The sequence below is a fragment of the Neomonachus schauinslandi genome, chromosome 15 (assembly GCF_002201575.2).
Source record: "Neomonachus schauinslandi chromosome 15, ASM220157v2, whole genome shotgun sequence".
Taxonomy (NCBI): domain Eukaryota; kingdom Metazoa; phylum Chordata; class Mammalia; order Carnivora; family Phocidae; genus Neomonachus; species Neomonachus schauinslandi.
Genome location: NC_058417.1, coordinates 36,170,150 through 36,231,097, shown reverse-complemented (window position 1 = coordinate 36,231,097; position 60,948 = coordinate 36,170,150). Strand labels below are relative to the sequence as shown.

General features: G+C 55.7%; 5 protein-coding genes across 5 annotated transcripts; all 5 read right to left on the bottom strand.

Moving 5' to 3' along the window:
• Window positions 1-12,022: 12,022 nt before the first annotated feature.
• HOXB5 (homeobox B5) lies at window positions 12,023-13,517 on the bottom strand. Its single transcript, XM_021704072.1, has 2 exons — window positions 12,956-13,517; window positions 12,023-12,270 (listed from the first exon to the last, which is right to left on the bottom strand). The coding sequence occupies exons 1-2, from the start codon at window positions 13,515-13,517 to the stop codon at window positions 12,023-12,025; spliced, it is 810 nt and encodes a 269-aa protein (XP_021559747.1).
• A 2,695-nt stretch (window positions 13,518-16,212) lies between these two features.
• HOXB6 (homeobox B6) lies at window positions 16,213-18,030 on the bottom strand. The gene is made up of 2 exons (XM_021704074.1): window positions 17,542-18,030; window positions 16,213-16,472 (listed from the first exon to the last, which is right to left on the bottom strand). Exons 1-2 carry the CDS (start codon window positions 17,954-17,956, stop codon window positions 16,213-16,215), a joined length of 675 nt encoding a protein of 224 aa, XP_021559749.1. The 5' UTR covers window positions 17,957-18,030.
• Window positions 18,031-27,082: 9,052 nt separating this feature from the next.
• Window positions 27,083-30,590, bottom strand: HOXB7 (homeobox B7). The gene is made up of 2 exons (XM_021704075.2): window positions 30,069-30,590; window positions 27,083-27,903 (listed from the first exon to the last, which is right to left on the bottom strand). The coding sequence occupies exons 1-2, from the start codon at window positions 30,466-30,468 to the stop codon at window positions 27,650-27,652; spliced, it is 654 nt and encodes a 217-aa protein (XP_021559750.1). The 5' UTR covers window positions 30,469-30,590; the 3' UTR covers window positions 27,083-27,649.
• Window positions 30,591-32,711: 2,121 nt separating this feature from the next.
• HOXB8 (homeobox B8) lies at window positions 32,712-34,362 on the bottom strand. Its single transcript, XM_021704073.1, has 2 exons — window positions 33,939-34,362; window positions 32,712-33,019 (listed from the first exon to the last, which is right to left on the bottom strand). The coding sequence occupies exons 1-2, from the start codon at window positions 34,360-34,362 to the stop codon at window positions 32,712-32,714; spliced, it is 732 nt and encodes a 243-aa protein (XP_021559748.1).
• Window positions 34,363-42,642: 8,280 nt separating this feature from the next.
• HOXB9 (homeobox B9) lies at window positions 42,643-46,057 on the bottom strand. The gene is made up of 2 exons (XM_021704121.1): window positions 45,541-46,057; window positions 42,643-42,878 (listed from the first exon to the last, which is right to left on the bottom strand). The coding sequence occupies exons 1-2, from the start codon at window positions 46,055-46,057 to the stop codon at window positions 42,643-42,645; spliced, it is 753 nt and encodes a 250-aa protein (XP_021559796.1).
• Window positions 46,058-60,948: the final 14,891 nt, after the last annotated feature.

Genomic DNA, 60,948 nt, shown 5'->3' with positions numbered 1-60,948 from the left:
GGGTGCCCGCGCGCCCCTCCCCTCCCCCCAGGACTTTTTTTTTTTTTTTAAGAAAAACAAAACCCCAATCGGCTCCTCCGTGCCCCTGGTAGCCTTTAGTTTGCCATCAAACGAATATCTAGATATTTTCCAAGGCGCCTCTTGGTGAAGGGAGGAGGGAGAGGTGGCTGGGTGTGAAGGAGGTGTCATAAAAGTCCTTTTGGAAAAATTCAATGGTAAAAAGAGAGAGAAACAGCTGTAAAGAAAAATGCTGGGAGACCAAACAGATGGGGCCCCAGATATTTAATGACGGGCAATTCCGTTTACAACCTGAGAAAAAGATCAAAGGCGTTTCATTTCCGAATGAAGGGCAATGAGGAGCCATAAAAGATGCAGCCAGATGATATTCCAGCCCCTCCCAGCCTCCCGCACCTCCTAGGGCCAGAAAAGGGGGATAATCCCTGAAGTGTGTGGAGGAACCCCGTTTCCCCCACCTCCCCAGCCCCAGGCAGGCTCTCTCTGTCTAAATTTGCTCATTCTGCCACCTGCTAGGGTCTCTGGCAGTGGGACCAAAATGGGGATCTGGTAAACCTGGGGGAATCTGGGGTTTACAAATGAACTTCCCAAGGGTCCCAGTAACCACTGAATTTACTAAACTGGGAGCCTGGGATTGGGCTGGAGGGAACTGAGTCCTGGACTGAATGCTGAGACCATCACAGGGTGAGGGGAATTGGCACAGAGAAAGCCTCTACCTTGCCCAGACTCCCTACCCATCTCCCTGAGAAATACTCGCATCCTTAGTGATGGAGTCAGAACGATATCCATTTCATTAACAAATACAGCAACAACACAAAAAACAACCTTCTAACCAGCACATTGCAGAAGTCTCTCCCCCTCCCCAGTCCTGGGACTCTTGCAGGTGGGTAGGAGGAGTGCTCCCTCCCACTTGCCAGAAACTAGGTCCAGAGACCTTTTGATTTTTCTATCCCAAATCTAGATTGCCAATTTTGGCCTCGGGCCTGATTTCTAACACCAACACTCTCCCAGCCAGGCTGACTTGCATATATTTGAAAAATCACACACACACACACACACACACACACACACACTCTTATATTTTAATTACCTTTGCCAAGAGAGGGTCCAGTAGACCCCCATCTGGGCACCTAAGGAGACTAGAGTCTGGCCCTGGGCCCACAGACAAAATGCCTGGGTAGAACCGCCCCCCCCCAGCCCCCCAGCGTCAAGCAGGGATCTTTCCAAGTCTTGTCAAAGGCCACTTCGTCAGGGGTTCCACGACCCATTCCAACTGGCCAGGCCCCTCCCCCACCCCATACCTCCTGTCCTTCTCAACTCGCTCTCTGAAACCCGTCCAACTCAGCCGGCTTTTCGGAATTTGGGGAGGGCTGCTAGGCTGGCCACCGGGCCTCTCTGCTGCTCTACACTTCACAAAGGATGCAGCCCAGGTGCTCGGAGCACCCCAAGAGAGAGGTATGGGAGGCAGAGCCACTGCGGGGCTGGGTATGGCTGCTCCTGGGGACAGAGCGCGGAGATTTTCTCTGCGGCGCGCTGGGAGCCGCCACCTGCCCATCCCACCGAGGCGCCGCAGCCCCCCACCCCAGCCGAGTGCAGCCGCGATGGGTGGGGGACAAGGTTTATCAGAGACTCCCCAGACGGATTTCACCAACACCGGAGGCTGCCTCTCCCCTCCGACCCCAAAAGAATTCGAACACGAGTACTCGTAATAAAAATAAGAAAAGGCAAGGGCTCTGCGCGCGCGTCCCGAGCCACCTCCCCTGCGCTCCCGGGTCGTTCGCTCGCCGGCTCGCCGGCCGCCTTCCCCTGGCAGCCACAGGTTGCTAAAGTGACCTCTCGCTGCTCAGCCCCCTCCGCTGTCCCGGGCGCGCCCAGCCCGCACGGAATCATCTACCTTTTGTCGCCAGGGAGAGAGCACAGAGCAAGGGAGGGAAAGCGCAGGGCCGAGGAGGCGAGCCCCCAGCCGGCCGGCGCACCGGAGGCCGCACGGAGGCGTGGAAGGCCCAGAGGGGCGAGCGGGCAAGAGTACTCACCGGGCGGCTCGCCGCGCCCTCCGGCCGCAGACCCGCCCGCGGGCCCGCTCGGCCCCAGATGAGCTCGCTCTCGTCCACTATTGTGTGTCCGGAAAACCGAACCGCCGCTAAGGGCCCCCTTGCAGGCCGGAACAAGACTTTTTTTTGATGTGTTTTTGTTTTTGAAGCGCAAGTTTTCGTATTAATCTCATACTTTGGCAGTCTTTGTTAAACAGCTAGGCGCGTCACGAGGCTCTCGAACATTTTAATAATTTTTAGACGCCGTGACCTACGGTTCACCCCTCTCCGGGCCTCCCCCACGAGCAGGCAGTTACTATAATACACTCGCACAGTTCGCTCGGTCATATTGAATTTTGCGCAGGTCATTACTTGGGAGAAAAATGACGGAGCAGGAATTTGATTCAGCTCATCCTCTTCAGCTCGACTTTTCGCCAGAACCTTCTCTTCCCTTCACCCAACCCCCACCCCCAAAAAAGTCCCAGGCTGGTAGTACTCAGCCTACCCCACCTCTGCCTTGATATTCCATCATTCCTATTTTCTCATCTGTTTTGGTTCCTTGGGCAAGGTAGGAGAGGGTAGGATTCCATAGGGGTTCCCTTTGGGGCCTGGGAGGGAGGATGGCACCTGGAGAAGTGGAAATGTGGCCTTGGGACTGGGGTCCCAGAGAGCAGGCCTGAGCCAGAGCCCCCTTCCCTCCTGCCTGCCCTATTAAATGGCTGCATTGGCAGGGCCTGTATCCCTGCCCCCTTGCATACTCCCTCTGCCTTATTCCCTCCCCCAGTGCCAGAGATATCCCATTTCTGCTCAAACTTTGGAGGTTCCAGGGCCCCAGGAATGACTCCTCCACTTCCTGGGGCTGAGATTTGGTCCCTAGGCCAGCATATCTGGGGAAGACAGAGAGAATCCTGAGAGAGGAGCTGGACCATACTGGTCAAAGCAGGAGGACTTGGTTTTCAGAGGCTTTAATTTCCCTTTAAACACAAAACCATCCACCCTCCCCCCAATTTTTGTTTAAAACCACTTCTCATCTATACAGTAACACTTTTGCCTACCCCTATCACCACCACAAGGACGTACAGGAGCAAAGCAAGGAGACATTAAAAATACTCAGAGATTTTCTCTGGTTTGTCTCTCAAGGATTAGAATTCTTGGACTGTCAACAAGACATTTTCCCCTTTCTCTAGCCTCCAAGGGACCAGCAGAGGTTAGTCAGGTGACTCCCCTACCACCCAGTTTAAGTCTAGGGGGAGTGTCTGCAGGGAGAGATCCCTCTAGTACAAGGAGGTGAGAGAGACTATCCCAAGGCACCCAGTTTGGCCGAGGATGGCAGAGGACCCTCTTTCCTGAGGCCCCTCCAGCCCAGGGCCTTTGGCTGCTCCAGGCTATTCCACAGAACCATAAATTCGCTAGCATTCTGTCCTGGAAAAGGAGGAAAAAGAGACAGAGGAGGAACAGAAGGAAACAGTCTCCAGTTCAGCCTTTGACCTCTACCTCTTCTGGACCTCAGGAATTCCTTCCTGGCTTGACTCCCCAGAGCAACTTGTCTCAAGGCTGAAGAGAAATGGGGACCCACACCCAGTTGGTTTAGTCAAAAACTGGGGCAGATTGATTTGCAATTTGACATTAAGTTGTTGTCTCTTCTGGCCATAATTCAAAAGGCGTCTTTATGAAAACTCTCAGGTTATCTCTATTCTGGCAGGACAAACACCCACAGCGCACCTCCTATATCCAATGCTTGGAAGAGAATGTGATCACATTTCATAACACGACAAACAGTCATTTAAAGACCAAAAATAGGCATATACCCTGGTGTTATAATTACAGGGTCTCTGTAAACATTTTACTTATGAGCTAAGCCTAATGCATAGACTCAAGGTTCATTTCAGGTCGCTTGTTTTAACTCCAGTTAAAAAGATCTCTGTGAGGCCATTCAGTATTTTTCCTTCTCATTTCCCCTCCCTCCTCCAAATAGGAAGAGAGGGATTCTGGATGAACATACAAGTGGAGGTTTGGGAGAGAGTGCGAGAATTAGCTAGCCAACCTCCTTTCAATATCCAACTTCTTAAACCCAAGCAATTTGGAAAGAGGAATGGGAGTTTAGAAGCCCTCTAGTCCTGGCCCACTGTCATGGACTCCAGCTGCCTGGACCCAGCCTGGGGGTTAGGAATCCCTGAAGAATAGGCCTGCCTGAGGGATAGGGGAAGTTGGGGGAGTCAGGCTCTTTGGACCCTTTGGGGGAAGGAGGGTGGGTCTGATGTTGGTGAGAATCAGGCCTTCACCTTGGAAGCCTTCTTTGGCCCCATCAAACGTCCTGCAAGGACGCGTGGGTAATTGGATTTTTTTAATGTGTGCGGCTGGGTAGGTTTTAATTAAATTTTATATGGTGACTCAAAGGTTATCTTTGGGAGAGAAAATTGCGCAGAGGATTCGCCATGCCCCCAGCGCTCTTGTGCAGCTCCCCACCCCACCAGCCCCGCGGCTTTTGGAGAAGGGTTTCTCCCCCACCCCAGTTTCTCCTGCCCCAGATAGCTGCCTCTCCTCCTCCCCAGTTCTGCTCCCCCACTCCCCAAACACACAGGTCTTCCTTACCTCCCGCACCCTTTGCTCCCTCTCTTCTCTCTGCTCACACAGCCTCCTCCCCTTGCCCAGACCGCCCCCACCGCTAGACGCCACCGCCCGCTCCCGCACGCTGTAAACTTTTGACCCTCCAACTTTGCGACCCCTCTGGCAATAACACTGGCCTCACGGCCCAGGGTCTCATTCTGCTGCGCCGGCTGCCGAAACCCAAGCGCAAAACGCCTTCCGTGCCCCTCCCCCCTCGCCACCCTCCCCAAACCCCCACTAAGGGCCTTAGATCTGGGGAAGAGGAGTCTTTTGATTATTAAATAACGCCTTGGGAAAAGACGCCACCCCACTTCCCGCATCGACCCCACTTCCCGCATTTCCACGGGTCTCTCCTGTGGAGTGCCTGGAAAAGCTTTTGATGACCCACCCGCTCCATTCTTGTCCCGGAACGGGGCCGCGGTTGCTGGGCGTGGGGACATACGGGGTGCAGAAGGACGCGTCGGCTGACCTGGAGAAGGGAGTTTCTGGGGTGAAGAGTGGAGAGAGCTTGGAGCAAGGGTTCCTTGAGAGCGGAGGGGGCCACAGTCCCCAAAGGGCTGGAAAGAGAGAGCTCAGTGTCCAGGCCATGCGAGACCCAGCGGGCCCGGGGCCACCTTGCACGGCCGCTCGCTGGCGCCTCCGAGGCCCCAGCCTGGCTGTGAACTTGGTCTAAGGCGGACTCTACTGGCAGCTCGGGGACGTTACAGCCTCTGCCTCTCGGCCGGCGCGGCGGCCGCACGAGCGACCCGCGCTCTTTCGGTTTCCCTTGCGCCCAAATATCCCCTCCCAGGACCCCACTTCTCACAGGGAAGGGTTCGTTCCCCCTTCCCTAAGGGCCTTTTAGGGGTCGGAAAGCAGAAGAGAGCGAATTAGAGAGAGACACACAGAGAGAATGGAACAAGCCTGCAGAAACTCCAAAATATAGGGCTTATCCTGCATCTCGCCTTCAAGTCCCAAGGGGAGACGTTCCCACATGCGGGCACTTTCCCTCCACTTTTCCCCCAGATGCTGCCTTCCAAGCTGAATCCTCCCCTTCCCACCTGGCCTGGGTCATCTCTTGACTAAGCAAGCTGCACTGGGGCCTGCCAGGTCCCTTTCCTCCCTAGATGCATTCATCCCCACCCGACGGGGCTCTGAGGTCAGGGATCGCAACAATCAAAGGGAGCCTCGGTGCTCAGAGGCTGCAACCGGGGCGAAGCTATGTGGGCTCAGCCCGAATCCACACGGAGAGCAAGGCCAGAGAGCGGACCGGCAGCCTGGGAGCCGTTTCCAGGGAAGAGAGGCTAGAGGATGCTGCAGAGAGTGCATTTTCCTCTGGGAGAGGAAATTTGGGAAGAGAAGAGACAGGACAGAAGACGTCTTAAACAGAGAAAAGGAGAAGAAGAAAAAAAGTGGGGGAGAGATTAAAACTTGGAAAGGGGGTGATATTCCGGTCCGAGAGGTCCCGAATTGCCCGAAGTCCAATCTCTCCAGTCTCCTAAATCTCCTAAACTTCCCCCGGGGAGCCCGCCAATCTGAGTCTCAGTAAATTCACCAAAAGGAAGAACGAAAAATCGAAAAATCGGCCTAAACCTGTCGGCATGCCGGGGCCCCGGTCCGGGCCCGAGCGGCGGGGGTGACGGCATCGCGGCCCGAGGCGCGTAATGTATGCGGCAGCGGCTCGGAGCCCCGAGCGCTCCGGCCCCGTCTGCTGACCTCTGCGTGATCCCGGACTCTATGAATTATTGATGAGATATGAGCGTTGATTTCCCCTTTCAGGATGCAAACTCCATTATATGGTTAAAATGGCGATTTAATCGTTGAGAATAGCTTTGGTGTGGGTTTTTCCCCCCCAACTCATTTGCACCTCCTTCCTTTTCATTTAACTGTCTTAATTAAATCCTTTAACAGATTTTAATCACTTTTTGGAGGGAGGGGTGAGAGGAAGGGGGAGGCTATCGCTACCACCACCACCACCAAGCACTAAAAACAAAACAAGCCCCCAGGCCATAAAAAGCTTCTACCTTGGGGAAGTTGGAAGGAAGGTGGGGAGGAGTCCTGAAGCCCTCTAGAAAGGACGTCCTGGGAACTTCCACCAAAAGATCCATCCATCTGAGGGCAACCTACGTCTGACAAGGAAGAGTCAGGCCTGAGAGGTGTTTAATTCCACCCCTGAGAAGATTTGTGTGTGGACTCTGACTGTGGGGAGTGAGACACACTTGCCCCTGCTGAGAAGTGCAGGGACCTCAAGCCTGGGTAAGGCCACATGATTCTGGTGGGGAAGGACTCTCCAATCTGGGCCCCAGGGGCACTTAGGGAGAAATGTCCATTTTCCTTAAGGGGCCCCCATTTCTTCCCTCCTCCTCCCCAAGCGGCTCAGTTTCCAGGCCGGTGTCTGGGTTAATTAATATGGATGTGTAACAGCACGGCAGCAATCGATAAATCCTGCTGTGGGCAGATCCCAGCCTCGAAATCTGATTACTTCTAGAAACTCCAAAAATGGAGAGAGTGACCCTAAAAGATGGGAGGGTTTCTTCCCAGCTCTGTCCTCCTTGGTTGATCCAACTGGTCCCCAGGCTGAGAAGCCCATGCAGGGGAGCTTCTTCCTCTCTACCCTGGAAGGGACTGAGTTTGGAAGATCATTCTAAGTGGTCTGTCTTCTCTCTTGTTCCAAATCCTTGGCTTCTGCCCCAGCATCCAGACTCCAGGGATGAAGGAACCAGGCCAGGAGAGGAGCTCCCACTTGGATCTTGCCCCCACCCCCTGCCTCCCCCCCTCCCCCCATTGAACACGTTCTCACAGCCAGGGAAGGGTTAAGTGTCCCCGCTGCAGTTATGGAGAGGAAGCCGATGAAATATGGGCGCTCGGAACTCCAGGGCCGGCTGGCTTTCCTGTTTACACTTCTTTATACTTCCTCCCACCCCGCACGCAGAGAAACAAAACAAAACAAAACAAAATAACCAAATCAAACAAAAAAAAATCCAAAATCAAATTGTCCACTGAGAGGTGGTCAGGCAGGCTTTGGAGGGAAAAAGGCAACTGGGGCCTTAATGCCCGGCTGCCTCCTCAGGCCTGCCCAGGTGGAGGGTGCTGGGTGGCTGGGTGGCTGGGCGGCAGCATTTGGCTGCAGGGTGCTAGCCTGGAGCTCAGAAGGTTGAGGCCTGGACCCAGAAGAGGAGGGGGAAGCGGGTGGGCGAGGAGGGAGAAAAGAGTCCTCCAGATTGAGGAGCGGCTTTCCCAGAGAATGTCTTGGGGAAGGCAGGAGGGGAGGGCACGGGTCTGTGGCGGAGTAAGAGTTCCTTTGCACCAGAAACCCCTTCTTACCTCTCCCCCCGCAACACACACATCCTTATTGGGTTTCAAGGGAGATCATTGCCCAGAGAACCTGAAGCAGGGAAGAGGAAAACCAGCTAGGGAGTCTTTTCCCGGAACCGCTTAGAGCAGGAGACCCTTCAAGGGTTTTGACCTCCAGGGCGGAAGTGGGCACCCTCCCCCGCCCGGGGCTGCTCTTCGCCATTCCGGAAAATCTGTCTAGATATGCCCAGCAGATGTCCCTGGGTCGCTATCAGAGTTTGCAGAGCTGACATAGAAGGGGACAAAAAAAGTCTTCAGGGGCAGGCCTGGTGGTCTGGGGTTTCTGCGAGAGGGCTCGGCATTGGAGGGAGGCCAGGCCCATGGGAATGGGGGTTCCCAGGAGGCCCCAGGTCAGATTCTGCCCCTGCTGCACCCTTCCTCTGCACCTTACTCAACTCATTTGCCTTGTCCAGAGTGGAAGCCTGTGGAGGCTGTGCCTCCAGAATGTATTGGTATCTTAAATGATGCTGGGGACCCTCTGGGAGCTGACCAGAGTCTCCTTTCCAAGGAATACAAATGCCTCATCATTCTTGGGGGGATTTGTCTTCAAATCAGGGTGAGGACCCCAAGCTCTCTGTCCTCTTTGCTCTCAAACCCGTGAAGGTTCTCCTGTAAGTCAGGCCTGGGCAGGGACTGGAGAGCTCAGGGAATAGAGAATGGCTACAGGGAAGAGGGGAGAGAGGCAGAGAGTGCAGATGTCCTTCAAAGGGAAATGGGGGGAATCTCATGGCCCTCCCCTTGTCCCAAAGATCAGAAGCCCCTTAAGGTGCCATATGTCCAATTCTAGGGACTATTCACAGGAGTTGGTAAGCCAAATCAAGAGAAGGGAGGGCTAGCAAAAACAGGAGTGACAGGGTGGTAGATCCCATGGGTCTTAAAATCGGGGGTCAGTTTGGTGGAGAAGAGGCCTCTAGTTTGGAAGAGGGTGATTTACCCTTAGAAAATAACAGGCCCCCTGGGGGTCAGATGATGAAATCCCTCTGGGTTTGCGGTGCCACAAAACAAAGGGGCTTTTAAGGGTCTGGTAGGGAGAGAAGAAGAGGGAGGGAGAGGAGAGGAAAGAGAGAACCTTTCTGATTTTTCTCTCCTGCTCCTGAGTCCCTTTTTTCCCTCCGGACAGTTGGGGTCTGTGTTCTTGAGCAAGTTTTATTTATGGAGGGCCTGCCAGGGATCTGCTGAAACACCTAACTCCTCCAGGCAAGGGAAGAAGGCCCCCCCTTCCCCCCACTCCTGGCCAGGAATTAGGTTTGGAATTTGAGGGGATTGTGCCCCTCTGACCCTCCTCAGAGCCAAGCGGAAGGGGCTGGCTTGGAATTAACAGGCGGAAGCTGGGTGCAAAAGCCCCGCACGCCCCATCCTGGGTAACCCCGATGAGGCCGTGGAGAAATGGGAGGCACCCCCTTTCACAGGGTTCAAAAATCTGAAAGCCAGAGAGAGCCCCAGTGCAAGGCGGCCCACAGCACCCGCATTAGCCTTCCTGGTGCTTTTTCTCAGCTCAGATGTATCCAGATAAAAGTGCCCAGCGGCGCGCCCACACACACCCCTGACAAATGAATGTCATAAAGTTTCTTTCCTGGGGGTGGGGAGATGTCTGTCTGAAGATATCCAGCAGTGAAGTGGCCCCCCACAAGGGGCCCTTCTTTCAGGAGTACACACCCTTCCCTCTCGCCCCCTAAATTTCCAAGGACACTGAAGGAACCCACACAAGCCCCTTTCCCCCCACAAAGAGTCAGACACTCCTGTGCATAAAAACCAGGCACCCCTACCGCTGGCCTTACAGAAATGAGAGCCCCCACGTCAGTTGCCCAGCCTGTCAGAACTTGGTGCAAAAAGCAGACGAAATGTCCCCCACTTGCTATGCTACAGCCCTGCCGGAGGCAAGATTTCCTGCCCGGGGTTCCAAGCCCCAAAACTGCAGGGGGAGAAAGCGAAAGCTGGAAGCCACTTACCGCGGGAGTGCTGCCACTGCCTTCTGGGCTGGGAGAGCGCTCACCTACCTCTGCCCCCTTCCCCACCACGGCGAGCAGTTAAAGTGTCACTTAACATTCTGGAGAATGTGAAATATACCGCGCGGTGTCAACTCCCCAAAACCATAAAACTAACTTTATGGACCTCACGTGACTTTCTCGAGCCAGTGAGGGGTATCTGTCTGACTTCTCGGCGATTTTTACGATCTAACTTCGAGATAAAACCCCTATCCATTTGACATCTAAATGTCATAGCGACTTTTGGGATAGTTTGCTATGGACAAAGGGGGACAAAGTCAAGGGGTGAGGGGGAAGGAGGGCCCAGTAGAGCCTCTACGACCCTTGGCTGCCTCCTCACCAGCTCCCCCTCCCCCCAAGTCCTGTAAGAAGTTGGGCCAAGCTGGAAGGGATTGACCGGGTAAGTGTCCAGACTTGACTCTTGCACTCAGGGTGAAGGCGGACTTGGATGGAGGAGGACTGGGCCCTAACCCTGGGCCACTCGGGCTGGCAGGGGAAACAGGGGTGTTCCAAGAGGGACCCCAACTCCTAACCAAGAGGGAAGGTCAGTTGGGCCCCTGGAGAGAGGGAACCCTCGCTAAGTACAGAGAAGACTGAGGTTGAGAGGAAACCTTTGAAATTGAGCTGATTTTTTTTTTTTTTTTTGGTCTTAGTGGGTGGTGGAGCTGAATTGGGATTTGGGCCAGGGGCCAGGGGGGCTGGGCAGGCCAGTACCACTCCCAAAAGGCCAGGAGCTTCCTGCTCAGGACTTAGGCCCACATTACTTTCCCTGAAGAGGTTTCCAGAGGCTTTTCTTGCTGGCTGCTGGAAGGCCAGGGTGGAATCCAGCTCACCCTTTCCCTTGCCCCAAGCCCCACATGGCATTTCTGGGCCTCTCAGTCCCCCAGACTTGAAGGCCAATCCCCTGGCCCAAGTACCGGCTGACCAAGCGAGGGGTGTAGGTGGCTGAGAGGGGCTGCTGGTGAGCATCCTGCTTTCCCTTCCCTACACCCCAGATCTGTCAAGAGTGGTCTAGGGTGTGCCCAGTGATGGGAGAGACAGGCCCCCAGAGAAAAGACAAGTGGAAGGGCAGTGGAGTGGGGGAAACATTTATTTGACTTCAAGGAAAGCTACAAACAAATACCAAAAGCGAATCACTGAGACAGGCCCGGCAAAGGCAAAGACAGATTCCACACGTAGCACAGCATCCACTCGCTCACTACAAATGGTCTTGGAAGCGAAATGGGGGGGGGGGGGGGGATGGGTCTGACCCAGGCTGTCCCCATATTTACAAGCTTTGGGCCCTCTACTCCAGACCCATGGATTCACAGAGAAATACACAAGACATTTTACACTGAGGATTATTTTTGTTTCCGTCCACTCCCAGGCCAGGCCTTGTGGGGCCTACCCAGGTGGCAGGAACTGAACTCTCACGGTTTACCTTCCCTCTTCTCAAGATCACCCCTTTGGTCCTCCACGCCCCCTTCCCACCCTCGGACCAAGCCACTGGGAGACTTGGGCCTGGGGAGTGGGAAGGGAGGAGGAGGAGGAGGGTGGAAAGAGACAGTTATGGACTCCATCTCCGAGGCCAGCTCAGCTGGGCCCCACACTGCGGCACTACCCCACCTCAACAGCTGCCCCTTAGAGAAGTTTCAAGCTGAAACTCAAAATACAGCGACCATCCTTTATAAATAAGTTAGAAGAACACAGATGGGGAGGGGAAAGTTCACGTTAAACATGCGAGTTTCTTTCTTTCCTGGGGGAAGGAGTGCAACCACAGACACGAACATTCAGAAACACTGGCGGATTTGGGGTGAGTGGAGGGGCGTGGGGAGCAGGGAGGGAAAATAATAATTATTATTATTAACAATAATAACAAGATTAACCAGTCCAGGAGAGAGGGAGCCACAGGAAGACCTAAGACCAAACGAAAAATCGTAACACAAGGCCGGGGCGAGGCAGGCTCATGGGAACCGGTCCCCAGCGGGCAGTGGCAGCGCAGGGAGGCTTGGAGGGCCCAGGGCTGGGGGGCGGCAAGGGCTCTTGGGCCACCCAGGGCTCCTCCAGGCGGGCTCAGGGCTGGAAGGCGCTGCCGGCTGTAGCCAGGCTCATACTTTTCAGTTTGTTGTCTTTCTTCCACTTCATGCGCCGGTTCTGGAACCAGATCTTGATCTGGCGCTCGGACAGGCAGAGCGCGTGGGCGATCTCGATGCGCCGCCGCCGCGTCAGGTAGCGGTTGAAGTGGAACTCCTTCTCCAGCTCTAGGGTCTGGTAGCGGGTGTACGCGGTCCGGGCCCGTTTCCCGTCCGGCCCGGTCATATCTGGAGCAGACAGAGTAGAGCCGCGAGGCAACCAACGTTAGTCCGGTTAAGGGAGGGGGCCCTGGATGGGAGAGGGGCGTGGAGCAGGACCCAGGCGTCCCCGGCACCCAGCTCCCCGCAGCTCCAAGCCTCCCCACTCCAGACGCCCGCATCCGAGCTCGCTCCTACACCCCCTTCTCCTGCAGCCCCCACTTCTGCCGGCTGCGAATGCGCCCGGCTTTGTCTCTTGCTCCCTCCCTGTGCCTCACCCTTCGCTGGGCTCAGGCGGCCGCTCGCCCCGGGAGGGAGGAGAGCGGCTGCACTTTTGCCCTGGAAAGCTCCTATTACTGCTCTCCCCTTCTTTGCTAGCAGCAGCGTCAAAATTTCGGGGGTAAGCAGGACCTTTCCCCACGTTACATAAACCCCATCCTTTATCCCATAGCTAGTACAGCTGGGCGAATAAAACCTTAGCCGAAGCTGGAGACAAATGATTAAAAATACTCCTCCCCAGCTAAAGACCTAGACCTTCTTTGACTCTATCCCTCCGAGCTGGGAGGACCCTCTTAGAGACTTCTCCACCTCTGGAAAAAAAATAAATCTATATTTGAGGAGAAGCCAAGCTCTCCTCGCCTCCCTCCCCCCCCCTCCCCAAACGCAGAGAAGGAAAGCCGAGGAGACAAAAAAAGGGAGCGAAAGCGAGAATTACCATGGCTGATGTGAAGCTTCCTCATCCAGGGGAATATCTGCGGAGTCTGCCCCTCGGGCGCGGCTGTGGAGGTGGCCATGGGCTCTGGCTGTGCCCGAGCTAGGCTCGGGCTGCTTAGCTGCCTCGCCGCTTCCTCAGGCTCCGAGGACGCGCTGGCCTCGTCTATTTCGGTGAAATTGGCGCTGGAGCTGGCCGGGGTCGCCTGGTCGGAGGGGGACGAAGCAGAGGGCTTGGCGCCGTGGCTGTCGCCGTTGGTGCAGGGCAGGGACTCGGGCGAGGACAGGGAGCAGCTCGACGCCGCTTGCCTGAAGCGGGGCTCCTGGGCGGGCGCGGGGAAGGCGCGCGAGCTCTCGCCCACCGCCCCAAAGTGGCTGGAGGAGGCCGAGGAGCGGTTGACGCTGAGGTCCATCCCATTGTAATTGTAGCCGTAAGAGCCGGTGTGCATGGCAGCGGGATCCCTGTAAGAGCCGCTCAGAGAGCTGCCACTGCCATAATTTAGCAACTGATAGTCCGGGCCATTTGGATAACGCCCCGAGAAGGAGTTTACAAAGTACGAGCTCATTTGGGTGATTTTGGAGGGCTTGATTTGTGGATCGTGGTCGTTATAACCCTGTGCTTCACGATTTATGATGTATTAATGAATTATAGCGATGCACTGTACTTCGTTTTGCTATGTATGCGGCCAAATATGGGGGGGGGTTGGAAGGGGGATGGGGGGGCGTTAGGGAATCACGTGCTTTTGTTGACCAGTCGTAAATTCTCGCTGATGACCTCAAGAGGTAATTCATGCTCTATGGTTACAAATAATGACGATCCGAGAATCGTTAGGGCCGATTCAATGCGAGCCTCCGAGAGAGGGGGAAAAACGGAGAAGGGGGAGAAACAGGGAGAAGGTTGGCGGCGGCCTCTGAGCAGAGCGCGCCACCTCCCGGCGATCGGCGGGAGCGCGGGCCGCAGACTGCCATGGCGGAGGCGGCTGCCTCCCTCCTGGCTCCCTGCAACCGCCGGGCGAGAAGGAAACCCGGCCTGGGCTCACCCGCAGAGTTGAGTCTTTTAGAGGAGGGACCCACTTGAGCCTTCACCCACTTTCTTGGGAGTGGGGTTAGACTATCTGTGCCCTTCTCCCTGTCATTATTATTATTATTATTAGTGTTATTATCATCATTACTATTATTTTCACTCTGGATGAGATGATCAAAAATTGAGTTGCTTTTCCCTCACTTGGGCTTTGCAAGTCTCCGTGTTGGGGGCGGAAATGGGGGGGAGGGCTGGAAGATGTGTGTGAAAAACAATTACTGCAACGCGTTTCCCCGTGAGCTCGGCCTGGCCTGCTTCCTGCCGGGGCTGCCAGGGCCCACGCGTAGCGTCCAGGCGCAGCTGGTATGGCTGGGCCCAGGGTTCCACGGAGAAGCTTTCACTTCTGTGCCTCTTAGAAGTTTGGGATCCTCTTCCTGACTTTCTCCTCCTCCTTAGCCCAGGCCCGGAGAATGGCAAAGCAGGACAGGGACCCCAGAGGGGGTGCAGGGCTGGGGCGAAGCGGCCTAGTTGCAGGGGAGAGACGGTGGCAACGACAGAACCGGTGGCTGGGGTTTGGGGTTCTGAGAGCTGGGGATCAAGGCAAGACCGTTTCCCCTCATCACCAGATGCCCGCTATTGCATTGGGAGGCCCCACTCGAGGCCCCTCGCTGACGTCTGGGTAGTTTCAGAATTTGCCCGGCGGCCCACATCTTCCCTGGAAAGGGGTTCCGAGGACCAGCGGCGCCTTGCTGAGCACGCTGGGCGGCCAGAGACGGCCGCAGCTGGGCTCCTTCTGCCGGGCGGCTATTTTCTTTAAAAATAAAAAAGGGAGAGAGACGGCGGAGGAAGAAAGGAAAACAGTGTCCGCAGCTTGCCGCCTGGGGGGAGGGTGGGGGGTGGGGAGAGAATGGGTCGTTTTTTGGTTGAGGGGATGGGACCAAGACGCCTCATCACCTGGACTCCTGCCCTCAGGTCTCCAAGGAGCAGCGGAAAGTCGTGCCCTTCGCCCCGTGCCTGCCGGCCGCTTCGAATTCCCCTACTTGTCGCTGAGCTCCTGCTCGAGGCAGGAAAGGGCGTCTGGAGCCTTCAGCTCCGGGCGGAGAGACACCCGGTGGCCCCGATTTAGTCTCCGGAGCCACAGGCCCCGAGCCGAGGGCCAAGGCCGGCGGAGATCAGGCCATGTGGGCAGGCCACAGGCTGTGGTGCGGGCCTCGCGAGCGTGAGGACAGAAAGGCGCTGCTGAGGCGCGACACCCGCCTGGCTGTCTCTGCAGGGGCTCCAGGCTCGGGGCCTCGGCGGTGTCCCTCGTGCCACGGACAAACGAGGAAAAGCTTAGAGAATAAGAGGGAAACGGCCCTTCTCTGTCCCCCAAGTCTGCACCAGGAGAGGCTGTTGGGAGCTCAGCAGTGGCGAGGCGCAGCGCCGGAGCCTGGGCGGGACCGCCCCAGCCTCTGTCTCAACTGTAACTTCCAAGTCGCGTCGGGCCCGCCAGGGCAACCAGGGCTCCCGCCTTTGCTGCGCAGTTTCCGGCACCGGGACGCTGGGGTGGCCTTGGGGGTGGGGGAGTGGCAGGGGAGGAGCAGAGGTGACAGAGCGGCGAGTTTTTACATCTTTATTATTATTATTATCATCATCATCATTATTAATAATATTAATATTATTACCGAAGTATTTCACGTCCAGAGCTAAGACAAGACTACAAACACGACACATAGAAAATTAATAAAATAGAACTTTGTTTTCTTCTGAGGCTCCTCTTCTTACTTCTAGGTAGTATGTGCTCCTTCCAGTGGCTTTAGGGAGGGGGTGGGAGAGAGGTCTGGGGTCAGGGAGTCTTCGAGGCCCCTGCTGAGGGGACTGCGAATCTACCATTGAACCGTGCACGGGGGACATGGACGAAATGAGACGCGACACGGACAAGAGCATTTTGCTCTGCTTCCAGGAAACATCAAGTGAATCCGGTCCTCAGTTCTCATAGGGGAGCCTGATGGGGCTGAAGCGGTCCCGCAGGGATGGAGGGGGCGCTCGGGGTGCTGGGTGGGCTCAGGCGGCAAGGCCTCCCAGCACCCAGGGAGAGCTTTGCGGGTGGGGGCGTCCAGGAGAGCGCTGGGCCCCGCCTGTCGCGTGCTAGAGAGCAGGTCCCCCGGGCCCCCCGCCCGCAGAGCCTTCTCCGGGCTCTCCGACGCCCTCGGCTCCCCACAGGCCGCTCCCTTCGCGTCCCCCCTCCCTTTCCGGCGCCTTCACTCGGCTGGCTTTTCTTCCTCCTCCTCGGCACTGAGCTGAGACGCGCTGAGCAGTTTGCTCTCCTTTTTCCACTTCATGCGCCGGTTCTGGAACCAGATCTTGATCTGCCTCTCGGTCAGGCACAGGGCGTGCGCGATCTCGATGCGCCGCCGCCGCGTCAGGTAGCGATTGTAGTGAAACTCCTTCTCCAGCTCTAGGGTCTGGTAGCGGGTGTAGGTCTGGCGGCCGCGCCGGCCACTGGGCCCAAAGGAGGAACCTGTTACGCAGAGAGAAGATGCTGAGGCCTGGGGTCACCAGGGCCAGAACCCCCTCCCCCACTCGACCCTCAAACATGGACTCTAGCCTGTCCCGGGACGCCCTGCACTCTTCGAGTTCCCTGTTTCCCCCACCCCCGCCCCCCGCAACTTCCTCACTCCTCCAGCGCCCCCTCCAGATTCCCTCCGGGTCTCCCAGGCCTGTGCCTCTGGTCTAGACTCTTGGTGGGGGATGGGAGGCGAGTTTAAAATCCCACCTGAGCCTAGGGGGAGGGGCTGGGGAAGTACTGGCCAGGTGTGTGTCTCTTCCTAGCCTTATCTTTTCTTTCCATCTATCTGACTCCCCCACCACCCTGTGATAGATTCCAGCCCTTAATCCGTAATGACGTGGATCGATCCATAGTCGGCATTAACTGCTCCTCACTTTCGTGTCCCGCTAATGGACATCAATTTGGGACTTAAGGCCGACAAATAATCCAACCTGAGACCCAGGCGCCTGCTTCTCCCTCTCTCCCCCTCGGCCAGCTGCCTCTCCCTTTCTTCCCCTTATTCTCCCTCCCTCCTTCCTCTGACTACCACCCCTTTCCTGGTGCCTCCTCTTTCCCCAGCCCCGAACCCCCAGGGAAACACAGTCCGGGACGGACTCAACTCTCCCTCTCGCCAGCGTCACGCCGCCCCCCTTCCCGTGACGCACTCCGTTTTTAATGGAACCGTCTTCGGGTGGGAGACCCGACCCGGGCTGGGGGGGGGGCGCAAGGGGGGGCGGGTGGGGAAGCCACGCCAGTGGCTGCGGCCCCTGCCCCCTCCCCTGCCCCGGCATCAGGCTCTGGCGCGCCGCTCCCGGAGAGCCCACTCGCTCCCCCTGGCTCCCAGTGCAGCTGGGACTTTGCAAACTTTGTAACTCCTGAGGGCGAGAGGACAGAGCGGGAGACCTCGGGCGGGCGCCCAGTCTTCCCCGAGCTCCTAACGGAGATGCCCACCCGGCACCCCGGGGGAGGGAGGGGGCGCTACGTCTGTCCCCGGGGGTGGGGGCCCGCGGGGGTCGGGGCGGCCGCGGGAGGGCTCACTCACTGTTGCACGAATTCATCCGCTGCATCCACGGGTAGACCGGAGTGGAGCACTTCTGCTCTTCGGCCTCGCCGAACACGCTCTTGTCCTGCGCACAGTCGGACTTCCGCGGCTCGGGGTGGAACCGGGGCGGCTCTTCGGCGCCCGAGAGCGCGCAGGCCGACTCCTTCTCGCGGTAGAAGGCCGGCGCCGGCCCGTAGTCGCAGGGTGCCGCTCGGCCGTAGCCGCCGCCAGCAGGCGGGTAATAGGAGGAAGCCGCAAAGCCCTTGTCCTGGCCGGGCCCGGGCCCGTAGGGCGCGGGGTAGTGCCTCAGCGGGTCCGCATAGCCCGACGAGTAGAGCGGCAGCTGGCCCAGGAAGGACTCCTGCCCGCTGGCCAGAGTGACGGGGAAGGTGGAGTTCACGAAATAGGAACTCATTGGGAGGGGAGGCGCGCTCGGCCGCTGCTGCTCCGCCGGGTTTATGATTTGTTGTGTTTTATAGTCCGAGCGCCGCGCCTATTAGTAGTATATCTGAGATTGGGTTTTAGCTGAGGGGGGATGGCGAGGTGCCAGTGAGGGCCAGAAGGAAATACAACCATCTGATCCAACACTGACCAATGGCAGAGGCAGGAATTGTCAAATAGCACCCAGGAGGAGCGCAGCCCGCGCGAGGGACCCGCGCACAAACCTATCAACCTTTTTTTTCCCTCCTTCTTCTCCTTCTCCTTTCTCTCTCTCTCTCTCCGACAACACAACGCGCGTCCTGTTCCACCTACGCAGGATCTGCGAAAGAGGCGGCTGTGCCTTTGAGGGAGGAGGGAGCGTTTGGATTGAGACCACCCCATCCCCCAGTGATTAAATAAATATAGCCCTCCCCTCCCCACGCAGGATAGGAAAAAGTTAATTGTGTTTTCAGAAAAGTTAACCCCTGCGTTGCTTGAGCCCCATTCCCTCAAGGGAAGGGTGTGTAAATGTCCCTCTCCGTGTGGTGAGGTGAGACCTAAAGGAAAAAGGGTTGTGTCTAGGGTTTTGTGTGGGTAGACCAGGAGCAGAGTTCACTATTTAGCATTTTCAGAAGGAGAGGCGAAGAAGAAGAAACTCTCCCCTCCCCAGGTTTTGAAAACTGGTTTTTCCTATTTCTCAGGTCTACCCTGCCTTCTCCAAGCCTGGGTTTATTATTCCTGCTGCTTCTCAGCTCTTATGGTCTGAAGGGCAGGCCAGAGCCTGCTGCCCAGAGGACCCAGCAGGCTGGGAAATGGGAGGAGGGTCTGAGCCCAAGCTTCCCCCTCTGGCTCTGTGGCCAGGTTAGGCTAGGCTAGGAGCTTCCTGGAAGGCTCTGCTACCTCTGCTGCCCAAGACATCCTGCCTGGTTTGAGTAAGTGCTGCTTGCTCCTTGGCACAGGAAGGGGCACTGGGGAAAGGGACTCACCTTCTCTTCGCTTGCGCGGTAGGGAGAGGAGGAGTGAGGGGCGTTGCCCAGCCTAGGTTGTCTGATCCCTATCCTGCCTGTAACCCTCACTCCATCCCCACCCTCTACCCCCCAAATTATTAGAATATCCTGGGCTACAGAGTCTCAGGAATCAAGGATGTCTCAGGACGTCTGGGCCCAGGGAAGAAATTGTTCTTCCTCCAATTCCGGGTCCTCAAAACCTCCTGATATTTGAGGCAATCAAAGACAACCGGAAAGAGAGGGGCCCTTGCTCCTTTACCAGGTCTCTCCAGAAGCTGGCAGTTCTTTTTAAAATGAATTCTTTCCCAAGACTTGGTTTGGATTTAGTTTTCTAAGGAGGGAGAGGTGTCTGCATCCTCCTGGGGACCCAGCAGGCAGCTTACAACTATCAGCCCGAATCCCCTCTCCAGATGCTCACCACCCTCCTGTCTGTCTCTCAGCGTCTCTCCAGTCCCTCCCACACCTCATATTTGTATCACCAGCTTTGCTGCTGCACAAGCTTGGGTGTGAGAAAGAGTGCTCATTTCCATTCATTTCTCTCTCTCTCTCATCTAAGGAAAACGAGCACTGAAGCCAGGCTGGAAGACTGAACCACAATGTGTTTTCAACATTCTAACTAGGCACGTGGAGGCCAGGCAGTAAAGGGTGATAACCTTCAGACCTGGGTTCTGGAATGAGCCAGGATGCGTGACAAAATCTGATGATAAAGGGGCCAGGCTGACTCTCCTCTGCCTTGTTCTTTGGGCTCCTTTTTGTGGGCCAGATTTGTCCACTGCAGATGGCACAAGACACTAGGGAAAGCGGTAGAGGGCTGAGGTTGGCGACCAAGGGCAGGAACGTGGTTGGCTGCAAAGTGGCCCACAAGGCTCCCTGAATTCAGGACAACTTCTAGGCTATACCCTCACGGCCGAGTGGTGATCCCTGCACGTCCCACCAACCACTTCCTAGCCAAACTCTAGGGGGAGGTTTATCAAGATTTAAGAAAACTCAAGCCTGCTAATGATGAAGAATCCTGCGTGCCCCAGTCTGGCAGTGATTGGGCCCACTCCTAGAGAGGAATAGGGAACATTTGGTCTGGGGGAGCAAGGTCAGGAGAGTGTCTGTATGCACCTCCCTCCTCCCTGCCACTGAGGCTGGGCCTTGGGCCATATCCGTTCTGCCTCCTCCCTGGCCACAATGTCCCCTTCCTAGAACTGGACGGTGTGGGCTTTGCTGTAGAGTCTGGACTAAGTAGGTTGCCATAAGGCAGGGAGACTTCCCTGTGATAGAAGTACGAAAATAACTGCCTTATCCTTAAAGTCACGGCCCCAAATTAACCTCACCTCTGCAGGTTGCCTGTCATGAGATGGAGCCGCAAAGGCAGGGCCTGGGCGCCTGGAGTCCGGCATGAAAGGAAATAGCGCCTCATCGCTCTTATCTAAGCCCAGAGGTATTTATGAGCGTTTATTCGTCTGATCCATTTGTTTGGGAGAAAGAGCAGACGGGTAGGGCCTGGCCAGAGGCCGCCTGGTTTCTGGAGCCAGATCTCTACGAATTTGTCTGTGGTTCGGTCCACCATCGTCTGTCTGTCTCCAAGGGAGAATATGTAAATACCCAGCAGGCACAGCTGTCTGCCTGTCTGGGGTGTCTCTCCCAGCCTCACTGAGGAAGTGTGTATATAGAGAGGTGGATATAAATGTGTACCAAGTATTGAGGACACAACAGAAGGATTGCAGAGAAACCCCACAGGCAGAATTTATAATTGTAATTTTCTGTGCTGTGAATCTGAGCTCCCGTGGACGCGCACGCATTTTCATCTCCCAGGGAAATGTCCAAGTTGTGTTCAGCTCGTGAGCAAAATTCTCCTGTACCGGTAACCTCAGGGAGGGGTTTATGCCGGGATGTGTATGGAGGTAAGGGGGGATTGAGACACTCTCCAGGCTTCTCATTTCCTCTCAGCTACAAAGCTCCCCCCACCTCCAGCTCATTGGGTTGTGAGGATCTTGCCCCAACCCACTCCCAACTCCGGCTGGGGTGGAACAAATTAAGACATCTCAACCCAATTCTTCCCCTAGACTGTGTGATGCTCTGAATTTGGGGGACATAAATGTTCCCAGAGGGAGTTCTCAACCTTTGGGAGCTGTTTACAAGGGATATTGCCTTAGAATTGGCCCGTCCGGCACGCGGTACAAAGACCTCATTTCCATTATGCAAATGAACATCCTCTTCTCTGATATGGGGGGGGGGTGGGATTGGCGGTGACGCTGGGCTCCCTCCCCTTTCTCCCTAGCCAGGTCCATCGGCACCCTAAGAGCCAAAGTGTTTCAACCCCCTGTACAGGCCGCCTTCCCTCCCTACCTGTCCTCCGGACCGCCCCCAAGAAAGAGGGGCCCAAGACTTTCCAGCGGCTGCCCGGGGGGCCTCAGCACTGAGCCGGGCCTTCTGGCCGCCGAAAGTCACTCTTGCTGCCGGAAAGCTGAAAGGAGGCTCCTGTGGTGCAGACACCTGAGGCGCCATCGACCCGGGGAGCGCAGCCGCGGGGTTTGCCCCCCAGCACCGCCGGGCCCCCTCGACCTCGGCCGCTCCTCCAGCTCTGGGCCAGACCCTAGTAACACCTCGGCCTGCCTGGCACCGCAGGCAATTTCCTGGAGCCTCCGCCCAGGAACTGGGGCCACAGCACCTTGAAAGGAGCAGCCAGGGTTTCCTCCTGCGGCTTGAAAGCCCTAGCTAATCAGTAACCCGTGAGACAGGGGCCAATATTCAAACGCGGCAGCAGAGGAGCGTACCCCTGCCCTCGCCACCCCCTTCTGGGAAAGCGATCGGGTTAAGCGGGTGTGAGGGGTCCGGCAGGAACGGAAATCACAGTGGTTTGGTTCCTTAATGGTTGATCCCCACTCCCACTCCCAATTTTTTCCCAAAGCATATTTGTGTCGATTTCGCTTGAAACGATCGAGAATGGGGGAGGGGACCCACACCCACTTGCAGACACCAACAGTTTCCAGAAAATTTCGGCTCAATTCCTTCACCACGGACTCAGTGGCCAAACAACTGGCAAGACCCACCAGCCAACCCGGAGAACACAGACCCGGGTTTGTCTTTTGACAGCCGAGTGGAACTGCGGGGGCCGGCGCCTCCCCTGCCGGCCCCCTCCCTTGGCCGAAAAGAAATCCAAATAAACCTTGAACAGCCTTGGCCTCGAATCTCCCAAGCCGCCCGGATGATCCCCTCTCGAGCCTTGGAGGGGTAGGAGGGTGAGGGCTCGCGACTCTGATCCCCCAACCCTTTGGTTCAGGGCCCCCTGCCCGCGGGATGCAGTATTAGTCCTTTTTAAATATGACCTAGAAAAAGCCGTGTTCTCAGCCAGCCGCTGGGTTTGGAGCTGGGATGGGGCGGGCGAGGGGAGGGCACACTTGTTCTCTAATCCACACGCGGACGGGCGGGTACCATGGTCCAGCGGAAAGCGACAATCTGGGCCGACGTCCCCCGAAACCCGCCGAACCTGAGCAGCGGGGGCTCCAGGCGTCGGGCACGGTTCAGGCGGTGTCGCCGGGCTTGCGGCGCCGAAGCCGCATGTCTCCGAACGGACGGTAGATGGCAGCAAACCGCATAATTTGGGTCAGAGCAAACTGTCTAAGGGGTGATTTATACCTCGCCAAGACTACAGGAGAAAAAGACCTTTAGTCTGGATGGGTTTGGGGAAATTTTCCTTTGAGAATAGGCCCCGAGTGCCGTGGGTGCTGACCGAGAACTTCTCTCGCGGCGCAGCCCAGGGGTCCCTGCAGGCACCCAGTCGGGGCCTGCTTCCTGGGCATCTACCTGCGCCTCCAGGGGCCGCCTTCCAGCGCCACAAGTGGCCTGCATCCCTCTCTTCCCAGCCCAGGCTCGAGAGGGCCAATATCCCTTTACCCACCCCCATCGCCAGCAATTCCTGGGCCACCACAGGCCCGAGGCTGAACGCTCTGCATCTGGTCTTCAAAAAGAGAAAAGCAATCACCTATTTGTGCAAACCAAACTAAATCGCAGTCTCTCCTGCCCTCCATGCCCAAAGCTGCTTATCTCTCTGCTGGCAGCTTCCCCCAGAAGGCCTCTCACTTGGTTTTTAGGTTCTGACCAGCTTCCCCCTTCTTCCACCCCACCAGCTACTTTAGGAATTTCAGTCTCCCGCCCAGTGCTTCTTCTCCCCCCTCCTCACCCCCAGGAGGCCTGGCTGGAGAATGAAATCAGGCGCCGAGGGACAGGACTAGCTGTCTGAGCTCAGCGCCAGGCAGCTCTCCAGTCCGGACACCATCAGGTTCCCTAATTGGGTTCTCTTTTTATTTTCTTCTTCCCTCCCTTTGTCCCTCTCTCTCTTTTTTTGGTTTTTGTTTTTGTTTACAAGCTTAAAACACAACAACATGCTCAGCAGCTTCTCCACAATCAACACGTTTGGATCCAGGAAAGTTTGAAATGTTCCCACTTCAGACACACACACATGGCAATTTTCTCCACCGAAATCCACACGCCCATACCAATAAAACACAAGTAATAGAATCAATATTGCACGGAAACCAACACGCTGTAACCTACCGCATTAAAAAACCACAAAATTGTCTCCCTGCAGAGCGAGGCTCCCTCCTGCGGGAGTGGCGAGAGACCTGGGCATTCTCGGGCTGGCTTCCTGGGGGGGAGGGGGGTCTCCCTCGAGTTGGGTGCCCTTTAATTTCAGAGACGTCTCCCGAAGGGAGATAATGAGCATTTCTCTGTGAATTGTTCTTTCTCTGTCCCTCTAGCCGCTGCCTCCTCGCCCTCGCGGGCCTCTGCGGAGATTCCAGGCCCTCCAGAGACCAGGACGTCCCTCAGCGCCACCGCCCCTTGTGCCAGTGCCTCCGGGAAACCGCCGACACCCACACAGGGCAAGAGAAGTGCGCCGGGGCAACTGGGGGAGGCCGGAACAAGGGAGGGAGGGGGGAGGGGGGGAGGGGGCGCACACCCACCGGGGCCGTAGCAACCGGCTTCTGGGGCGCCCCGCAGCCCAGACACCCCTGTCCTCTCTTTCGCAGCCCCCTCGCTTGAGCCTCTTCTCCCAGCTTAAAAAGGCGACTTAGAGCTCGCCTCCGTGGCCCTTTCGGTTCCTCCTCCTGTCTTCCTTGCCCCGGCTCCCCCTCCAGGAAGCAGCCACCTCTCTCTCTCTCTCTCTCTTTCTCTCCGCCACCGAATTTCCTGAGAAGCCTCTCCCTGCAGTGCCCAGAGGTGGGGTTCAGCCCCGTCTTGGGGTGGGGGGAGAGGGAGACAAACCTAAGCCCCACCCCCTACAAAATCGGTGCAAAAGAATAAGAAGAGAATTGTAGAATCTCCCTTACCTTTGTAGACCTTGGGATTTCTTTCCTCCGATTGAAAGAGGTGAGGAGGAAGGGGGGGAAAGCGTTCTGTTTCGCCTTCATCTTCCAGATAATATTGTCCCAACCTGAGAGCCGTCGCTTCCCCTTCTCTGACTTGGGAGAGAGGGTGTTTCGCTTTTCTGATATTTGCATAGAAAATGGAGTAAGTTCTGGCTTTGAAAAATGGTATCAGGCTGCAGTCCTGGGCAGATTATCCATTTGCCCTCCATGATGACTAAAATCCCAGATCAGCAAGCAAATCAACTTAGAAATTAAAATTATCTTTGGTTCTCTCTTTTGTGTAATTCCCACCCCTCCTTCTCGCTCTCTCTCTCTCTCCTTTCCTCTCCCTCTCCCTCTCTCTTCCTCTCTCTCTCTTTTGCTTTATCGAGCTGATACTGAAGTATAAAAATATCAAGAGGCTGGAGCCCTGAAGGACGACAGTGCTCCGACCTAGGTGTGGTGTCCAAAAGAATGCTGCATTATAACCACCAGGGAAATGATAAAAAGTTCATGTTCACGATCGCCCGGCCACATGACCGGCGCCGGCCAATCGCTGGATTCAACCACTCATAAACTTCTATCACAAAGTTGTAAATTTTCATAAAACAACAAGGAATTTATTGCATTTCTTCATGGCTGCTCCACCAGCAACCCTTTTCTCGGTCGCCATCTTCTTTTCTTCTCCTTCTCGCTATTTGGGGAAACCCCAATCTGAGAAGGGGTGAGATTTGGGGTGCAGGGAACCAGGCAGAGGAGCCACAAGGGTCCATCTGGGAAGGGGATTCTTTCCAGAACCTCCCTATTCTCGCAGGAACTCTGGCCCCCTCTTCTAGTAAGAATTCACCCCAAATCCTCCACACAGGGGCCATTCTAAGGTAGTTTTGGGGTGAGTCGGGAGTAACAGCGGGTATCCAAAATTGCCACTTGCATCAGGGCAGAATGAAGGCTTCAGTGCCCCCCTGAATGCCCCCCTTGTTTCCAGCCCTCTAGATGGCGGGACCCCCACCTGTGAGGCTTGTAGCATTGCGGGTGTGGGGGCCCTACATCCCCTAGGGCCTCGTTTTTGCCTGGGGAAGAAAGGCGGCCCTGAGAGAGGCCAAGGTGGACAATCTAGCTACCAGATTCTCGCCTCTGCACCCCAGAAATTGGAAGAGGGTGAGGCCAGATCCCTGCCTCTCCCAACCAAATGCCCACATGCCCAGGTTCCCAGTGACAGCTCCACGTGCTCTCCTGGGGGTTCTGCGATCATTAATGGGAGAAACTGCAGGTTCAGGGGACTTCTACTTACAAATTCAAATTAAAGAGATTCTCCTAAAACGCGCTTCCATTCCAACCTGCTTCCCCCTTTCTGTCCCCAAACCTGTTCTTTGCATTTAAATAATCCAAGGTTTATAATCGAATAAATTCTAAAAATCAGCTCCACAGGTCTAGATGCGTAGGGGCCGTCCTCCAGGTTTATGTTCCTCAATCAAGGGGTGTTTTGGAGGGGAAAACAAAACAAAACAAAACAAAACAAAACCCACCACCACCACCACCATCAAACAAAATTCACCCCGTGTTTCCCAGTTTCCCTGAAATACTCCTGTATTTTGAATTGAGCTACCAGCGCCTAAATGCAGGAAACGAAATACCATCCCCCCAAAATTGTTTTCTCTTTTTTCTCTCTGTCTCTGTATTCCGGAGATGATTCCAGGTCGCCGGCAGCGCGAACCGCGGGCAGCAACGCGCGGAGGAAGCCCGCGGAGCTCCGGCGGCCCGCGGCTGGGCTCACAGCGCCCGGGATGCGGCCACACTACCCGGGTAAACTTGCACCGCTCAGGCTCCCGTTCTCAGGGGTCATCCACTCCTCCCTCCACCCATTTAAAAATTCTATTTGGGTCGCTGTGTTAATTTAGAATGAGATAAATGAAAGTAAAATAAGTTGAAATAAAATAACCGAATAGGTCTTGCGGAAAATGCTTGCCGAGGGGGCGGAAGCCCGGGCGCGCCCTGGTGTTGGAGGCCTCTTTGGGCTGGCGGGGAGCGTCTGCTCCGCGGCCTGGCTTCTGCCCAACGCCGCCCAAGAAGCGGGAGTGGATTTGGGTGGTCACCTTCCCTTTCCTTCCCCTCTTCCGTCGCGTGGGGCCTAACACTTCGGATTTCAGCTCTGTATTTGTGCCCCAGCTCGGCCACCAAGCCGCAGCCTGGTTTGAAGGCCTGGATGAGGCAGAGTTTGCGGAAGGGTGCGGGTTTTGTTTTGTGAACGGGTGTGACTGAGCGTGTGGGCTCATGGATGTGTTTACTTGGGGGCAAATGTGAATCTGTGTTTATAAGCCAATGTGTGAATGCGCATTGGTATGTATCAGTGTCGCTGTAAGTGTGAATGTGTGTTTACTTGTGAGTGTGTGTGAACGCAGTGTTCCAGGGTAGAGTTGGGATGTGTGAATGCCCGTATGTTTATTTATGGACATATGAATATGGGGTCTTTAGTTGTGACTGTAGGTGACAATGTATAGATTTACTTATGTGTGACGTCAGCCTGTAAATATGTGTGATTTGTGCATTTGGGTATGTCAGTGTGTGTAAAAGAATGTAAAGGGAGGTGCGTGTGTCCTATCGGGATTCACTTGTTGACAGCCCCCAGAGCCAGGAGCACCAGGAAAAAGAGCAGACCCCAGCACAGACAGAAATGACTAGCAGCAGAAGTTGGAGCCAAGGGGCTCAGGGATGCATGGCTCACCCTGTCCCCCCACCCTCAGCTTTAGGGAAACACAGAAAATAGGTCATCTGTTCGTTTTTAAATTGTGTTTTATTTCTCCATCCTTCAGGTACACATACAATGTAAAGAGGCTCACAGGGGCTAGCGGGAGCAAGGAGCAGGCCAGGTGCACAGAGGCGACACTTGAGCTAGTCGGTGGGTCCATGGGGCTCCCTAAGGCCCCTTCAGTCCGCTACTGGGAAGGAGGGGGGCTCAGGAGGACAGGGAACCACACACGTTAGTCCAGACCCACAGACCACAAAGACAGCATCAAAGAAAGGGGCTTACAAAACAGCAAGATTTTACAAAGACCTTACAGTAGCGACATAGAAAAGGGGAGGCAGAAAAGCTACAGAACAGGTAGGTGATTTTCTTCCCATATCGTACAAAACAAACCCGCCGGACTTTTCTGTAGGTAGTATTCTTTGTCAGTGTTAAGAAACCAAAATTTCACGTCTCTCCTTAAAAAAATTTTTAAACTGCTTTCCACTACTTAAATAGTTTTCCCCCTCCCTATTTAATTTGAGTTTCCTGGTTCAGTTCTCAGAGCTGGGCTTCCCCCTCTCTCCCTTTCTGGCTCTCTTCCTCTGCCCTTTCTCCGGCTCTCACTCTTCCTCGTCCTCCTCCACCTCGGCCTTGTCCTGGCCTGTGGCCCCAGGGCCCGCGGTCTTGTTCTCCTTTTTCCATTTCATGCGCCGGTTCTGGAACCAGATCTTGATCTGTCTTTCCGTGAGGCAGAGCGCGTGCGCGATCTCGATGCGCCGCCGCCGCGTCAGGTAGCGATTGTAGTGAAACTCCTTCTCCAGCTCTAGGGTCTGGTAGCGGGTGTAGGTCTGGCGGCCTCGCTTTCGGTCAGTCCCTGCGCACAGTATTTAAAGGAGAATAATGAGTGCGTGTGGGAAAAGCCATGAGAGTGCCCATCTCCCTCTCAGACCCTTAGGTTTGGGGTCAGTGGGTGGCAGAGCCCATTTCCCCTCTAAACCAAATTCTTACTTTCCATACCCCAGCGTGTGCCTTCCCTCTTCCCTCAACGTTCCTAGAGGCCTCCTGAGGCAAACGTCCCCATTTGCCACCCAGAAAGTCTTCCAGCCTAGGGCTTCTGAACCCAAGATTTAACCAGCTGGCTTTTGAAGGCCCTGCACCGGAGGGGTGTATGTGGTATAGAAGGAAGGTTAATCTTCCCATCACCCTTGAGACCAGGCACCCTAAGACTCCCCCTTTTGGATACGACTCTGATGGTCTTTAGGGTAAGAGGCAATGGAAACCATGCAAGTGGAGTGTGGGGCTCTAGGCCTGGCTTGAGTGCTTTTCCAAAAAGAAAAGGAAACAAAGGAAGCTCACAGACCCAGTCTCTCTCTCTCTCTCTCTCTCTCTCTCTCTCTCACACACACACACACACACATACACACACGAAGAGCCTGTTGTGGAATGAGGAGGAGGTGAGAATTTGCAGATTTCCTGGGAGCCTGGAGTTGGCCTGACAGCAGGGGCCCTCTGATGACTTTTTCCAGTGAGTGGCTCAGGTTCAGACAGGGCCAGGCTGTCCTGCCTGCCCACCTGCCCAGACAACCCAGTTTTCCAAATCAATCTTTGGGCCTCCAGGAAGGCACAGGGGAGACAGCAGCCTGGCTTGGGGTGGAACATGAAGTATCTGGGAAGTGGGGACTGAAGGGCAGAGGAGAGCTTTCCAGGTTAGGCCGAAACCCTAAGGAGCCTTGGGGGAGGTTGTACTGGGGGAGGTGCTGGTACCAGCCCTCCTGGGAAGTAGACATGGGAGGAGAGCCTAGGGGCCCTAATTTCAAGTCAGATAAAAGCCAAGCTGAAATGTTTACGAGCAGAAAAATTGGGGCTTTGATAAACCAACTGGAAAGGCAGTTGAATTATGGAGCAGGTAATGGGGACCGTGACCACCAATACTGATGGTGTAAGAGCTGGGCCTTTTCTGACTGGACTGGGGAGCCTCTGACCACAAGTCTTGGGCCTTCTGAACCTTGGAGTTGGCCCCTGAATTCAGGGCAGCACGAAGAAAGATGTCTGGTTCAGGCTAGTCAGGAGACCCCACAGAGCCTGGGTCCCTTGGGGCTCCTGCAGCAGCTGGCTCAGTGGCCTGCACTCTCTAACTCGTGATCTGGCTCCATGCAGTCCTAGTCCCTCCCCAAAGAGGACATTCACCCTTCTGGAACAATACCTGCAAACTTGCTGGCCAGTTCTCCAGGGGGTACTTAGGCGCCTAGGAAGGGCACCTGAGGAAGCCTGCTGTACTCCTATGAGGCTTCTGACCCTTTCTCTAGTTCTGCTTCCCCCTTCCCAAGTTCACTGGGGGGTCAGGAGCCTCATCTCTCTTGGCCTCAACCCCCCTCTCTCCACCTGCCTCTCTGGCTCTGTGTTCCTGGCTGGATCTTCATCTCTTCTCATACCCCCTCCTCCCGCCAAGCCTCTAGAGCCCACCTCTAATTGTCCAGAAGGGAATAATGGGGGAGCGGGGTTGGCTGGGAAGGAAGGGGGAGGGGAGAATTGCTCTGCGCCGCGGGCCCCCTCCCCCAGACCTCCAAGCTGGGGCTGGGGGACACACCCAGAGCTGAGATCCCCGGCGGGGGAAGGGAGAAGGGAGGGGGGAGACCCTAATGGCTATTCTCTGCAAACCCCAGCCTTCCTCCACAAGACAAACGGCCTCGTCTCCAGCCCGTGCCGGCGCGGCTGATAAATATTTAAAGCTAAAAGGCCGGGAGGAAAGGTGGGGGGCGGGCGGGGGGCTCGGAGCGCCACGGCGTCGGCGGAGAAAGATCCGCCGAGGGAGCAGAAGGAGCCTGAGAGCACCGAGCAAAAATGGGGGTGGGGTGGGGGTGGGGGTGGGGGTGGGGGCGGTGCGCCGGGTTGCGGCCGAGGGGCTGCCGCGTCCCCAGGGCCGACCTCCTACCGGGGGCACTCTGGACGCGGAAAGGAGCACTTGGCCGGGAAGGGGGCGCCTTCCGGGGAATGTGGCCGGGCCACTGCGGCTCGGGATGGCTCGGTGCGCGGCGTTACCTGAGCTTCGCATCCAGGGGTAGATCCGGAAGTTACTCTCGGCCGCCAAGTCCGAGTCCCTCTGCTCCTTGGCGCCCGCCGCCTTGGCGGAGTCGCCGGGACACACCCCGGAGAGGTTCTGCTCAAAGGGCGCGCAGTGCATGTTGAAGGAACTCGGCTCGAGCCCGTAGCCGGCCGCGTAGACGCCGGCTGCACTCTGGCCCGCCATGCCCCCCCCGCCGGGGTACAAGCCCTGCATCGAGGCGGCGAAGGAAGCGCCCGAACCCGCTCCATAGCCCGGGCGCTGGGGGTTGGAAGCAAACGCACAAGAAGTTTGTTCAGGGAAGGCTCCGGTAGCGAAAACCGAACTTGCGGCTGGATATTTAGAAAATAAAGCATTCGCATAATACAATGAACTCATAATTTGGCCGGATGATTTGTAGGCAGGGACGTTTTAGTGTCGGTTTTACGAGATTCCTTGATATATTACAGAATTAGAGTCCAGATTTACACCAAAAAGGACCCCCTTTTTCCTCTCCGGACCACGTGACCCCGCCCACGTGACGTCCCCTCCGCCAATGGCCGGGCGGCCTCCCTACGGCTCCCGGTAATGTGGAAAAAATTGTGTGGCGTTGGATTTATAAAATATGATCAATAATGAATGGGAAAGCCAAGCCCTGTGGATTGGGGCTGGAGGCTCAAGGGCCGCTGTCGACCCCCTTGGGCTGGAGGCAGCTTGCAGGCGAGATTTGGGGAGGAAGGGATTGAGTAGAAGGGAAAATAAATAACCTCCGAGCGATCCGTGTTGTCACCCCCCCCCCACCTCCCCAGCCCGTTACCCAACGAGAAACAAATGCAGAGATTGCCCGCAACTGGGTGGGTGGGGGCAGGTCAGGTCTTTATTAATCTGGGCCAATTTCGCCTGGCTGGGCCTTTGGGGGAACTTGGTCCGGTCCTCCCGAGGTGAGGAGCGGAGGTGAGCCTGGCCTCCTGGCTCTCCCTCAGTGCCCCCAGACACACAGGCAGGGATGCAGTGAGGCTTCGTGGGTGCTCCTACAGGCGCGGGATCCAGCCCACGGGCGTTGGATGCTGCGGTTTCTGGTGGCTTAAAAAAAAAAAAAAAGTTTGAAGATAAAAAAGGAAGGGGGTGGGGTGGGTGGGAAGAGAAAGGAAGGGAGGAGGGCGGCCTGGGTATACTGCTCTCCTGGTTCCGGGAGGCGGATGCCTCAGTCGAGCGTGGCTGCCGGAGAAGCAGGGGCAGCGAAGGAAGGAAGGCGGCGAGCCACGACCTCGGAGCTGGGCGAAGGTGGCCAAGTCGTGGAGAGGGAGAGGCGGGGAAGGGCATCTCTCCTCTCCTCCTGCTCCCCCACCCACCCACCCACCCAATCCGGGAAAAATAAATATATAAGCTTGTTCAGCGGCCCTGCACTCCAGTTTTATCCACCCCTCCACACACATGCACGCACAAACAGGAGAGGGCCCACAGAAACAAAGGGGGAGTTGGAGGGGGATACAGCCACCAGCCCGGGCGCATCTCTCCAGCGTGGCCTGGGCTCCAGGGTCTCGCGCCAGCAGCCTCGGAACGCGAAGGGAGGGGGTTTCTCTGGGCTCCCCTCCCCCGTTCCTCTCTCCTCCAATCAGGCGCAGCCGCCTCCCTCACCCCCTGCGCCTCTGGGCCAAGGGACTCGCACCACCTGCTTCCAGCCCCCGCCCCCTCCTCTGGGCTGCCGGGCCTGGCGGGCGCAGGAGCCCGGTGACCGGCTCTCCCCAGCTCTGCAAGGCGCCGGGGGCAAATGAGGAGCGCGGGCCGGGCCAGTCTCGGGTTCTCGCTTGTAAACTTTATTGTAACTCTTCCGCCCTTTTCAGGCGCAGACAACAGAACAAAGTATAGAGGAACAACAAAATATATAATTAGCCCTCCCACCCCCCAATAAAGCAATTCACGGATACAGGATACATTCTCTTCACAGTAAACCTAAGAACACTTTTAACAATTGCCCACAGCGCGCATGCTAACTAAAGTAACCTCTTTTGAGAAACACTTAAGACGAAATTGCCAAACCAAAGGGGGGGGGGTTGGGAGGAAAAGAGAGAAGCAAGAGAGAAAGCCAGCGAGCTAGGGAGGGCAGCGGGGAGAGAGGGGTTGGGCGGGGGAAATGAGGACGGAGAGAGAGAGAGAAGAGAGAAGAGAGAGAAGGAGAGGGAGACAGAAAGAATTACGGCGTGAATAGGCAGTTTCATGTTGTTGGGAGAACTTAGCAGAAATCGGTACCTCGGTCATTACAAAGAAGCACGTTCAAAGGAAAAAAGACCATTGCACAAGGAGGCTTTTTACACGGGGCGGGGGCGTGGGGGGCTCAGCCAGGCCGCAGCCGCTCACCCTCGCAGGGCGAGAGAGTCCTTGCTTAGAATCCTTTTCTTTCCCCCCCTCCCCGGCCCCCAAGAGAAGGGAAGGAGATCCACGGTAGCTCACACACAGAAGCTATTACGAGATACTACCACTAGCGGGGACTGGCGCGGCGGGGGACGCTGCGGCGGGAGGCCGGGCTCCGGGCCCCGCTCGCGGGGCCAGAGCTCTCTCGGGCGGGGGCGGGCGACGGCCGTGGCGTGGTCGGGGGACCCACGGACGGAGGGCGCCGCGGCCCTGGCAGTCCCAGCTGGAGCCTACTTCTTGTCGCCCTTCTGCGCGTCGCCCTCGTCCGCCGCCTCCGGGGCCCGCTCCAGCTTCTGTTTCTCCAGCTCCTCCTGCTCGCATTTGCTGCTGGGGAACTTGTCTTTGTTGTTCTCTTTTTTCCACTTCATCCTCCGGTTCTGGAACCAGATTTTGACCTGTCTCTCTGTCAGTCCCAGCGCATGCGATACCTCGATCCGCCGCTTGCGAGTCAGATAGGGATTAAATAGGAACTCCTTCTCCAGCTCCAGGGTCTGGTAGCGGCTGTAGGTCTGTCGGCCTCGCCTGCGTCCGGCGGCTGCTGGGAAGGGGGGAAAAGGCGCGACGGGGGGGGGGGGGGGGGGGGGGGGAGGGGGCAGAGACGGAGAAGGTTGGAAGATTCGTGAACCAGCCTAAGAGACCAGTATAATAAGGGCAGGGGACCTTCTACCCCGTGCAGGGGCGGGGGCGCTGGGAGGCCGCGGTCAGCGGTCGCGGGGGGTGGTGGTGGTGGTGGTGAGGGGGATCAGACACCACTGAATCTAAGGGAGCCAGAAGGGGGGAGCCCCCTCCTCTGGTAACCAGCACCAGGGAGTTGGGTGGGGGTGGTTCAAATCTATTAAAAGTGCCATAAACTTTAGAAGGAAGGATGTGAAGGAGGGGGGGCAATAAGAATAAAAAAAAAGCCGGGATGGGGACGAATGGACCCACCTTGAAAAGCCCCCAGAGCCTCTGCCCCAGAAGAAAAGTTTCTTCAGGGTAATTAAACTATAAAGCAATTGAGAAGTGCAAAAGTTGAGCGCCCCCACTCCCACCACCCTCTCTCCACTACCCCCATAAAACAGTAAAAGGGGGGGGGAAAGGATGAGAAGAAGAAAAGTAAGGCAGGGTGAGGGGTTTATGGATTCAGGAAATGTCGCTTAGCGACCCCCCTTCAAGGGAAACAAAAAAGAAAGGAAGGGAGGGAGGGAGGGAGGGAGGGAGGGAGGGAGGGAAGAAGGAAGGAGGGAGGGAAGGAAGGAAAGAAGGAAGGAAGGAAAGGAGGAAGGAAGGGAGGAAGGAAAGGAGGAAGGGAGGAAGGAAGGGAGGAAGGAAGGAGGAAAGAAGTGGGAGGCGATCGGACCTGAGCAGGCACTTCTCCCAGGAGCTGGAGGAAATGCTCCGGGCCTGCCCGGCCCCCTGCCCGGCCTCGGGCCCTCTGGTCTCCCTTCCGCCCCCGGCCGGCCCAGACGCGAGCTCACCTTGCGGGCGCATCCAGGGGAAGAGCTGTGTGGGCGACGGGCTCTGCTCTGAACCCTCGGCCTCCTCGCCCAGGCCGCTGGCGGCCGCGAGCTTGCAGTCGGCGTACTGCACCAGGTCTGGATCCTGCGCACCAAACAGGCTCTGCCGCTGCAGCGGGTCGTAGCCGTAGAAGTTGCCCGGGTCCCCGTGGCACGCCACGGCGCACGGGTTCTGCTGGTAGGGAGCGGTGGACAGCGACGACGGCCCGTGGTAGAACTCCTGGATTTGCGACGGGTGCTGGAAGCTGCCGCCGCCGCTGGGACCGTACACCACGGTGGGTCGGCCGCCCAGGTCCTGGGCGAAGCCGCAGTCATAATAATTGGGGCGCAGGGACTCCCCGGCTTTGTATTTGGAGAACAGTGAGTTGACGAAATAAGAGCTCATTTTATTGAATTTTGAGGCGGCGGCGGCGGCGGCGGCTGTAGTTGGGGGCTGTTGGGGAGGGGGTGGGGAGGGGGAAAGGGAGGGAGAGAGAGAGAAAAAAAACGCGGATTCGCCGGCTCCTAGTCACCCTCGCCAGGAAAGGAGAGGGAAAGGGAGGAGGGGGGGAAAAAAGAAAAGAAAGAAAAGGCGAAGAAGATCTCGAAGCCGCCACACTTTTTGTGATTTCCAGGAATAGAAAAGGACAGCGAAGCCTCCAAAAGTCTAAGCTTGCATGGCAGCCGCGGCTCGCTCACCCTCCCCCCACCCCCCACCCCCCAAACAAAAATATACCGCCACTTAAAGAGGTCCTCGCTTTACATTTCGAAGAAGGGATGCCAGTTCATAAACAGTTTTCGGTGATTTACTTCCCTGCAAATGAGTTGTTTCATATTTTGCACTGTCTTTTCATGATCATTTGCATCCATTAGAGACCCCGCATCCTATTGGCTTCTCCGTACTCCTCCCGGACAGAACGCAGAGCGAGGGTGCGAGCGAGAGAGAGCGAGCGAGAGAGAGAGCTAGAGCGAGAGAGCGCCAGGGAGTGAGGAGAGAGCGGAAAAAAAAAAAAAAAAGGAGGGGAAGAAAAAAAACACCCAGGGAGAGCGAGGGGGAGAGGGGGAGAGAGGGGGAGAGGGAGAGGGGGTGAGAGAGAGAATGAATACGGATTAAATCTGTTTAACTACCTACATTAATGAGATATCTCTTGCCTCACAACAAATCAAATACCTTCGCAGACCACCCCCAAAGACTGATGTGGGGGAGTCACAGAAAAAAAACACGCACACACACATACACAACGCGCCAGGCGTAGGCACGCTGTTAATTTCGCGATTTTAACGAGGCAGTTGGAGTCTTTTTAAATGTCAGGGTCGCTTCGGAAAAATGTAAAAGAACACGGTTTAATTGCGCCGAGTTTTAAAAGGTCCTATAAATGTAATTGGTATTTTAATACAAGTTATCAAATCATACAGCTTCCTCTCCTAAACATATTTTCAAACAAACGAGGTAGTCATATTTAAGGCTTTAATGATCAATTTCCTTATTATTGATAAACGTTTAACTATCGTGTGGAGGGAATTGGCTGGGTAACCGGCCCCCAAAAAACGGCTGTAAACTCTTTAACAAACTATAAAACGCAATAAAGCCCGAGTCTGTTGTTGTTTATGCCGCAGCGCATAAAAGCTGTTAGCATTTTACGAGTTCTTTCCTCTACAGCTATAAAACTGCAGCTTCGAACGCCCTGCCGCCCGACTGCAGCGCGGTGGGGGTGACGAAGCCGAAATGAGAACGATTATGGGTTTTTTCGGCGCAAACGGTGACTTTTCTGAGATTTCACCTCCTTCAGCTGGGGCCAGCACCTGCCCCTACCTACCCCCCCCCCCGGAGCCCCCAAACCACCTCCTCTCTGCTCCACCCAGGCCACGCACCCACTCTCCCTCATTCAACAAACAAGCAGGATTTTCTCTGGAGAAGGGGTCCCGCAGGGCATGAGGAGGGACCAGGAGGGGGGAAAGAAACTTTCTGCTTAATGGGCAGTGGTGAAGCAGGGAGCAAAGTTCGCCCAGCAACCGCCAAATCCGCAGCTGTGCACAACCTCCTTGGCCTGGAGAAAGTGCTGGGATGGAGAGGAGGGTCTCCAGTCAGCGCTTTGGGGGACCAACTTTGTGAGATGGGAGAGGGGCCTGGTGCCACTGGCAGGATGACACCCAGCTGGGCTGTCCCACTCCTGCACCCAGGCCTTGGGACCTACTAACCAAGTTCAACTGGCTCCCCAACCTTCCAGCCCAGCCCTCCACACCTTCTGCGGCACCCTAGGGTGAGGGGGCACCACCGAGCCCATGAGCACATCAAAGGGAGGGAAGGGCCACGGAGGCCGCTGCGGGACACTGAGGCCCAGGTGCTTGGTTTGAGGCTTGCGTTCCTGTCCTCTCCTCTGCTCTAGGTAGAGGCTGCAGAGTGTATGTATGGGGCGGGGAAACTTGTAGCTTTCAGCGACCTTTGAGCCATCATCACTACCTAAACTGACCTTGGGGTAGAGGGGATTTGGATGCAGCAAGGCCACAGAGTCCCCATTTTCTCTCCTCTCCCCTTGGGGAGCCTGTAGTTAAACCCAACTCTCTCTCCAGACCTGGGGACCTGGGGCCTGAGGCACAGCCTAGAAGGCCCAGCTGCGTGGGCACCACCCCCTCCTGCCTTTGCCTTCCCCAGCCTGTCTGGCCTACGGAGGGTGGTGGCCAGGTTCTCGAAGGCGCCAGTCCCAGGGTTCCAACCAATGGCTTCCTGAATCGGCTCACTGGCCAAGGAATGGAAAGAAAGAAGGGAAGGAGAGAGAGGGAGAAAGAAGGAAAATTTCTAGTAACAAAGGTAGAGGCTTCACAAATACATTCAAGCCATTGTTTATTCACCAGAGAGTGGTTTGCTTTTGGAAGGGTGCTTTGGGGGGGGGGATCCCATTTACCCCAACCTTTGTAAAAAATGAAACCATCAGCTTTTTCCAAGGGGAAGTTCCCAGTAGAGCCACTTGGTCCTTCAAAAGTGAATCGGGAGAATGGGAGAGGGGCTGAAAGGGAACAGAGAAGAGGCGGGGAGAGAACTTGGATTTTCAGTGCGAGGCTGAGGGGGTGGTGAGGCAGCTGGAAGGCAGAGGTAAGTTGTTGCCGAAGAGAACATTTTTATCAAGTGCGGGGGATTTTATGGTCATGATTTGAGGACTCACCGGTGAGGGAGAAATTCAATGGCTTGTTCTAAATCATCCCTACACCGTGCCAGAAATTCCTGATGGAAGGAAAATGTTTCTATTATAAGAAAAAACAAGAAAGAGCGAGGAGATAATTTATAAACACCCAACGGAGCGCAGATTTATTAGAGAAACTCAAGTTGAGAAACTCCGCTTGCCTCTTTGCACCAGGTCCTGGGGGAAGAGAAGAGAGACCGCGGCGGGGCTAATTTTAAGGAGGGGGCTGTGTGTTTCTCAGGCAGGTTTGTCCGGATGGGGGACACGGATCAGGCTGGGCCGGGAGGAGATGGGAGATTTGGAATTAAAAGGGTTATGGGCACGGGTCTCAGAAGGAAAATTGCCCGAGTCCAGGCCTCCAGCTGCTAAATTGCGAAAGGACCCTTGTCCCCTAGGTTTGCCGGGGCCGCGGCGCACGGAGCCTGAGCTCCCACCTGGAAACCACGGAACGCGGCGAGAATCGGGCTCCTGCTTCCTGCCGCCGTGCCTTCTCCCACATCCATCCGGCAAACGCACACTTTTTGGGCTGCCCAACTTGGGGCGCGCAGAACAACCGAGAAAACATACGAGACCTCCCCGCGCCTCGCGGTCCTGGGGAGCCCCTGCCCCGCGCCTGGCTCACCCGGCGCGCGCCCAGCCCCGGACGCGTACAAAGGCTCTGAAGCCTCTGTCCGTGCTGATCCGCTCCGCCCGCTTTGGGCACCTCCGAATCCCCACCAAAGCCGGAGATCCATTCCACCCCCCCCAAGGTGTACCCCACACACCGCGGGCTGGCTCACCCGGTTCCCTCTGCTGCTGATCCCGTTTCGGGGCAGCTTCCTCTCCATCCGACCTTCTTCTGCCCGCTCGACCCTTTCACCTGACCTGCTCACCCGCATCCGCAGATATTCCTCTAACCCCCCTCCCGGAAAATCTCATTTTTCCGAACTAATTCTCCTCTTTTATTTTGCCCATTTTTCTTTTATTATTATTATTATTACTATTCCCCGTTTTCATGCATTTGTTGCCCCACCGACCACAGAAACTGGGTGAGAAGCACTGAGACCTCCTCCTGGGGAAAACTCAGAAAATTGACCATTGGGGGGGACGCAATACGCTATATCTGAAATCTATAAAACGGGGGGAACGGCCGTAATGAACCCTATATTTTTATTACGCGCAAATTATTCATGACTTTCGGTAGCGCTCAGTTCACAGACTCAGGGCCGACCAAGGTGCGATGTGCAGCCGCCAGAGTCCGCAGCCTTCGCTCCGGGGATTTTCGCGTGGAGCAAGGGTGCCATCTAGCGGCCGTCCTGAGAAAAGGCGCCGCCGCCGCCGCCACCGGTTCGGCCAGTTTCTCCGGAGAGCCAGCCACCGAGGCGACAAGCGCGAGAAACTTTCATTATTAGCAGAAAAGGGGGAGGGAAACGAGAGCAGGCGAGAGAAAAGACATCGGAAATCAGGGAATGGCTCATGAAATTGTGCAGATAAGCTAAAAAAAAAAAAAAGGCGAGGGGGGTAGGGAGGGAAAAAAGAAACCATAAGCTTTTTTCCTCTCGTACTGACCCCCGCCCCCCAGCAAGCCCCTAATTTCTGGCGGAGACCGCCAGGCAGTGCGCCCTTTACGGCCCGTAAAAGGGGGGAGCCGAGCACTTTTCAAACCCAACACGATTGTTTCAAATTCTGAGGAGAAACAATTGGGCTTTTTTTGCGGGGCGGGGCGGGGGGGGTGAAGAAGAGGCCTGGGAGGGTGGGAGGGGGCTGTAAAAGGATCAAGAGGCTGCCCGCGCCCAGACGTCTGGCCCCGCCGGACCCGTGTGTGTGTGTGTGTGTGTGTGTGTGTGTGTGTGCGCGCGCGCGCGCGCGTGTGCACAGGGGGCTTCTCGTTTACGACGCCCGATTCTGGAGGGGGTGTGAAGAACAAAGAGAAGAGTCCGAATTGCGTTCTCTGAAGCTTGTGTGACAACAAAGTGTTCTTCCCTCCCCAGTCCCCCTTCTCCCCTCTTTGCCCCCTGGGCGCCCCCCCCCCAACCCCAAGCCCCGCGGGCCGGGACGGGGGAGGGGGGGGGCTCCGGAGCCTGGCCCACCCGTTCGCCCGCCAGCCCCAGAGCCCAGGCCCAGCTGCGGCTCTTTCAGCTCCGGAGTTTCCCCTCACTGTTTGCTTTGCTGCTGTTTAGTTTCTTAACCTTCAGAAATTTATACGCTATAAACTTTTATAGCGGTCATATTCTTTTATTGCTGCGCACACGGCACTGAATTCCTCTCCCGGCTTCTCCGTCTCGCACTCTCGCGGTCTCCCTCTCTGAATCTCTCGCTCTCTTTTATGACAACAGATTTCCCCATCTCCGGCTTCCCAGCCTCCGCATCTTCGCCTTTGTTTGTCTTTCAAGAAGCCACCCCGGGCTCGGGACGCAGACGCCGCCGGAGGCTTCCCCGGGAGGCCTCGGGCCCCCTGCCCCGCCGCTCTCCGTCCGGTTCCAGCCGCGCCTTTGCGTTCCTTCTCGGCGGAAGCTTGCCTGCTCGGCTCACCCTCCGCGCCCGCTCGCTCCAGGGCGCCCAGGATGGGGAGGGAGCCTAGTCTACACAAGCTCTAAAGCGAGATTCATTTTATAACCCGAATGGAACCCTCCTCGGAGGACCGTACCCAGGGCCGTACCCAGGAGCTTCGCTTCCTCCTGCCTTTGGCTATCTGTCCGATTATATCTTTCGTTCGCTGGAGAGGGGTAGGCCTGGCCTTTTCGCTTCCAGGCGCCTCTCGCTCGGGCCATGCTTTGTCCCCACCTCTCCCCCAACCCTCGGGGGCTCGGCGGGCTGCAGCGCCGCTGAGATGGGCCTGGCGGGAGGCTCCGGCGGCCGGCCGGCACCCCAGCGCCAGCCGGGCGGGCAGAAGCCCAATCCGAACGCCTGGCTGAGACGGGCAAGGCCACGGGGAGCAGCGATCTTCCTAAGAGGCTCTGGAGGGGATACCACGGTCTGATGGGGACAGAAAGGTGCCTCTGGCAACCACATTTAGTTTTGGGGTCCGACTGGGGAGTGATTTTTTTTCCCCCTCTGGAGACACTTCTGTTGCATTCCCAATCTCCTCTCCCTGCCTATCTATGGGAGCTGCCTGCCCAGGCCTCTCCCCTTACCAAACCACCCGCTTTCCACCAAGGCTGCTACCCTGTGGCTCAAATCCGAGCCTCAGATTCCAGGTGGGGGCCAGAACCCTCAGAGGTTCACTCCTTTTGAGCGGAAGGAAGGACAGCCTGGTCTTCCTAAGGCCTCTATCTAGGCCCAGTAGCCCGGCTGCAGGGAATGGGTGAAGGAAGTTAGTGCCCAAACCAAGGTGATGTTCTCGGGCAGCTGAGAGAGGAACTGCTTCCAGCAGTGGCAGGGCAGGCCTTGCCTTCCCTCTGGCTCTGGAGTTGGTAGGGAGGTCTCCAGTGCCACTTTGGAGGAAGATATTGCTCACTGCAGACGAGACCCGTCTCCAAACCACTCATCTTTCCTTCCATCCCCCTCCGGTCTCCCAGCTCTCCTGCTGGAAGGCTCTTGCTCACTTTAAGCAGAGGTCTTGGGACCTTGGGTCCAGACCAGTTCTCAGCTCCACCAGGAAGCCTGCTCTGCAAGGTCTAAGGAGACACCTCTTGGGCCCGGGAGTCTCTGTTTTTTCCAAGCTGCCCTCTTGGAACTAGGACCTCTACCTCTGGCCAGGTGAGGAGAGCCAACACAGAATGAGACACAAGGAGAGATTTATTTTCTAGAGTGATATATATTTTTTTTGTTCTTTTTCTTGTTTTTGTTTTTTTTTCTTCTTCCAAAACAAACAATCAGAGCTCTAGGCCCCTTGCCCTCCCCGTTCCCACCCACAACCCTCCCATATAAGCGACAACTGAAAACAGACGAGACGATCACCCCCAAAGAAATCACAAAACACAGCACAATTTCACGACAGCCACCGACAAAGCAAAAAAAGTTCTACTGGAATGTCCCCTTGCAGGGTCGGGAGAAGCAGGAGCAAGAAGAGTTCATGGAATTGAAGGGGACTGGACAGATGGGGGAGCAGGGGGGAAGAAGGGAAGCAGAGAGTAAGCTTCGGGCGATGCTTAGGTGCGATCTCGCCTCTTTCCTTTGCACGCGGGACCGCGTTGCCCAGAAGTGCGCGCAGCAGCCGAGCAGACCGCCATCCAGGCCCGAGTTGCGGGAGGCAAAGGCCGGCGCCGGGGCAGGTCTCGTTCTGCGCTGGGGCAGGCAGCCGCCGAGCCTCCGGCTCCTCCGCTTGGGTCGAGAGGTGGGCAGGATGGGGAGGAATGCGCCAGGCTCCTCGCGCCGGAGCCTTTGCTCCTCCCGGTCCTCCACAAGTTATCCCGGAAGGGAGCTTGGGAATCGATTCACAATAAATTCTCAATAGGACTCTCCCGACCTGGCTTTCCTGCCTCTAGTAGGGTTGAGCTAGCAGGGGATGGAGGGTGGATGGGGGGGGGGGGCGGTTTTCTACAAGGGGCGGTTTGACTCGCTGGTGCAAGGTGGATTTGGCCGAACAGAGTTGATTTCAGAACTGGGGAGGATGTGGAAGGATGCAGGGCCGGTGGAGAGCAAGAGAAGCTACAGTCTCTGTCAAGCGGGGCACAGATGAACGGACAGACGACATTGTCAAGGCTTACGACCCACGATTTGACCTCCTTTTGTTGGAAGGAGAGGAAAACAACATGCAGAATTAAACATTTCCTGCAACAAAATGTGTGTGTGTGGAACACCTTCATAAGTCCTAGGATACCTTCATAAGACCACTGCTGCCTTTCCTTGCCCCTTCTAGCCCCCCAGCTTGGGGGCTGAGTTTACCCCCATTTGCCCTTGGGTCCAGAGGGGGTACAGTTGGGGATTCCATAGAGATGGTATTGTGATACTGAGCCCTTTGGGCTACAGAGCCTCATTCAGGAATGTGTCTCTAGACATCTTCTTGATGTGTTACTTGTGCCAAAGGTAAAATCTGGGCTTGCTGGTGGTCTGAGGGCTGTTCTGCCAGATTTAGGGTGCGATGGTCTGAATTTGGGGTGTCACTTCATTGAGTGTTGGCTGTGAGCTCTCCCCGTTATTACTGTGGGCTCCAGGCTTTATGTATGTGGGCTTCTTTTGGGCTGTATGCAGTTGGAGTGTCCCTGGGTGACTTTGGGGTGGGTGCAGGTAGGGGGTGGAGATAGGTAGGCTGGAAGTGAGGGCCTGGGGCTTCCCAGAAAAATTAAGGGGATTGCTAGGGGGGCTTGACTAGGGTCTCTCTTTCCTTGTGGCCCATCACCTTGTTAGAAGCCAACTACATGTCTACCTTCTAAATCAACAAAACTTCCTTCTGAGGCTCAGGGAGAAGAGAAGGACAGGTAAAAGGGCAAAGGAAAGGAGATGCTCTAGATGCAGAAAAGGACTTGGAGGAGAAAGACTCCCTTCCCCATTCATTTGAATACATCCCAGACAGCACTGGCCCTGTAGCCATCACTTATAAATACGCGTGAGATGGGGAAGGGGCGGGGAGGGCTGGGGGGGGGTCTTCACTCTTTGCCCTGTTCCTTATTCATTTTCTTCATTTTCATCCGCCGGTTCTGAAACCAGATTTTGACTTGTCTCTCACTCAGATTGAGGAGTCTGGCCACTTCGTGCCTACGGTCCCTGGTGAGGTACATATTGAACAGAAATTCCTTCTCTAGCTCCAGCGTCTGGTATTTGGTGTAGGGACAGCGCTTTTTCCGGGAAGAGCGAGCGTGCAGCCAGTTGGCGGAGGGGTTGGCTGAAAGAGAAGCAGCGATAGAATCAAAGAAAGGAAGGGGGGATGAAAGGCCCCCATGTTCTCCTTCCAAAAGGACGTACCCCTGGCCTGCACTCCCCATCTTGCATTGCAGAGAAGGGACCTGGGCCTTCAAGTTCCCAGAAGGCGTCCCAGAGATGGGCCAGGAGTTGCTATTGACACCTTCAGGTGAGAGTTACTTGGACAGAGTGGAGCTAAACATGTACCAGGCTTCTCAGCATTTCCAAAGCTTTGCCTGCCTCCGGTCCTCTCTCAATCTCTTTCTCCACTTGGGTCCCCACTGGTCAGGACTCAGGTCAAAGCCCAACATGGCTAAAGCACCCCCCCCACACACAAACACACTGGCATCACCAGACTAACCAGAGGTGGTTGACCTGGAGGGTCCTGGCCTTGGGTCTGGGGGCGTTAGAGGAGGGTTGGGCTGGGGGAGAGCGGCTTCTATTCAGCCACAGCCGAGAAACCTCCTGGCGCTCCAGCCCAGTCAGAGTGCACCCTGCCTTAATCACAAGCTTGCATCCCTTGGCCACATGGCAGCAGGCATGTGTGTCTGTAGATAACTTGTCCCCCCCCCCCCCACGCACACACCGCAAACATGGGTCTGCACTTAGAGACGCAAACATCCAGCACACTCCAATTCACATGCAACCCAATTGCAACCATTTATCAACTCCAGCCTGTGGACAAGGGAGCGCCAGGGGCTCACAGATAACTTATGGTTGCAATAGTCTCTCCTTTTCCGCTCCTGCTCAGCTCGCAGTTTGGTTAAAGCAAGTTCAGGGAAATTGGGAAGCAAGATTGCTCCAGTCCCAAGGTGGGGAGCCATGGATGATGTGGGGGTAACAGAAAGCCCTTCACAGCACACCTAACTCCAACTGGTTCCATGTGAGGAAGAGCAGAGAAAGGGGTAATTGAGTGGGGGGCGGGGAGAGGAAACAAAAATATATACAGGCTTGTCTCCTTTACCGTCTCTCTCCCTACCCTCCTGAACTCAGAAAAGTTGCCAAATAAAGCAGACCCAATTAAAAATAACAGCCACCCTTTGCTAGATTCTTCTCCCCAAATGAAAAGCACTGAATATATTTTTTAAAAATAATCTGGTTCCTCCTACACTAAGTACCGTGTCTTACCAATTTGCAGTGCTATTTCCTTAATGTGATTGCCTGGGATGGGACCCGCAGCCGCATTAAATATGAAAGAGGAAAAAAACTGTTAATAATTGATCCTAGCCAAACCACGGCCTTGCAGTAATGGGCTTTCCAGGCAGAGTTTGGGGCTTTGGGGTGGGGGGTCTGTTTGGGTGTGAGCCGGGAGGTTTTGGGAAGAGCCTGTGTTACCCAAACGCTAGTTCTGGTTCTTAACCCCGGCTGGCTGGAGGAGGTAGCACCCTGCAGGGACCTCAGGGGAGTGGGACAGCCCTCTATCCTCCAGCAGACGAGGACGCCCCAAAGGGCCTGTGGGCCACTATGTTGATGGGAAATCTGGCAGGGCAAGCAGAGACGAAAAAAATCTGACCCTCGCTCCCCCAAAAGAGTAAGGGGTGAGGACTTGTTCCGGCCAGCCTGGGGGTTATTGTTTGGAGCTAAGAGCCCCCAACCAATTTGCCTTTCTCAGCCTTACAAACGAAAAATATGAGACTCACCCCCACCCCCACATCCAGCCAGCAGCACCTCCTGGAAATTAGCCAGACTTGGGTTCCTGGCGGGGGTGCTTCTGGAGGAGTGGGAGATGAGGAGTAACTACCATCGGAGGGTAAAGTTCTCCGCCTTTCCGCAAGCCTCTCTTCCCACCCCCCCACCCTTCCTCTCCCCAGGGTCCCTTCGGGATCTCTCCTTCTCCACTCTGGCTGTCGGCCCCGAAGTTCAGAAGCGATTCCCGGACTCCCCGAGAGGCGGACAGCTCCGGCTGGGGCTAGGGAGCCCCGCGGCGCGCAGCGGGGGCTGCAGAAAAGGAAGCTGCAACCCGGGCGAGGATGCCAAGGAGGGGAGGGGGCGGCCGGAGGGAAGGCTCCCGGGGAGGGGCCGGCGCATTCGGGGAGGGGGCTCAGTCACCGGGTCCTGGGCTTCCCCGCCCCTCCCGGCGCCGGCTGCGGACAGTGAGCGGCTACTGCGCGAGATCTGCTAGGAACGATCCTCCGCCAAGCTGTTGCATCGCAAATAAAATCCTAATGAGCCCCCTCCCACTTCCCCTTGGCCGGCTTTTACGGTCTGCGCGTGGCGCGGGGAGTTCTGCCAGCCGCGCGGCCCTGGGCAGCCCCGCGCGGGCTCCCGGCCTCGCTGGCCGCCGCCCGGTCCCCGGCCCCGCCAGCCCCTCTCCCCGGCCGGCGGTCGTCAGCCTCCTCCCCGGGCTCTGAGCCCGAGGCCCGGGGGAGTGGGGGAAGGGAGGCCGAGAGAGCAGCGAGGCGGTGCCTGCGCCCCAGTTCCCCTCCCGGACGCGGAGCCGTGGGGGCGGCGCTCCTCCAGCGGCCTGTCTGCCCTTCGGGGACACCCCGCTTGCTTGCCTCCTTGCTCCCTCTTCCCTCCTCCCCCGCTCGCTCTCCGGCCACCGCCGCGGTCTCCCTTCACATTGTCCGCAGTTTATTGCCTCTCCCCTCCCCTCCCCCTCGCCTGGCCTTCGGCCTGGTATTTCCTCACTTTTTATAACTTACTTTGATCCGGCCTCTCTTTGTCCTCGCTTCCTTCGCAAATTTTATTGTCCCCGTAGCCGGGTCTTTGATTAGACAGGACGGCCTCCCTGCCCGCCGAAGTTTCCAAACTGTACTCGGGCGTGCCCTGTTTGAGCAGCTCCCCAGGCGCGCCCAGCAGCGGCTCCGCCTTCACCGCCGCCTGGCCCTGCCCCGGAGCAGCTTCGCCGCGCGGCGCCGGCTCCAGCCAGGTGCGGAGGTACCTGCTCTCGGCCGGCGGGACGCCCTGGGGCTGCAGGTAGGGGTGGTAGACGGACGGCAGGCTTGCGGACGCGTGCGGGCTCAGCGGCGCCCAGGAGGCGCCGAACACCGGCGCTTTGGGCTGGAAGCTGCACGAGGGGAACTCCAGGTGCTCCGCGTGGCCCGGCTGCCGGGGGCTCGCGTACTGGCCGGAAGGAAACTTGGCTGGAGGAGCGTCCTCACTCTCGTGACTTATGATCGAGTCGACATAATAGCTGCTAAGCGTCCCAGAAATGGACATTCTCAGACATTATCCGGGCGCTCGCAGGGGGAAGGGAAGCGCTCGCGCGGCGGCGCCCAAGCAGGGAGAGGTGGCACCCAGACCGGTGTGAGGGCTTTCGGACGCGACCCCCCCAGCCCCCCACCCTCCCACCCCCACCCCCTGCTCAACTTCTCAGCCAACAAAGTACAGTGGAGCAGCCCGGCTCAGCGCTCCTTGCAAAATGATTGGTCAAAGTTTTTCCGACTGCCTGATAAAGCGTCAGCTCCAACATAAATCAATCGGGCGAGGGGGCTGCGCTCTCGCTGTCATCCGTCCGCACCGCATTCCATATCGAGGATGGATTGTTTTATGCTGATGCAATGTGCTATCACGTCAGGGCTCCGGCGGCCACGTAACCTCAGCCCGAGCTGCCGGCCGCCCGCCCGCCCGCCCGCGCCCCCCCCCCCCTTTTGCAGGAAGGGGGGTTGTTCTCGACATGGGGCGGCGGGGGCGGAGGAGAGGCGGAGGGAAAGCAGCGGGCTGCCTCGGGAGGGATGCAGGCTGTGGAGCCCTCTCCCCAGGCGGGTCCGGGAGGAAGCGAGAGCGAGCTGGGCAGAGGGAGGGAGAGAGCCAGCCTGGGGCGCAGACCGAGAGGCCCACAGCATAATTAAAGAGGAGGTGGTCCTCTCCGCCCCCCCCCAAAGCACTGCCACTCCACCCCGCAGGCCTCGTTTCCTCTCCTCTGTCCCCTTGACACAAGATGTTTATTAAACAGCGGTGCAGCGGCAATCCATTGGAGATGAAGTAAAGGGGATGGGGGAGAAGTTGGGGAGGGTTATAGGGCGTTATCCGCTTTGGAGGGTTCTCTGTGACTATGTTGGGAGGTTTACAGGCCTGGGAGCTTCTCCTGACACCTCCGTAGCTGAGAGAGGAGACAGGGGAATCAAAGGGGGTGCGTGTCCAATGATCTGGTCCTAAAATTTAGCTATCCTAAAATCAGAACCTACATGAGGTTGAAGGTATTCAGCAGGCTCTGGAAAGTTGAGCCTCTAAAAGAGTTTAATACAACTAGCCAAAGCTCCTTTAAATTTCTAGAGCCTCTTTCTGGCCCTGCTCAGAGGGAAGTATGGGGTTCCGGGGGTGGGGGCATAGCCATGACTCCTTCCCTTCCCTGGTAACTGCCCAGGCCCTTAAAATTGCCCGTTGGGGGAGCTGAATGTGAGAAAGGGTTAAGGGAACTTCCCTAAAGTGTCAGCAGAGCAGAGGTATGGGCAGGGGTCCCATGGTTATCTCCCCTGACACCCAGGGAAGAAGGGGACCAGTGAGTTTTTGCCTCTTCTGGATGGCTCCTCTCGCCCGGCATTGCCGTCCTGATAGATTTCCAAATATCGGTGTTAGGTACCAGTGTAGACAGAGAGCCTGCGGGTCAGTCTCCCGACCACCCGTCGCCTTCCCTCCTATGAACTCTGGCTGGAGCTTTCAGATAGCCCGTTTTATTGGTATCTACTATGCGGCCCTGCGCTGGGACTCCCCTGGGGCCACCGGCTGGCTTCCTGGCTCATCTCCCAGCCGCTGTTCCTCCAGCTTCTGCCCTGGGTACAGTCGCTTCTTGTGATGTAGGCACACAGGGAGGCACAGCCCCTGGACAGACCCGATTCTCCTCCGGGTGGGTTTAGGAGCAGGCTGGGGCGGGTTTTCTCAGCATTGCCGGGCCCTGGGCCCTCAACCGATAGGCTGTCCCCAGCCCTGTCCTTTTAACAAAAGTGGGGCCATTCTAATTTGAGGTTTTATCTTTTTGGCCATGTACCCCTCTGCCGTGCAGAAGGCTGCGGATCACCTCTGTGCACACACACAGACACACTCCCGCCCACTCTTCTTTTCCAAATGAAGCCATCTCGTGTCATTACGTGTGAAATACGAGGGTGAAGCGCCATATTTCTTCACATTACGGCGATTTCAAAATGATTTTTTAAAGATCAATGCCAGCGCCCAGCCGGCCCCCTCCTCTTCCACCCCAGCTCTCCGAGGGCGACAGCCCAGCAGACCGGGAACCAAACGGCGTGAAGATCTGCTCTTTCTATGGGACCCAAGTGGGGAAACAAAAATCCGATGCAAATTCTTCTAAGTAGCGGTTGGACGCTTGGGAAAGTCCAGGGAGCTCCCCGGACTCAACAGCGAGAAAGCTGCGCGCAGAGCGAATGAATCACAGTTAAGGCAAAGCACCTGTTCTCGATTTGCCAGATGTATGGAGTCTGCTGTTGGCTTTACCTGTAATAAATATATTCTTCAAAGAAAAAAAAACCCTCTCCTGCCGTAAATAATGGTGTTATGAAGCATGAAGGGCTGAGTATATGACTTTCTGTAGTATATAAATTAGGGCCCAAAAGGCCATATGGACTGTGGGCAGGGCCTTTTTTATTTATAGAAAAGCCACAGCGCTGGGCTGTTCTTAAGACCCAGGCCGTGCAGGCGCTGGGCTCTGACTGCTGCCCTTCTGGTTCCCATTCCCGGCCCAGACTTTGATGCTGCCTCTCTTTGCAATAAGAGAAGTCCAGAGGGACACTTAGTTTAGGGAAGAAGTTAGAGGATGAACATTTGGGCTCAGGACTTGTGCCCCACAAGGGTGGAGAGTCCCAGCAGACGGGGGGCTAAGTTTGTGAGTTGCTGTCTGTATGGGGAGTTGCTCCTAAGCCCTGGTAGCTCCCAGGTACTGGGTAAGGAGGAGACCCAGGCCTCTTTCCTGAGACCAGAGCTTCGCCTTTGCTCATAAAACTGGAGGGTGGGGACAATTTCAAAATGACAGGTTTTGAGGTCTCTGTCTTCTCAGGATAGGGAACTCTGGAGCGAAGGGAATGAGCAAGCACCCACGCCCTGGACCCTTCACCCCAGCTCTCTTCCCTCCAGGTGGGGATGCAGATGCATCAAGCAATAGTCCCACCCTAGCCAGGCTTTCTAGAAAACACTGCTGCCCCAAACTGGAGCTCAACTCCAGCTCAGGGAAAGGGTTAAAGTGTCAGCTGGGAGGAAGCCCCTTGTCTGGGTGCTCTGAGGGTCTGTGGATGCCCTGAGAACCTTGTTTCCTCTCCCAAACAATGGTACCCACCGTGGAGGAGGGAGGCAAACAGGATTGCTGCCCCCGGAGTCCAGCTTCTAAAGATGCTTAATAGAGAGGTTGCTTGAGTGGGGGGATCACTTTGTCCGGAGAGCAAACTGCTCCCCACCCCACCCTAGATCCTAAAGAGAAAGAAGGAAAACCTTGCCTTCCCTCGCAGCCTCTAGCCATTCCCAGCACAGGAGCTGCGCCTGAACACAGCTAGGGCCAGGAACTGGTGGCTCATAGAAGGGCAGGCAGGGGAGAGCTGCAACCCTGGGCCACACTGAGGCCCAGAGCAGCCAAGAGCGAGGCCGAGGTGGGGAGAGCAGAGGCCGAGCCTGGCCAGGACCAGCCCAGCCGGTGAGTGCCCGTGTTACAGGGGTGACTTTTGGAAAGATTCTTGTCAATAAGGAGAGAGAGAAAATCTAGACAGAGGGAAGGAAAAGAGAGAAAGAAAAACAAAAAGAAAAACAATAAATGGGAAAAGGGGGAAAGTTTGTGTTTAAACTTTGATAACTGATAAGCTAAGCTGAAATTTATGCATGTTGTATTTGGATAGACGTGTGTGTTCTGTAGGTATATTTCAAATCAATATTTATTTATGGGGACCCAGTGTGCAAAAGTGCTGTGCTCTATGCTGTGTAGAGACTATGTAATAAATAAATATGCCCAACTATAATACTGGATGTGCTTGGGCACTCATATAGAAGATCCAATGGTGCATATGTGGATGCGTGTATAACCCCTGTGAATGATGTGGGTTTACAAGTCTGTTCATATAAGAAGATCTATTACCCAAAAATTGTTGCATACATTTTTATAACAATCACACACCTATGGAAAGGGCGAAAACTTGAGTATTCATGTACTTGAATTTTGGCTATAAAACATTATCTGATTAGGAAGCTTTGTTTGAAAATCTGCTGACTTGATATTTAAGCAAAATATTTACCGTATCCTCAAACAAACGCATGTAACTTAAATCTGAATTCTTTTACAACTTTCTCCTAAAATAATTCTCTGGAAGGTAAAGGAAATGACTCGAATTGGCCCAGGAGAGGTCATGAAATTTTGTGACTTTTTGGTTTGACCATGACATCCTTTACTGCGTATCTCACCCAAAAGTGCAGGGACAGTGTGCATCGTGTGATGCCTATTTCATGGTAGTGATGGGCATAAGAATCAAGGCACCATACTTGTGCACAAGTGTGTCCCTCACAAGTGTGAATCTGGCCAGTGGGCAAAGATGAGTGCAATGTGAAAGCCCTCAGGTAACTGCAGGGGTCATACACAGCACTGCTGTCTCCAATGAAATTAGAAAGGTCCCCACGTCTATGTCCCCAACCACCCGGGGATATTTCTTCTGACCCAGAACCAGAGTCCAGACCCACTCTGAGAAAGAAAGAGGTGTGGGGATGCTTGCTGTGGTGGTGGTGGGGGGGGGGTTGGGGGAAGAAACCCTGGTCCCCAGAACCTTCAGCCTTTATCCAAACCAGCCTCTAAAATGGATCACATCGAATCTACACCCAAGGGTTCAAACCTCAGTGCTTCCAAAGCCTCCAGGTGGGGATTTTAATTGTAAAGTAACGAAATCTCCTGCCAAATCTCCCTCCCAGGATGTCAGAGGTGAAAGGAGGAACGGAGAGGTCAGCAGCCCAAGCAGACCTCGGGAATCTTCTTACCAACTCTCAGCCATCAGGGACATGGAAGGCAGTGGGGGTGGCTGGCTCTTTGGGAGGGGGCATCTAGGAGGCCAAACGGGGAGGGCGGCAGGCGGGGCGGAAAGGAGCTGAGCAGGTAGAAGGTTATTACGGAATTGCTTCCATAAAACCTGTGGCTGTTGTAAAACTCTCTGCTTTCCAAAGACTTTATTTCCTCTTTTCTCTCTAACATCCCCCTTTTTTCTTTTTACAGCACTGTTCCTGGGAGGGGGTGGCCAAGAGACACCAGGGATGGAAGACAGTCAGGCTCCAGGATCCTGGTGGCTGGGCAGGTTTGTGAGAGGCCCAGAGAGAAGTAAGGTAAGGCAGTAAGATGCTCCAGACCACCTTCACCCAGGCTGGAGGACAAGAAAATGTCAAGGAACAGCGTTGTTGGCCTTTGCCCACCAGGACAGTGGATTGAAGGCTGCATTTCTTCCAGGGCTGGGGGTGGGTCTCCCAAGGGCCCTTCCACTCCCAGCAGATGCCCCTTGTTCAGAGATCACCCCCCCTCCCAGGTCAGCTTGGCGCCGGAGTCCCATCCGGTCGGGGCCTCTTTCCCAGCCCCTTTCCACATTTCCTCTGCCTCAAGCAGGGGGGAAAAGTTTGGGAACAAAAGTTAGCTTATGCTTTGGACCGTCCCCCTCCTTCCTCCAGTGCTTCCAGTTTTTCCTTTCCTGGGCAGAGAGCCAGCAGCCTCGAATGGGTTGGGGTCAAAGAGGGTATCACAGCTTTGCCCCTGCCCCCCCATACCCCCACCCCGTTCCATCTCCTGTCAGTCCATAAGTCTGGAATGAAGGGCCCAACAGCCGGGGCTCCTCTGTAGCAGGCAAGCCAGGCCCCTCTCTCAGTGGGTGGCCCTTGGGACCCAGGTAAACCTGCAGTCCAGCCCCAGGGTCTATGGGGAAGCCTTGGCCACTTTGTGGGGAAGGAGCTGAGGGATTGGGAAAGGTAGGACTTTTTCTGACCCACTTCTGCCCCACTAGGCAGCCCTAAGAAGGACCCTGGAGGCCCACACGCTGAGGCGACATGGGATCCTGATATTTCCTTTTCAGAATGGGACATACTGAGTCCTCTTCAAGGACCTGAAGTTTCCTGTTGAAGTGGAGTCCTGTCCCCCCTCCAATGGTTACAAAGACCTCAAGGACCCCCCCCCCCCGTATCTCTTGAAATCAAGCATTTTGCCAAATTGGAGAGACTTACTCTGGAAAATCTAAATGTAGACAGGAGCCCAAGATCCCAAGGCAGAAAGCTTGAAACGCAACAACCATTTTCTTTGGCTCTGCGGAACAGCCCAGCAAGGTGCCTCTGGTGAGTGGTACGCTCCCCATTCCCCCTTTCCCTCCCAACGCACACTGAAAAGATACAGAAGTGTAAAGACACCCTAGTAACTTCCCAGATCTCTCCTCTGGGGGAACATCCTTGCCGCTTCTGGGTGAGGGACCTCAAACCTCGTCACCACTTCGCAAGGTGATACACTAACCCTGACTCTGCTTCCCTCCCCAGCTCCCCACTCCTCCAGCTAAGCGAGGAGCAGTAACTGCCGTGAGTCGGGTGGTTTAATGTCGTTGTGTTCAGAAATCCAGGCCCAACAACATGAAACTACCTAATTCACTCAGCAGTTCCAGTTCACGCTCCAGGTCAAGGGCTCCCTGAGGGCAGGCCCCTGCAGCCATTTTGTGCGCCCAAGCGGCTGGCCCTCTAACTCCATTTTCCGCCAAGACTTCCCCAACAGAACCCAGTTGCTAGTAAACAACATGTCCAAAGACCTGGAGGCAGGACTCCAGGAAAAACCACTCTGGAGCTGGGCCTGGCAGCTCAGATTCCAGGGACTTTTGCTCTCTTCCAGGAGCCCTGGTGGATGGGGACCCTAGGCCCAGCGCCAGGCCTGGGCAAGGCCTCGCCAATACACCTGCCTGGTCCCCGCCTCTCGGCCTCCGTCTCTGCAGCTGGAGGTCTCCACAGATAAGATTTCTCACCTTCAGATTGTAATCAAGGTGCGTCTACACTCGCCGGAGGGCTAGTGCCTGTATTCCAGGGTCACTCAGGGCAGCTCTGAGAGGCCAAAGCCCTGCTTTGCGACTGCAGTATAGACAGAGAGTGGAGGGGAGTGCTGAGAAAGTGTCTGCAGGAGACACAGACGGAAAAGCCTAGTGTGAGAAAGTACCAGGAAAACTAGGGAGCAAACAGAAGAATATGACTGGCAGGGGAAGCGGGCTGACCTGAGGAGTCGCTGTGAAGTCGCCCTGCCAGAAACGTCTTGGGGGGAGGGGCGGGGGGGGGCTGGCTCTGCAGAGGCTGAGCTGTCGCAGGTAAGACCGTCCGTTCCGAATTCATAAACGAACCTGAGGGGCTGAGGACTCAGATTGGGACGCAGAGAGCAAGTTTGCATCTTCCTTCCTGACCTTCAGCCTGGGCCCTTCTCTCCCCGCCCCCACCGATGTCCCCTCCTGCCACCTCTCCCCACTCCAGACACCCGCAGCGTCGCAGGTGCTCACGCACACACCCCGCAGCGGCCGGGCGGCCCGGCGGGCCGAGGCGGCGAACTCACCTGGGCGGCGGCGGCGGCGGCGGCGTGGGAGCGGCCGTCGGAAGGTGCGGAAGGTGCGCAGCCAGAGGCCTGTCCCCGTCCGGGCCCGGCTCCCTCCCGCCCCGGCCCCGGAGGCGAGGGTCCGAGTGGCCACGTGTCCGGCGGGGAAGTCCGAGGGAGCGCAGGAGTCTGCCTGGCCGCCCGCTCCCCCTCCCGGGTATAAATCTTGGGGACCGGAAACAGAATAAAACTTCACCGTGTTGATGAACTTCAAATGGTTTACATCCCCTCCTGTCCTGAAAAGAAACACGGCCAGGGGTCGGGGGGCGGGTTAAAAGGAAGGGGGAACAAATTTACGAGCCGCAGAAGCAGCCGCCTCGGCCCCTTTCTTTCGCCCGAGGGGACTGCGTCCGCGTGGAGAGAAGCAGCCTCGGCCGCCGGCCGCCGGCCCCCGGGACTTTGCCTCGGCCGTGCCCGCCGCCGGGACTCTTCTCGCGGGACTCGCCAGGGCGGCGGCCAGGCCCGGAGGCCACCGCCTGGCCTGACGACTCACCGAGCCCCCACGCACAGCCTCGGCCCGGCTCCAGAGCCGAGTTAGACGCCGCGTCCTTCCTGCTACCGCCCGGGCTCTGCCCGCCACGCCTTGTGGCCTCCGGTCTTTGCATCTTTCCGCCGAAAGCGGGTTTTTTTTGCTTTTTCTTTCTGCGTCTCTAGCTGCCCGACCTTTGCCCTGCCCCACCCCTGTATGGCCAGGTACTTGCTGGAAGGGGAGAAAGGGTCAGAAGGCCTAAAGGGGCTGAGCGGGGCAGGGGCTCCCAGAGGAGAAACCGAGAGGCTGCTCTTTCCTGAGTGGAGGTGACGGCCAGCGCTGAGGAGCGTCCAGATTGGCCTCTGCCGAGAGGGCGGCCACCGGCTCCCGTCCGGCTCCTTCAAAGCCTCCAAGTCAGACAAAAACCTCTGCCCGCACCTCCACTGCCCTCTCCATAGTTCTCTTCTGCTCTGGACCGTTTGTTGTCGTTGCTCTTGTTTTGTTTCTGTCCTTGTTTTGGGTTTTTTGTTGTTTTTGTTTTTGTTTTTACCAAACTTTGTGGAATCCGTATTTGGAATCGCTATCAGGCCGTTGTGAATCAAAACCAAGGAAAATCCCTTTTGGCTGTGGGCTCCAGATAATTGGGAGTGTAGCTGTTGATTTCCTGCTCACTTTGTCTGCTGGAGGGGCCTGAGTAGTGCACTTCTGAGTGGGAGAGCAAAGGAATTGTGATCATGCCTGACAGTTATTCACCAAAAAAATACCAAAGATTCAAGTCTAAAAGGCGCTGGAGGGCTAAGATGAACTCAGGTTCAGTGAGGCCTGGGGTGCAGGACTGAGGCCCAGCTGCAGACGCAGGTGGGGGTTTGGCACACTGACATTCCCTCCTTCCCACAGACACACACAGGTGGGGCCCTCTGAGACCTGCCAACTCCACGCCCAACCCTCCTTCCAAGAAAAGGCCCCAGAACACTTCTGGGGACTTGTTTTTTAAAGTGATAAAAAATGGGGGCACCTGGCTGGCTCAGTCCTTAGAGCATGCGGCTCTTGAGCTCAGGGTTGTGAGTTTGAGCCCCATGTTGGGCATAGGGATTACTTTTTTTAAAAAAAGGAAAAAGACAATTTTAAAAATAAAGTTATAAAAAATGGAATGGGCAGGGGAAATACTATGGTCTGCGGTTCGCAAATTTTCTGAAAGGCAGGCCCACTCTGCCCCAGCCAGTGGCGGATGGGCGCAGTGCCCTCTGGCTCCTTCCTTGCACCCAGGAGGAGGAAGGGGGGGAGCTCATTAACAGCTGGAGGACAGGAAGTAGCTCGTTCCCATCCCGATATTCATATCACAGGATATGCAGGAGGAGGCATCTCCAGCTCCTTCCTTATTATGTGCCCGAACTCCCTTATTTCACTCTTTATCATATTATATTTTTATTAAAAATACTGTGATGGCAGCTACTGGCAGTCACCCCTCCTGTCAGGATTTGCCTCTGGGAGCTGTTAGCAATGGGCGGAGGGCAGGACACAGGGACCAGCAGTTTCCACCCCATTCAAGACTGTTATTACCCACACACCCTGCCCCACTCTAGAGGCCTGCAGTGGGGGCAGGTCCGTGTGCTGGCTCCCTGCCCATCGCTGACCTGGGTCTCGTGATTCCTTGGACCGAGGAAAGGGGATTGAACCATTTTAGAGTCTTAGAGTCTGGAAAAGCTGAAGAGGCCACAGCCATAGAACAGACTTGATCTGTGCACACACAAATTTTGCAGACACTTTTCAAGGGCTTTCTGTCTCCCCCCACAACCCCATCCCCAGAACCCAGGCCATGGATCCCAGTTTAAAAAATAAAACTCTCTGCATGGGGCTGAACAGACACCTCAAATGCATTCCCACAGATGCCAGCCAGCCTTCTCATTCCGAGGTTGCCTGGCCTGAGAGAGTCAACTTTCAATGCCCAACACAGACACCGACCAACAGGGGCGCTGGTGCCAACAGGCGCCTCCTGAATGCCATTCGGACGCAAGCTGAGCTAACGGCCACTCAGCGAGTAGAGGCCATTTAGGCAATGTTTCTCTTCACCCTCAGATGTTTTCTGAATACTCTCCCCAAAGCACGTCAATCTCCAAATTATTCAGAATTGAAAATGTAGATGACCACGCTGTAAGATTTAGGGGCAGCTTTTCCCTACTCTTGTGCCCCCTCGAAGCTAAAGCAGAATTCTAGCATAATTGGAGGCGACTGGGCATTGGATGGTGAGAGGAGGCAGAATAGACACGGATGCAGAACACGGGATCCTCAGAGAAACCGAAATTGAGACCCCCTTGCATTTAGTTAGAGTCACAAGGAGAATAAATATTTCTGGCCCTTCTTCTTCTTCCGTCTCCCTTTCTACGGCTCATTACGTTGGAGGGGCGGGTTTCAGAGTAGTCAGAAATGCCGGAAGCCGCATCCCTGAGACCCAGGCTGGATTTTTTGTCCCCTGATTTCTGGCCGCCGCTGGGGATGCAGCTCTGCGGTCGCGGGCCGGTGAGGCTGAGGCCGCGGCCGACCTCTAGGCGGCGCCCTGGCGTTGAGTCCTCGCGCCGCTCTAGGTCCCGCGGTGGTGAAGGGGCCGGTTCCCGCAGACGCGCTGGGCTTGGCCTGGAGCTGGCCGCAGGCGCGTCGCCTTTGGCGCCCTCTGCCAAGCAAGAGAAACACGATGAAACCAGTGAGGGCTGGGAAAGGAATCGGCAGCTAATCCTGGCTCCATCCGCTCCCCACCCCCTACCCTCATTCCCGACTCTAGGGAGCCTTCCACAGCCCAATCGCCTTTGATCTCCCCAGGGGCCTGCTCAAGGGCAGCGCCGGAATCCTTAACCCCTCCCCTCAACTTGCAAAGGAAGACACTGAGGCCTGAAGAAGTGGTTAGCCCAAGATCACAGCAGCTATTAAAATGGTGAGACAGGGCTAGACGACATGTCCTCTACTCCTAATGGAATGTTCTTACATTATGACGACCCCAGCAAAAATGCCTTTCTCACTAAGCAAAATTCATTTCCAGAAAGGCAGCCTCAGGGGATTGTCTGTGTTGGAAGTTTGGGGTTTTCTGGATTTAAGATTTGGGGGAGCACATAAGGGAATTGGAAGCGGATATAGGAGCATCTCAGCTAGGATTGGGAGCCAAGGCAAGTGCCTTAGGCCCTCAAAGGCACGGATGAAAAACGACCCTGGGATATTGTGAGGTTTGAATACTTTGTCAGATGCCCTAATGACTAAGAGAAGATGTGAGATACACGACTGCCCCATAAACCCAAAGGAGAAAGGCCTTTAGGGCAGACAGTTGGGTCACTCTCCTTGGTTCAAATGGCCTGTCGAATTACAGGAAAAGGAAACCAAATTACAGGTGGGGAAACAGAAGCCTTGTTCGGGACCCATTCCCTCTGAGTCTAAGCTCAGAGACGCCCCAAACCCGAGAAGCACGGGGTGGGAGAAACTGGGGTCCCTCTCCTTCTGCCAAGCCGGAGACGCCATTTTATACTGTGGGGCCTTCTTGGAGACGTCTCTCCAAAGTTACTCTTAGACAGAGGTCCCAGAGAATCCCCTGCGGGAAAGGAAGGGAAGGAGAGGGGCGAGGGGGCCGCCGGGGGGGCCGGGGCAGCAAAGGGGCAGGCTAGGGGCGCAGCGCCGGCCCACGTCCGCGGCCCCGCGAGACGCGCCCTCCCCGCCGGGCACGGGTTCTCGTGGACGCCTAATTACCGAGAGCACATCTGGAACAGCTGCGCCCTAGCCGGCCTTGGGCACATTATTCCGCGCCAAACCCTATTTTCATTCCTGAGGCTGAATCATAAAAGACTCTAGAGGCAGGATAAATTCGGGTCTGTGTGTGTCAGCAATCTTGTGTGTGTGTGTGTGTGTGCGCGCGCGCGCGCGAGTATGTGAGCGTCCGGGAGGCGTCTGTGCGTCTCACTGTGATTGCCCAATCGATTCGCAAAAGTTAGGGCGAGAAATGGAGCAACATCAGGCGAATTCAACTGCGAACATACTGTCGGCCTCATTATCCGCCCATTTCCAGGGAAAGCATTTGGGGCTGGGAATTAGCCAGTTAATTGCATCACTTCTTTGTTCACTTTAGGGCAGGAGAAACTATCTGCTTTTTATTAAAACATTCCATATTTCAAAAACTTTAAGATCTTCTCATTGACAATTTTCTCTATTTCCATCCCTGTCATACCACTTGAATGTTCAGATCTCCCAGGATCACATCAACATTATTACACACACACACACACACACACACACAGGCTTTATGCTGGGAAAAGTAACTCAGTTTCTGCAGCTGCAAAATCTGGATGTCTTAACTCTTAGGGTTGTTGTAAGGATTAATGTACAGTGTGTCTAGGATTTAGCACAATGCCCGGTGAACAGGGAGCATTTAGTAAATAATAACTATTAATAACAAGGAGGAGGGGGGGGGGAAAGGGGGGGAGGGGGAGGGGGGGGGGGGGGGGAGGAGGAAGACTGCTTTGTTCTCAGAGAACTAGTCTAGGTTGGAGGGTATGTTCTCAGCCTGTATATGTATAATGTATTCTTTTGCCTTAGAGCAATGTCCATAAAAGTGAGGCCCCTTGAACCCCTTGGCCTGTAACTACCTCTTTAATAAGGAACAGAGAATTGGGGCAATTATCTGGCTCATTTCAGGTTCAAACTCCCTTTAGCCTGAAGTATCTGGATCTGGTGGGGGAAAGGTCTGGGGAGTGGTGGCATATTCTCATTCAGCTTCTCAATGAGCCTTTTCCCTTTGCTGGAATGCCTTAGAGGATGGGTAGAAAAGAAATAGGGAGCCCAGAAAGCTGGAATTAAAGCAGAGCATCTGAGAAATAATTCAGGAAAAACCAGGACTTGTTTATCTCCTGGGCATCAGGAGGCCCTGGAGTTCTCCATGTATCGGCCTCAGAGACTCCCCAAACAAATCAGACCTTTGCCTGATGGGAACTCTCATTTCACATTCCAGAAACATCTGAGTGCCTACTGTGTGCCCAGCACTGGGCTAAGCTCTGGGGCTCCAGCGGGAGCAGCACTCCACCAGTCAGCAGCGCTGACTTGCAGCCAGTCAGAGGTCTCTGCTCCCAGAAACTAGTCCAGGGATCCAGGAAGGGGGAAGACCCTGCTGAGCCAGAACTTTTGGCCAATGACAGCACTGCCTTTTCAGGGCCAAAGTTCTGGTGCAGGGGCGGGGCCAGATGGTCTGAGGGCACCCCCCTCCCATTGTCTGCCGGAAAGAGGCCAACTACACGGTGGGGATGGCCTTGTGGGGGGAGGGGTGGGCCATAGGGAATTGAGAAGGGGTGAAGAGATGGCTAGAGGCTCCTGACCCTCAGTCGGAAGTTCCTGAGAACACCAATTAGCTTTTTTTTTTTTTTTAATTAGTAAAGTAGGGAACAAACGGGCACGTATTTCTTCTGCTCTGATTAAAAGCATTTAGGTCAGGTGTTCACAGCCTGAATTCTTCAGTTTAAATTGTCCCAAGCAGAAAATTGTTTATTTTTTCTTTTTATTTTCAGGCAGGGGTCTGAATATTATTAGGCAGCCATTGGCTTCTTGTTACAGCCCAGAACCGTGGGGGCTGGTAGGTGGTGGTTGTGTCAGCCCAGAGAGAGGCGGCTAGCAATGGGTTGGGGGTCTTTCCTTCCCCAAGTCACATGTCACATTTGCTTGAAATGTGTAGGCAATTGAGGACCAACTGGGAGGGGTTGGGTTTGTGGGGTGTGTGTGTGTGTGTGTGTTGGGAGGGCTGCAATAAGCCAGATAATTTCCTGTTCCCTTAATTTGTCTGAACATAGTCCTAGAAGAAAGGAGGTTTGTTCACTTCCCAGACCCCAGTGAAACCTGACTTTTTTCAGGGTGCTCTAATTTGGTCAGGTCCCAGGAGTGGGGAGAAGGCCAGAAAGCTGTTACTAGGCTGTGGACGAAAAGTCTAAAGAAGCCACAACACACAGGCTGGGTGAAACTAGCAAGTCTCCCAGGCTTGTCAGGGGCTACCTGATATGTTTGGCTTGTAATAACAAAATTACAAAAATGTTTGCGAGCAAGTTCTTCCCCCTCTTAACCCCGAGTTCAGTACCCCCAGCCTCTAACCCTGGCTAAGCCCTCAGCCCCATAAGAAGTTGGGGTCTCTGAGGAAACTGAGTAAGTAGATTAATAAGGGATGCAAAATAACATTCTACTGCCTGATCCCTATTCGCTTGGCTCACAGAGAGCATCATCTAGGGGGTGGTCACTAGATAGCCTTCCCTTTCCAGGAGTTTCAGTACTTTTTTTATTTCCTGGGTGGCTGCCCAAGTCCCACTTCCTTCCAGCAGCTGGTCCCACCCTGAAGCAGTCCACGGTCAGTTTTCCCCAGCAAAGCTCTTCCCACTTTCTGGAGCCCCCTGGTCAGGGAAAGAGAAGACTGACTGACTCCCATTGGGAACCCAGACCCTACGGGTAGTGGTGGGGAGAGAAACATTGCTGCACAGATGTTTTTAGATGAAGGTCGGGCGCCTGGGTGGCTCAGTGGTTAAGCGTCTGCCTTTGGCTCAGGTCATGATCCCAGGGCCCTGGGATCAAGCCCTGCATGGGGCTCCCTGCTCAGCAGGAAGCCTGCGTCTCCCTCTCCCACTCTCCATGCTTGTGTTCCCTCTCTGGCTGTCTCTCTCTGTCAAATAAATAAATAAAATCTTTTAATAAAAAAAGATGAAGGTCGACCTGTTAAACACCAAGATATCAGCTACAGGAAAAAAAAAAAAGTGAAGATCTGTATTAACTGACCATATTTGGTCTCAGCATTTTCCAGACCCTGCTTCTTTGATCAATCCAAATAGGAGTTCTTAACCTGGGGTCCAAGGGGTCTGAAATCCTCTGAAATTGTGGGATTTGGTGAGCACTACATAAGTACCCTCCCCCCGGGGAGGAAGGAATCAATAGTTTTCATCAGATTTTAAAGTATCACTGTGTGAACCCCAAAACGTTAAGAACCTTTCACCCACCATTCACATACAAATACCTCAGATGTGATGCAGAGGGAGGCAGTGGAATAGATTTGGGTACCTGACGGGAAAAATTAAAAGA

Coding starts and splice junctions, on each gene's coding strand:
- HOXB5 (XM_021704072.1), bottom strand. CDS start 13,517: ATGAGCTCGTACTTTGTAAACTCCTTCTCGGGGCGTTATCCAAATGGC. Junction 12,271..12,955: donor GAAGCTTCACATCAGCCATG/GTAATTCTCGCT, acceptor TGTCTGCTCCAG/ATATGACCGGGCCGGACGGG.
- HOXB8 (XM_021704073.1), bottom strand. CDS start 34,362: ATGAGCTCTTATTTCGTCAACTCACTGTTCTCCAAATACAAAGCCGGG. Junction 33,020..33,938: donor CCCCTGGATGCGCCCGCAAG/GTGAGCTCGCGT, acceptor CCCCCTTCCCAG/CAGCCGCCGGACGCAGGCGA.
- HOXB7 (XM_021704075.2), bottom strand. CDS start 30,468: ATGAGTTCATTGTATTATGCGAATGCTTTATTTTCTAAATATCCAGCC. Junction 27,904..30,068: donor CCCCTGGATGCGAAGCTCAG/GTAACGCCGCGC, acceptor TACTGTGCGCAG/GGACTGACCGAAAGCGAGGC.
- HOXB9 (XM_021704121.1), bottom strand. CDS start 46,057: ATGTCCATTTCTGGGACGCTTAGCAGCTATTATGTCGACTCGATCATA. Junction 42,879..45,540: donor CAAAGAGAGGCCGGATCAAA/GTAAGTTATAAA, acceptor CTTCTCTTTCAG/CCAACCCCTCCGCCAACTGG.
- HOXB6 (XM_021704074.1), bottom strand. CDS start 17,956: ATGAGTTCCTATTTCGTGAACTCCACCTTCCCCGTCACTCTGGCCAGC. Junction 16,473..17,541: donor GCGGATGAATTCGTGCAACA/GTGAGTGAGCCC, acceptor TCTGCGTAACAG/GTTCCTCCTTTGGGCCCAGT.